The 72,089-nt window shown below is 34.9% G+C and overlaps 4 protein-coding genes across 6 annotated transcripts; 1 reads left to right on the top strand and 3 right to left on the bottom strand.

The window, feature by feature from the left end:
* The first annotated feature begins 28,667 nt into the window (after positions 1-28,667).
* Positions 28,668-33,257, top strand: LOC131620524 (spermidine synthase 2). The gene is made up of 9 exons (XM_058891639.1): positions 28,668-29,147; positions 30,311-30,387; positions 30,494-30,616; positions 30,980-31,084; positions 31,470-31,542; positions 31,834-31,905; positions 31,993-32,188; positions 32,701-32,827; positions 32,916-33,257. The coding sequence occupies exons 1-9, from the start codon at positions 28,958-28,960 to the stop codon at positions 32,979-32,981; spliced, it is 1,029 nt and encodes a 342-aa protein (XP_058747622.1). The 5' UTR covers positions 28,668-28,957; the 3' UTR covers positions 32,982-33,257.
* Positions 33,258-33,386: 129 nt separating this feature from the next.
* Positions 33,387-34,575, bottom strand: LOC131620525 (uncharacterized). Its single transcript, XM_058891640.1, has one exon. The coding sequence runs from the start codon at positions 34,407-34,409 to the stop codon at positions 33,453-33,455; it is 957 nt and encodes a 318-aa protein (XP_058747623.1). The 5' UTR covers positions 34,410-34,575; the 3' UTR covers positions 33,387-33,452.
* Positions 34,576-43,913: 9,338 nt separating this feature from the next.
* On the bottom strand, positions 43,914-46,468 carry LOC131620522 (uncharacterized). The gene is made up of 2 exons (XM_058891634.1): positions 46,331-46,468; positions 43,914-46,181 (listed from the first exon to the last, which is right to left on the bottom strand). The coding sequence occupies exon 2, from the start codon at positions 45,133-45,135 to the stop codon at positions 44,194-44,196; it is 942 nt and encodes a 313-aa protein (XP_058747617.1). The 5' UTR covers positions 45,136-46,181; positions 46,331-46,468; the 3' UTR covers positions 43,914-44,193.
* LOC131620523 (serine/arginine-rich splicing factor RSZ22A-like) lies at positions 46,272-48,044 on the bottom strand. Of its 3 annotated transcripts, none has more exons than XM_058891637.1 (6): positions 47,915-48,044; positions 47,614-47,713; positions 47,273-47,361; positions 46,914-47,151; positions 46,680-46,796; positions 46,272-46,576 (listed from the first exon to the last, which is right to left on the bottom strand). In XM_058891637.1, exons 2-6 carry the CDS (start codon positions 47,700-47,702, stop codon positions 46,570-46,572), a joined length of 540 nt encoding a protein of 179 aa, XP_058747620.1. In that variant the 5' UTR covers positions 47,703-47,713; positions 47,915-48,044; the 3' UTR covers positions 46,272-46,569. The 3 variants fall into 3 exon arrangements, with proteins under 3 accessions (XP_058747620.1, XP_058747618.1, XP_058747619.1); XM_058891635.1 differs by having other exon boundaries at positions 46,670-46,796; positions 47,915-48,043; XM_058891636.1 differs by having other exon boundaries at positions 46,670-46,796; positions 47,863-47,974.
* Positions 48,045-72,089: the final 24,045 nt, after the last annotated feature.

Raw genomic sequence — 72,089 nt, 5'->3', positions numbered from 1 at the left:
ATGCAGAAGGAACTCAAGACTCTCCGAGGACAAGATCTATTTGGAAAGAATGCTGCAGACCTCTGTCTGGTTCCAAATGTTAAGATTCCTCACAAATTCAAAGTACCAGAGTTTGAGAAGTACAAAGGGAATTCATGCCCACAAAGTCATCTTGTGATGTACGCTCGAAGAATGTCAACTCAGACTGATAATCAACAATTGCTCATTCATTATTTTCAAGACAGCCTGACTGGTGCTGCACTCAAATGGTACATGAACTTGGACAGTTCAGAGATTCGTACTTTTCGAGACCTCGGAGAGGCCTTCGTCAGACAGTATAAGTACCATCTGGATATGGCTCCCGACAGAGATCAACTCCGGGCCATGACTCAAAAGAATAGAGAAAGCTTCAAGGAATACGCTCAGAGATGGCGTGAAGTTGCTGCTCAAATTTGTCCACCACTTGAAGAGAAAGAAATGACAAAAATCTATCTCAAAACTTTGAGTCCATTTTACTACGGACGAATGGTTGCAAGTGCACCAAGTGACTTTACCGAGATGGTAAACATGGGTGTACGTTTAGAAGAAGCAGTTCGGGAAGGACGCTTGAACAAAGAACCAGAATCTTCTACTGGTCCAAGGAAGTATGGAAGTTCTTTCCAGAAGAAGAAGGATCAAGATGTCAGCAATGTCTTGCACAAAATCAAGAAGAAATTCCAACCTCAAGTTGCAACAATAACTCCGGTTGTTAACTCAGCGCCAGCTTATCAACCTCAGGTTTCGCAACAACAAATTCAACAAAGGTCGCAGCAACCTCAGCAGCAGGTTCGACCTCCAAATTACAACAATCGGGCTCCAAGGTATCCTGCCTTTGACCCCATACCAATGCCGTATGCAGAATTGTTTCCAACGTTATTGGCAAAAGGACTCATTCAGACGAGAAGTCCTCCAAATCCTACAAACAGTTCCTCACCATGGTATAAGGCTGACCAATCTTGTCCCTATCATCAGGGGGCACCAGGTCACAATATTGAGAACTGTTTCCCTTTCAAGATTGACGTCCAACGATTAGTGAAGAGCGGAATGTTATCCTTCAAAGATACTAATCCAAACGTCCAAGCAAATCCTTTGCCGCAGCATAAAGAAGCTTCAGTAAATCTGATAGATCAACACCCCAATGTCATTCAAATCTACGACATTCGTCAGATAGGGGAAAATCTTGTCAAGATGCACGCTAGACAAGCTGGGTACGGGCATGTACCACCTCACAACTACTTCACATGTGATATTTGTCCAAGGAATACTCAAGGATGTGCCGTAGTTCAAGCTGCATTACAAGAAAATATGGACTTAGGATGGATTCAACATATCCGAGTCAGAACTGAGCATGACATCAACATGGTTCAAGGATGTCCAGGAGAATACAAAATCTACAAAGTTGAAGATCTCGAAGGATCGGTAGTCAGGTTCCACAAAACTTTAAATGGACTTGCCTACTTTGGAACGGATTTCTATCCTTACAGTAGATGCGAAATCTGTCGAAGAAATTCACGAGGATGTTTGCATGTTCGCAACGACATTCAAAAGCTGATGGATGACAATACCATTACTGTTCTTGCCAACAGAGAAGATGATGAAGTCTTTACCGTATCTTCCCAAATTAATCAAGTTGAACCTATGCAAGTTAAGTATGATAGCAGAAAGACAGCAATTGCGCCACTAGTCATCTACTTACCAGGTCCTGTACCGTATGAGTCTAACAAGGCTATACCATACAAGTACAATGCTACATACATTGAAAATGGTAAGGAAATACCATTACCGTCTGTTGTCAACATTGCTGATGTTAGTCGAGTCACCAGAAGTGGACGAGTCTTCAACAGAACAACAGAAAATGTGGAGAAACCTTCGGAGGAAGTACCACATAGGCAAGACAATCATCCGACCAATGCTGTTCAAGCGAAAGAAAATGATGAGATCTTGAAGTTAATCCAGAGGAGTGAATACAACATTGTAGATCAATTACTACATACTCCGTCTAGGATTTCCGTTCTTTCCCTGCTATTGAGTTCTGAAGCTCATAGGGAAGCTCTACAGAAAGTTTTGGAACAAGCTTTTGTAGAACCAAGTGTTACAATAAGCCAATTCAACAACATCGTTGCCAACATCTCCGCCGGAACTAACCTAAGTTTCTGTGACGAAGATCATCCTGAAGAAGGAGTGGACCACAATCTTCCACTTCACATCTCAGTTAGCTGCATGGGTGACATACTCACAGGAGTCCTAATAGACAATGGATCCTCTCTCAATGTCATGCCTAAATCAACATTATCAAGATTATCTTTCGAAGATTACCCTCTAAGAAAAAGTCATGTCATCGTCAAAGCATTTGATGGATCAAGAAAGTCAGTTTTCGGAGAAGTGGATCTTCCCATAACTATTGGACCTCAGACGTTCAAAATCACTTTCCAAGTTATGGATATCCCAGCGCAATACAGTTGTTTGCTAGGTCGCCCATGGATTCATAAGGCTGGGGCAATTACTTCAACACTTCATCAGAAACTGAAGTTCATAAGAAATGACAAATTGGTAACCGTATGTGGAGAACGAGCTCTGATCGTCAGCAACCTGTCATCATTCTCCGACATAGAACCAAAAGAAGTTGTTGGAACTAAATTCCAAGCATTTTCCTTAGACAAAGGAAAGTAGAAAGCAACGTCTATCTCTTCATACAAAGATGCAATCCAAGTTGTAAAGGATGGCACTACCAGTGGTTGGGGGCACATTAATATTCCTACCAACAACAAGAACAGAACAGGGATTGGATTCTTTCCGACATCATCAAAAGCTATTCCAGGGATTGAGGTAGTTCTCCCTATTCAAGAAACTTTCTGCAGTGGAGGTTTTCTTCAACCTGTTCAACAAACAGTCAATACCATCGGTACGGAAAACACCGATGAAGAGGAATGGTTATCCTATCTTAACAAAGCAGGATACATCTCCCTACCAGAGTCTGATCCACCTTGTTGTTATCCGACTAAAGGATCTGAAAGTAAGACTCAACCAAGCAGTGATGAAGTTACTGACAGCTTCACCACCAGAAGTCATGGTTCATCAGAAGAAGTTCCTCCTATCCCCGAAGAAACTTGGGATACATTAGGAGAACCAAGCGGAAAATTCGACTACATGGTGAAATACTCCGCTCCTGAAAGTTCAAGAATCTCTCTTGAAGATATTGTTCCAACTGGATGGAACATTGATTTTGAATACCTCTCTCAGCCAAAAGAGATGTATAACCCTTGCTATTCATCATCAGCATCTGGTGAAGTCATCATTGAGGATTATATCCCCAAGTCACCTTCCGAGGCTACGGATTTAGAGTTCACATATCTAGTCAATGCCATCTTGGGAGAAGAGCAAGACCAAAATACAGAAGAGGATGATCTCGAAAGTGTCTCCGACAACGAGTCTCTCCATTCAGAAGATTGGAAGTTTCCTCAAAAGAAAGTCCGACATACTCCACTTGGAAATGGGTATGCTCACACCGCTCAGTCTGCTGAAGTAGAAGAAGATCGTCTGAGTGTTGCAAAGACAGTGGTTGGTAAATCAAGACCTACCATAGGCCAGCTTAAGCCTAAGGTTCCAGATTACTTAGTACACAATGGGGTTCGCCACTACTGGACAGCTGTTGAAGTTTCAACTGTTGTTCGCACTCCTAAGTAGGAACTTTCACCGTTATTTTGTCCTCTCACCATAGCCCAGGGTGAAGAGATGTTTCATAGGGCTTTGCATTTTACTATTTCTTAGGAAAATGTCCCTCTTTGCTTCGCCCAAAGCAATAGAGTTTTGTTTTATAGGGTCTTTGTTTCAAGAAATGACTGTCAATAAATAAAAATGTCATTCTGTTCCTTCGTTTAGTTTTTCCTTTTCTTTTTTCGGAAATTGGTAATCCTAAAAAACACCTTAAAAAACATCAAATATTCCATTAACTGCATACACCGAGTCTTCCCTCGTTGTCTAAATAAAACTTATCACACATATGCAGATTAATCATAAAACACCCCGTTGAAACGTACGACCGTATGACTTCTCCAAGCTTTGAGTTTCCTGTATTCAAGGCAGAGGAAGAAGAAGACGAAGAAATATCAAAGGAAATTTCACGGTTACTTCAACAAAAGGAAGAGGCCATTCAGCCATACAATGAGCCTCTAGAGATCATTAACCTTGGTTCCGATGGAAACAGAAAAGAGGTTAAGATTGGAGCTTCGCTCAGTTCAGAGATCAAAGAGAGTTTGATACAGCTGCTCAAAGAATTCTCAGATGTCTTCGCTTGGTCTTATCAAGATATGCCAGGGTTGGATACCAGTATAGTGGAGCATCACTTGCCATTAAAAGAAGAATGCCCTCCGGTCAAGCAAAAATTAAGAAGAACTCATCCGGAGATGGCCATGAAAATCAAAGAGGAAGTTCAAAAGCATATCAACGCAGGTTTCCTCGTCACTTCAGAATACCCTCAGTGGTTAGCTAACATTGTTCCCGTTCCTAAGAAAGACGGAAAAGTCCGCATGTGCGTCGACTACAGAGATTTGAACAAAGCTAGCCCTAAGGATGATTTTCCTTTACCACATATTGATATGTTGGTAGACAGTACAGCAAAATCCAAAGTTTTCTCGTTCATGGACGAATTTTCAGGATACAACCAAATCAAAATGGCACCTGAAGACATGGAAAAAACAGCTTTCATCACCCCCTGGGGCACGTTCTGCTATCGTGTTATGCCTTTTGGACTAAAGAACGCAGGGGCAACTTATCAAAGGGCCATGACTACGCTTTTCCACGACATGATGCACAAAGAAGTGGAAGTCTATGTGGACGACATGATTGCCAAATCAGAAAATGAAGAAGATCACATACAGAATCTGACAAAGTTATTTCAACGCTTACGGAAGTTTCAGCTTCGCCTGAACCCCAACAAGTGCACCTTTGGTGTCTACTCAGGAAAACTCCTTGGTTTCATTGTCAGCAAACGAGGAATTGAAGTAGATCCAGACAAAGTCAAAGCAATTCAAGAAATGCCTTCACCCAGAACCGAGAAACAAGTTAGAGGATTTCTTGGACGTCTGAATTACATTTCGAGATTCATATATCTCATGACTGCAACTTGCGCTCCTATTTTCAAACTTCTACGGAAAATTAAAGTTGCGTCTGGACAGACGATTGTCAGAAAGCGTTCGACAGCATTAAGGAATATCTGCTCGAACCACCCATCTTGTCTCCTCCAGTGGAAGGAAGACCTTTGATAATGTACTTAACCGTCTTAGAAGATTCCATGGGTTGTGTCCTTGGACAGCAGGACGAGACAAAGAGAAAAGAGCATGCCATTTACTACCTAAGCAAGAAATTCACTGACTGTGAATCCCGCTACTCCATGCTCGAGAAGATGTGTTGTGCTTTGGCCTGGGCTGCCAAGCGTCTCCGCCAGTACATGATTCGACATACTACTTGTTTGATCTCTCATATGGATCCAATCAAGTACATCTTTGAGAAGCCTGCTTTAACCGGGAGGATTGCCCGTTGGCAGATGTTGTTATCAGAATATGACATTGAGTATCACGCACAGAAAGCCGTGAAAGGAAGCATTCTAGCTGAGCACCTGGCTCACCACCCACTCAATGGTCATGAATCAACCAGTTTCGACTTTCCGGACGAAGACGTCATGTACCTCAAGATGAAAGATTGCGACGAGCCACTACCAGACGAAGGACCTGAGATAGGATCCCAGTGGGGCTTAATCTTTGACGGAGCTGTCAATGCTTATGGACGAGGAATTGGGCAATCATTGTTACACCTCAGGGTACCCATATTCCATTTACTGCCAGATTAACTTTCAAGTGCACAAATAATGAGGCCGAATATGAAGCTTGCATCATGGGTCTCGAAGAAGCCATGGATCTAAGAATCAAACACTTGGATGTGTATGGAGATTCTGCTTTGGTCATCAATCAAATCAAAGGAGAATGGGAAACACGCCAACCTGGGCTAATCCCTTACAAAGACTACGCGAGAAGATTATTACCATTCTTCGACAGGGTAGATTTTCATCACATTCCTCGTGAAGAAAACAATTTGGCTGATGCATTAGCCACACTCTCTTCCATGATTAGGATAAATCATTGGAATGACATTCCTCAGATCGATGTTATGCGCCTGGATAGGCCCGCTCATGTTTTCACAGTAGAAGCAATCATCGACGACAAACCGTGGTATCACGACATCAAGAACTTTCTTCAAAAGCAAGAGTACCCTCTTGGGGCGTCAAAGAAAGATAGAAAGACTTTGAGAAAGTTAGCTTGTAGATTCTTCCTGAATGAAGATGTTCTGTACAAGAGAAACTTCGACATGGTTCTACTCAGATGCGTTGACAGAAAAGAAGCAGAAATACTCATGAGTGAAATACATGAAGGTTCTTTTGGTACTCACACCAATGGACACACCATGAAAGGGAAAATACTGAGAGCAGGATATTATTGGCTGACGATGGAGTCAGATTGCTACCAGTACGCAAAGAGGTGTCACAAATGTCAGATCTACGCCGATAGAATTCATGTGCCACCATCTCTTCACAACATACTCTCTTCCCCTTGGCCTTTCTCCATGTGGGGAATCGACATGATTGGAATGATCGAGCCAAAAGCGTCCAACGGACATCGCTTCATCTTGGTAGCTATAGACTATTTCACCAAATGGGTTGAAGCAGCTTCATATGCAAACGTTACAAGACAAGTTATCGTCAGGTTTATCAAGAATCACATCATCTGTCGCTACGGCATTCCTAGCAAGATAATCACTGACAATGGGTCAAATTTGAATAACAAAATGATGAAGGAGCTTTGTGAAGAATTCAAGATTGAACATCACAACTCATCTCCTTACAGACCAAAGATGAATGGAGCTGTAGAAGCAGCTAACAAAAACATCAAGAAAATCATTCAGAAGATGGTCATCACTTACAAAGATTGGCATGAAATGCTCCCGTATGCTCTTCATGGTTACCGTACATCAGTACGTACTTCGACTGGAGCAACTCCTTTCTCCCTTGTATATGGCATGGAGGCAGTCCTACCAATAGAGATGGAAATCCCATCAATGAGAGTCTTGATGGAGGCAAAATTAACAGAAGCCGAGTGGTGTCAAAGCAGATTCGATGAATTGAACTTAATCGAAGAAAAGCGCATGACAGCTTTATGCCACGGACAGCTATATCAACAAAGAATGAAGAAAGCTTTCGACAAAAAGGTTCGACCTCGCACAATCAAAGAAGGCGACCTTGTACTCAAAAAGATTCAATCTTTTCTCACAGATTCTAGAGGGAAATGGACTCCCAATTATGATGGCCCCTACGTGGTCAAGAGAGCTTTCTCAGGAGGAGCCTTAATACTCACGACTATGGATGGAGAAGAATTCACCCGTTCTGTGAACGTCGACGTGTCGCACCCCAATTTTTGACCCGCATATTTCATTCATAGTTGGCTTGTCCCATTTTATTTCATGTATATTCATCATTTAAACATCGCATCGTTGCATATTCTGAAAAAATAGACTTTTGATAAAGTCGATAAAAATAGCTTGCATTTTCACATCTTTGCATATTTTTATTCGAGTTATTTTATTCCATAGATTTTAGATAATTGTAGATTAATTTTTGTTATTATTTTATTTTAGGTTTAGATTTTTATTTAGGTTTTTTTATTAATCAAAGAGTATATAACAAAAAAAGGAGAGAGTTTTTATTAGTCTAGGCCCATTTAGTTAGAAGCCCATTTTACACAAAAAAAAAATAGTACAGAAATTAAACAAAAATACAACATCTTCACTTCTATCCCACGCCTCTGCTCTTTCTGCATTGTCCCTCTCACCAACCTGCTGCACAAGCATGCTACAAAAAAACCTGTGCAATACACTCCAAAATTCTGCTTCACCAGCTTCATAACAGTCTGAAACTTACACAAGAATAGCCATACAGTCCCTGCATCAAAGAGCAACAAAAACAGTTACTTCAATTGTTCAAATCATCATACCATTTTCCCCCCAATTCTACATCTAAAACCCTAATCTCAGCCTATATAAAGATATACTCATCACAACAGCAAGGGGAGCAGCAACAATTCACATAACAAACACTCTGCTCATATCGTTCACCACTGAACTCAAACGTTTTTTCAAACCTCTGCAAAAATTACTCCCTATAACCCAAAACAACAGCTCAAAATAACCTCACACACTCGTCAACCCTCATCCCACCAAACATTCCAACAACCACATTCATAAGAAACCTAACCAAAACACACGCGCTCATCAACCCAATAACCAAAACTCTCCCTCAAACTCACTGTGATAGGAAGTTATTCCTACCAAACTAATAATCTAGGGTTTCTACTAGAAAAGGGGAAGAACACTAAAATGAGTAAATAAAATCAAAGGAATAAACATAAATTTCATTTCATTTGTTTGATACTCTAATGTCTCAATGAGACTACAATATATAATACTCATAATGGATACTAAACTAGAAGGCCCAAATGAAAGGCCCAACCTTATAAAAATCTAACTTATAATAATATAAATTAACTAATTTATTTCATTATAATTTCTCTCTATCATTACCTACTCCTTCAAGATCAACCTTGTCCTCAAGGTTGTAAAAATAATGTCAAAATATTTTTTTTCCAGGATCCCACATCTTAAATTGAGAGAAACTACCAATTACCAGTTGAGCAATGAAACATTTAGCCATGCATATTGCAAAAGAAACCCAGGCTAGTAGCTTCTTAGGAAGATATAACAACTCTTTCAACATTTCACAATTATTATCATTTCCAAAAATCAAAGCTTGAAAACAATCATGTGAGTAATTAAGGAAATCCAAATCTCCCACACCAGTATGTGATGAACAACTTAACCCCCCATGTATCATATTCCAACTTCTTGTTTGACTTGGGCATGTGACACTATAAGAACTTTCACTAAAATTGGAATGAGCAGTATCTTGCACCCTGGAGTAAAAGCTTGCAGATTCAAACCTATAACCAATATACCATATTTCTAGACCTATTCCATAAATGAATTCATATAAAGGATGAATCCAATTCTTGTGATAGTTAAAGAGATGCTGCCCTGTCATACTAATTATATTGATCTCAATGGTTTTTCTGAAGCAACATGTAGCAAGTAGAAAAACTAGTGTACTTGAATTGGTTGATATCCCTAACAACTTTATCACATTAAAGAATTTGAAATCCTTATATTTCTTAATTATAAGGAATTTCAACAGCATGACATTCCAAATGACCAATTTCCATCCTCCAATCATTTCATGTTTTTCCAGTAGTGTCTTAATAGAATCCATCAAACATGAGTCAACAAATAATGCATTTTGTTGAATACTATTCTTTTCAATGATGAGAAAATTCCCTAAAATATCAACCATCCCAACATAATATTTCTCAAATGTAATAACATATGCGCCGAAATTCCATGGAATGATCTGACCAGCAACACCAATTGGTTCATGTAATGTATGCACCTGTGGCCCGTCGGCTGGAACTGTGAGACTATGAATCTTATCTGCCCAACCAGCATACCGAATTAAGCGTGTCAGCCTTGGAACTTCAATTTCCGCAGATTGTTCATATGGCTTCCCATTATCCCAAGTCTCAAGTGTTGCAAGTTCATGATTATGCTTTTCAAGCAAATCCGCAGCCGGTAACAATATCCTTTGCCTTTCCTCTTCCACTTCTTTCTCCAAACAGTGTTGAACGAAATGTTTTGAAAAACATGCCAGGAACAGTGACGATGTTTGAATGAATATCTTATCTGGTGGTTTTGGTGGAATCTCAAAATCAGCATCATCGTGAAAATATCCACTGTTGGAACCATCCGCTAGCCATGAGACAATACGTTGTTCAGACATTTTAGCAAACACCTTTTGTGCAGAGTACACCCAACCAAAATTTGCATAGAATTTTATCAAATAAATCAACCAAAATGAGAGCACCAATTGATAGGAAGTTATTCCTACCAAACTAATAATCTAGGGTTTCTACTAGAAAAGGGGAAGAACACTAAAATGAGTAAATAAAATAAAAGGAATAAACATAAATTTCATTTCATTTGTTTGATACTCTAATGTCTCAATGAGACTACAATATATAATACTCATAATGGATACTAAACTAGAAGGCCCAAATGAAAGGCCCAACCTTATAAAAATCTAACTTATAATAATATAAATTAACTAATTTATTTCATTATAATTTCTCTCTATCACACTGTAACCGAAACATTCAACCCAACCACATCGCACCACACATCCCTCGCTATAAACGGAACCACAAGCATCAGTTCAGCAACGTACAACACAACAAATGCAGCACATTCACACAGAAGCGGAATCATAGCGCAAACTCGCATCGGAGAAGAGGAAGGAAGTGAAGAACGACAACAGAGTAAAGATCATACCTGATTTATTTCTTGTTTCCTATTTTGCTTTAATCTTCAAATATTGATGTAATTTGTAATCCCTGATTGAAAGATAATGAAATCGGGGAAGTTAGGGTTTTGAAAGGGGCAAAGGGTACCGATCTGTCTTCTATGTTTGTTTTGCGTAAGTGTTTGCGGGCTATGTTGTTGGTATATGTGTGCGAGAAAGAGACGAGAAAATTGAGCTTCGAAGCTCCTTCCATGGTGTTTCGTTTCTTTTAAAACAGCGAGAGATGGCGAGATGAGGAAGAGGATTGAGTCCTCAGAATCTCGTTTCCTCTTTTAATGTTTCTCTTTCTTAATATTAACCTCTTGTTTTATTTTTATTTATTTTTAATTTAATTTGAAAGAATCAATTAAAATATTTTGTGTTTGTTTAAAGCATGCGCACATTTTTTTCCTTTCTTTTAGGACATTTAGTTTTCTTCTTTTTTTAGTTATTAATAATCCAATTTGATTTTTGTTATTAAGTTTTAATAATTGTTTAATAAATAAATTCTAAATGACTTAGTGAACTCCTTTTTCTTATATTTAAAAAATCAAATTTTAATTAAAAATATTTTAAGGATGAGATACGTTTCTCTTCCATTTTTTATAGGAATTGTTTTGTTATTATTTTGATTCTAGGTGCATCATCATGTAGTTTTATTTGTTTATTTATTTTAGCTTTTAAATAAAAAGAGAGAGTAAGTATTTTTTAAAAAGAATATACTTTCTAATAGAAATTAAGTTTTTTTAATGAAAAATAACAAAAAAAAGATTTTCTTTTTCAAATGAAATAAAAACTCCAAAACAATTTAAACAATCGAATTGAGTTTTGAGTTTTAATGGTTGAAGAAGGGTTTGTACGTACTTGTACAAGTTGTTCTTTAAGCGTTTAGGCGATGGCCGTTAAGCCATTGTTCGAATGTTTAGATTCCATTAAAGACTCCATAAAATTTAAATGCTTTCTTTTAATAATTAAATCAAATTTAGTCGATAATGGATGAATCAAGAGGGGTTTGTACGTACTTGTACAAGTTGTTCTTTAAGCATTTAGGCGATGGCCGTTAAGTCATTGTTTGGATGTTTAGACTCCATTAAAGACTTCTTAAAAATTGATTTGTCTCACCTTTTTACAAAACACTTTCTTTTAATCAAATCATTTTTAGTCAATAACGGATAATGAAGAAGGGTTTGTACGTACTTGTACAAGTTGTTCTTCAAGCGTTTAGGCGATGGCCGTTAAGCCATTGTTTGAGCGTGTAGACTCCGTTAAAAGACTTCGTAAACTCGATTTAGCAAATACTCTTTCAAGTATTTTAAGCGATGGCCGTTAAGCTTTTGTTTAAATATTTGGATCCAATTAAATATCTTTCAACTCTTCAAATCAATCTTTTTTCATAACCTACGAGGGGGTTGTACGTACTTGTACAATTTTCTCTTCAAGCATTTAGGCGATGGCCGTTAAGCCTTTGTTTAAATGTTTGATTTATCTTAACAAACAAACTTCAAATTTATTCACACCTTTTAATTTTAAAACTTTATTTCATAAAACGAGACACTTAGTTAAAATTCAAATGCAATTATACTTCCACATGTGAAGATCGAACGTTTTCCACTCGAATGCGGTGATGGCTAAAATCTTGTTCTAATCTTGATTTAGTTATCCATTCTTGTAGTGATGCAAACAATTTCTTATCCATGTGCGCATAGTATTGTTTGAATGCGATCGAGTACCTCTCATTAAAACCAACCAACAAACTCGTAGTTTTACCCCGAACTACGATTGCTCTGACTTTCCCATTGCACGAGGGAATACGTAGGCACAAGATACAAACGTCTTGGCGAGCACAATAATAAAAAATATTTTTTTTGTTCCTTTCTCCTTTCCAACCTAATAAATAACGCAAGTAGATATAAGCTAACAATTAATCACAAGAATAACTAAATGGGTCCCATCGAGTACGATGGAGGTGAGGGGTGCTAATACCTTCCCCTTGCTTAACCGACTCCCGAACCCTAATTTGGTTGCGAGGACCATATTATCCTGTTTTCTTTTTATTCGTGGGTTTTATCGATATTTTCCCTTTCCTCTTTGGAATAAATAAAGTTCGGTGGCGACTCTGTTGTACTTCGAATGCGTGGAAACGCGTCGAGTCACATTTTTACCGCTACACGACGCAGTCAAGAAATACTTCGCCTAAATAAACAAAAGAACAGCTCGCTAAGTTGAAAACTCGCAAAGAGCGGCTTAGGCAAAAAAGAGCGTCTCGGTGAATCGAAAACCCGAAAGGGCGATTCAGGCAAAAGTTAGAGACATAAAAAAAATAATCAATCCCGGTAAACTTAAAACCCGAAAGGGGTAGTTTACGCAAAAGTTAGGGATATATGACAAGTAACTGTGTTCAGGACAAACTTGATCATTCAAAATCCATAGCAGAGCATTCATCAGCAGTAGGTCATCTTTTACGAAGCACGAATACAGCGCAACTCGGAGTGGAAGGGAAAGATAACGGTCGTCACGTTTCATCGTAGCCCTTTTCCCGAAAATTACCAATTTCCAACTTTGTAAATACTCCATGGAATCAAGCATTTGGCTGATTACCATTCCATATATAATAATTTGAGCCTTGTGCTTTTCCTTTGCAATCTAGTCTTATTCAGTTTCTTGGAATGCATTTTAATTTTAAACAGTCAATTTCTTGAAACAAGTGTTTTCATAAAATAAAATGAATTTTACTTGCAAAAATAAAGGTGAAATTTCTTTCTAAGGTTTACAAACAATAGGAAGAATGCAAACAGTTGCTCCGAGAACGGTTGAGACTCCGGGAACCTAAATTTCCCCATGAGGTCGCTTTGCGAACATCTCCCGATGACAGATCTTCACTTCAATTCATATTACTCATTTCGGACAGCGGACAACTGATAACCAGATATTCCCAACAGAGTTCGGACTACAAGAAGAGGACATCTTCTGATCAACAAGAATTCAAGTCGTATCATAGGATTTTTACATCCGCGGCAATTCTATTCACATTCACTTTACATTTTATATTCGTCATAATATTCATGCATACATTACATCATAATTGCATAGTCTAGTCAGGCTTTGGTCATGCGAATGCCTAAGTCATTAAGGCATGAACTCAAGTTTCCCCTGCAAGTTCCGGAGAAACTTTTTCCTTCGAGACAACAGTTCATACACAAGGATTTCCCCAAGCAAGTCGACAAACGGTTGTCTCCCTCAAGGAGATAGTTTGTTCACTTTTGGAATTCCTCAGTCGAGATTCTCCTGCAGAGCGACACTCGACAATCTTCTTCAGATAAGATAGTCTGCTTCGCATTTTGGAATTCCCTACAGGTTTGGTATTTCCCCAGCAAGGTCGAGAGATGCCACCTTTTCGTCAAAGAAAATAATTCAGGAAATCTGCCAGCAGATCGACAAATGATTCCCCAGCGGAGTCAGCGAATGATAGTCTTCGTCCAAAAGATAGTTCAGATTCCCCAACAAAGTCAGCAAATGGCAGTCCCTTTCATCAGAAGACAGTTTGCTCACTTTCTATCATAACAAAGCCAGCAAATGGCAGTCTCTTTCATCAGAAGACAGTTTGCTCACTTTCTATCACAACAAAGTAAGCAAATGGCAGTCTCTTTCAGCAGAAGACAGTTTGCTCACTTTCTTTCATGACAGGGTCGACAAATGGCAGTCTCACCCAGTAGAAGACAGTTTGTTCCCCTAATAATTGGCAAATGGCAGTCTTTTCCCAAGAAAAGACAGTTTGTCTGTTAAATACTCAAGAAATCGACAAATGGCAGTTTCTTCAAACAGTTTGTCTGTTTCTGGGATGTTTAATTCCCCACAGAGTCGATGAATGGCAGTTTTCCTATTAGGAAAACAGTTTGTTGATTCTCCAGGCATCAGTTGACGAATGGCAGTTTTCACCCCGAAAACAGTTCGTCTGCCTTCAAACAAAGTCATTAGCCCCTCAAAAGATCATGAGGCCATATGACATTCTTTCAAAGACGTCAAGTCAAAAGGGAAGATGGTGAAGTTTCTTTACAGCCGTCAAATGGCATCTTACCTCCAAGCGCTGGTAAGAAGTTTGACGAGGAAACAAACCTTTGAAGTTTCTTTACAGCCGTCAAATGGCATCTTACCTCCAAGCGCTGGTAAGAAGTTTGACGAGGAAACAAACCTTTGAAGTTTCTTTACAGCCGTCAAATGGCATCTTACCTCCAAGTGCTGGTAAGAAGTTTGATGAGGAAACAAATTTTTGGAAATTTTCTCTTTATCTGAGATATCGTCCAAACACAACCAAGACTAGTTTCGAGATATGGACATCCGAAACGAGAGGAGGTTGTTTACCTTTTTCTAAGTGTCAACACTTAGTTAAAGAAGATGGATTGCGCATCCTATATTGCCATCCATTCACCAGAATCCACATCAAGTATTTCTACGGGAGTTTATCTCCTCATCCCCCGCCAAGTGCGACAACGGGATCAAATCATGCAAAGATTTTATCATCTCAGGAGCGCCCAAAATTCGGGCATTCTTTGATATTTAAGTCTCTTTTACGCAGGAGAGTTCGAGATCTCAATCTCTCTCCCTCCAGATAAAAGAAACTTAAATAGGGGCATCTGTCATACCCTAATTTTTGACCCCCCTGAGATGACATATCTTCAGGATTTTCATCAAGTCAAAGTAAGTACCCAGAGCAGTCTGACATTCAATCAAGGGTGTTCAAAGACAAGAAAACTCAGGCAAAGGATCAATCAATAGAAGGATTAGTCTCTAATACAATCATGAGACTCAAGAGCTTCATTATTTCACCTATGATTGATTAGACACCTAGTCATCTAAGTACAGAATTACTCAGATCCACAGACTAGGGTTTTGAGCCTTATCAAGGACTAAAATCAGGGATCACCTTTGGGAAACCCTAAAAAGCCCTAAGGGACCATTCAAAGACATCAATCATCTTCAAATAACCCATATGACAAAATCCATTGGACATTACATCTCAATTCAAAGTTTACAGTCATCATTGTCCTCTGGTCGACAATTAGGGTTTTTGACCTAATTCCCTAAGATAGTTGACTTTTTAATCAGGGCATGGATTCAAAACTCAAGACATGATTCAAGAACCTCTACTACCTCAATGTAATCCATTTACATCACTCATTTGAGGAGAAGAGCTTGATTCTACACAAAAGTCCAAAATCTCACCTTATCAGGAAAAAGTCAACTGTATGAGTTCACCTTTGACTTTTGAGATTTTTGGTCAAACCATGACTTTCAAGGATCAATATCATCAATATATGGATATTAAAGTCATTTGACCAAAGAAATTCATCAAGGAGCAAAAAGTCGGGAATTAGGGTTTTTTAAGGCATGGTGAGAACTCAAAATTTCACCTACACAACTCAAAAAACTTCCAACATGAAAGTTGTAGATCTTGCAAAATAAAACAACATCTTACAAAGGAACTTTTTTCAAAAGATCAATCATTTAAGGGTTTTAGAAATTTTGGAGTTTTAGGTTATAAACACTTAGAAATTTTTCTAAGTGTTTTTAACCTAGTTTTCTTCCAACTTTGGCCTCATTTTTCACAAATTTGCCAAAGGATTCTGAAGAAACTCCAAACTAATGATTTGAAGTAGATGTTTAGGGCTTTCCAAATTGTGTTCAACCTTCTCCAAATTCAATTTGAGCTAAGAGTTATGCTTGTTCAAAGTTGGCCTCATGAAGTGAAATTATAGGTCATGCATCATTTTTGAACTTTGAAATTTTGTGCACATGACCTCAATTATGGGTGCTACACGACCCATAACACATCTGAAAACATGCCATGCATTCATTTTCACCATGCCATAAGAATTGAAGAAGATTCTAAAAAACAAGAACATGTGATTATGTAATGATTACATTTGTGAATTTATGGCAAATTGATGAATCACCCAAGGAATCTTCTCACCAACCAATTAGAGCTCATTTCTGGCTCAGAATTGTCCCCTAAGATCAAACAAAATCGAGGGCTAGGGGATTGATCAAATGGAATCAAAATTCTCATCATTGCATAAGAGATATTTGCAAACTTCCTTCATGCTTAAGAAACCAAACTTCTTTCATTAAGCAAGCTCACTACAGCCAATTGATCTGCATTCATTTGCCTATAAATAGGAGAGCATACCTCAGTAATCAAACACACCAAAGCAACAAAATTCTTGCTTTCTCTCTTCTTTCTCCATACTTAAGGTTTTCAAAGGTTCTTTGGCAAGAAGACTCGGATTCTTCAAACCAAAGCTCTTCCTTTGGAATTAAGTATTCAAACACATTAGGGGAGTCATTTAGAGGTGATCCAGACCTCTGAAACATTTTTGGAAGTGAGGAATCATCATCTTCACCTCTCACTTGGAGCTGTTGCAGTTGGGGTCGAGCAAGAGGTTCTGGGTACTTTCAGTCCAAGCTAAGCATCTCAACACCTTCAAGGAGGGTCACTGAAGCTATCTGGATCGTTGCAACAACTCTGCAACACACTTTGATCAGAGCCAGATCTTCATTTTTCAGGTAAGTTTCCGAAGCTTCAAACTCCATGATTCACGCATGATAAATTTAAAATGAAGTTACCAGTTGGTTTCTGCACCTTCATAGATCATTAGCCCTCAATCAATTGCATCAAAGCATACATATATAGCATTTCATGTTTAATTTCAGTTTTAGGGTTCTTAGTGTTCATGCTTGCGAATTTTATGTTACACTTAGAATAAATGAAATTAAAGGACACCATCATAATCATCGTCCAAAAACGAGCAAAATCCATGTTTACATCTTTAAGTTTGGTTGAGAAACGAAGGAGATAGCAATTTCAAAAATCTGAAGCTTAAGGTTGAAGATGAAGATGGTGGCGCCATTTTTCAAATTTCCTGGGTTTTAGTTTATTTTATTTTGAATGGTAGGCGTTTTCTAAACGAATGAATAACTTGCCCTAGTGGCCACACATGCGCTCTTAGTCTCCTCATGCCTCAAGTCTGGGGTTCGAATCCCCCTCGCCCCAGACTTTTTGATTCTTTTATTTTTTCAATGATTTACCACTTGTTTTGAAACATAACCAAATGAGTGAAAGTTACTATCACCATGCGCGCTGGCTCAGTGGTTTGGTTTTGGGTGTGTGATCCAAAGGGCGTGAGTTCAAGCCTTGGTGGAGACATTTCTAATTTTTTACCACTTTTCACACTTATTTTCTTCACAATTTCACACAATTATTTAACCTATCAAATTAAATCATTTTCACTTCATTTTTCACACACTTTTTATTTAACATATCTATTTTGTGAATAATCAAAAAAATCATAAAAATATTATTTATTTCATGTGTTTTAATTAGGTTTAACATAGTGTGTTTTTAAAGTGTTTTCTTAAGAAACTTTAAATATATATTCATTTTGTCTTAACCTAATTACTTTGTAAATAAGTTTATGATAAAACCCTAATTGTTTAGGTCTTAATTAGTTAAAAATCTTTATTTTTACCTTAATTAAGTTGACTCTTTGTCAATTTTCAAAACTGTTTTCAATCTCCGAATAAATCAAATGATTAAGGTTTTCAAACAACAAAACCTTATATCATTTCAAATCATTCTTTTCAAAAATTACTGTCATAACCAGTACTGTAGAGTATTGGGCCTCTAATAGAGTGTAAGTCCCAAAAAACCTTCTCTTCTTAGCTTGTTTTTCAAAACTGTATTTTCAAAATCTTCTTTCTGTTTTCAAAACATTCTTCTGGTATTTGAAGGGCATTATTCCCGGTGAAACTCTTCAGATACCTATGTGACCTTTGTCCATCTTCACTTCTTCTGTTTTCAAAAACCATTAACTGTTTATCATATATATTCAACTGTTATCCACCAATTACTGTTGAGGCTCTGTACATACTTCTTCAAAGGCCTCCACTCCATCCAGGTTAGGCTTTACCAGCTTTCAATTTACAGTCTTTATTTAAATTACTGTCAAATATAAACTGTACATATACTTGTTTAGAACTACGTTTGAGTATAAACCTTAGGACAGTTAAACTATATATATTATAGGAATATGGCCTAGGATTGAGAATGTCTTCCCGGTGAAGGCTCTTTCCTAATTAGAGATCTGTAGTTCAAACCCCCAAGATGAATTATTCCCGGTGAAACATCTTGGCAAAAACCTTAGAATCCAAAAATAATAGGACACATCCACCCAAAGAGGAATTATTCCCGGTGAAACCTCTTACCCATTTGCTTAGAGCCAAAATAAGTTCAAAACCATATAGCTTTCTCTTGTGCTATAACAAGGACCCTCGATTAGCCTCCTCTTGGGCTTTGTACAAGGACCCACAGGCTTCTTAAAAGCATTTCCAGCTTCCTCTTGAGCTTGTATACAAGGACCCATCAGGTTTCTTATAAACATAGGAACAGGTCTTTAGTTACCTTTTAGCCTACCCTGGTGAGTTTCTTCCAATTTAAACCAGACTTTTAACAAGCTAAGTTTGTCTCAATCTTACATTGAGTACACCTTTTGGAATGAGAGACATGGACAGTCTCTGTCACCCTTATCTTCATCAATCTTCCTTAGCAGAGTCTAGGATCCATGTTTGCTTCTCCTCAGCATGAGTCAGCCTTCATCTTGGGCTTTAAACAAGAAGTCTCCACTAGATAATCTTTCTGCCATCCCTGGAAAGGGTTAGCTTCCACACATTCTTTCATGTTAAAAATCCCTGGAAAGGGTTAGCTTCCACACATTCTTTCATGTTAAAAATCCCTGGAAAGGGTTAGCTTCCACACATTCTTTCATGTTAAAAATCCCTGGAAAGGGTTAGCTTCCACACATTCTTTCATGTTAAAAATCCCTGGAAAGGGTTAGCTTCCACACATTCCTTCATTTCAATAAAATCCCCTGGAAAGGGTTAGCCTCCAAATCAATCTATCATTTCAATAAAAACCCCTGGAAAGGGTTAGCCCCCAAAGTCAAATAATAAAAAATGTCAAAAGAACCAAAGGTTCATTTCTCTTAGGAGATAATTTCCCCAAAAGAGTCAAAACCCCTGGAAAGGGTCAGCCTCCAAAAAAACATGATAAAGTCAGTCTTTTACCAAATAATTTCTCCAGTTGAGTCAAAATCCCTGGAAAGGGTTAGCTTCCAAAGAAAAACAGTCTTTCAATAAATAAAATCTCTTCAATAGAGTCAAAACCAACAAAAACAGTTAGCCTCAACCTTGGGCTTCATACAAGGGCACCAAACAATAAAACTCCCTTGTCAAGAGTCTGCCACAACCTTGGGCTTTGTACAAGGCAGAAAATAATGTTTTCCCTAGCTAGAGTCAGCCACAACCTTGGGCTTTGTACAAGGCACATCAAAATAGAGTCATTCATAGTCTCAAAAATTCAGTCATCCTCAGCAGTCAGCCACAACCTTGGGCTTTGTACAAGGCACACAAATAGAGTCTCCCTAAGTAGAGTCAGCCTCAATTCTGGGCTTTGTACAGAACACCAAATAAAATCCATCAAATAAACACTCTCCAAATAGAGTCAGCCTCAATTCTGGGCTTCGTACAGAACACCAAAAACTCCTTAGTTTAAATTCTCCCCAGTAGAGTTATCATTTCAATAAGTCAATATAATCAATCAAAAAGCCTCAAGCTTGGGCCTCATTCAAGCCAGCTAAAATCAAATCTTTCATACAGTAAATAGACATAGCTTATCTCTATAGAGAGATATTTTTACTACTCTACCACATTCAAACAAACAAACATTTCAATTTCAATTTCAATCAAAGTCTCCCATTTAGGACTCTGAAAGACATGCTCTGGCACATCCTCAGACTTGTACACTTTCCCTAATTTGGATGAGCATCTTTCATTCATTTTAGAGGCACGATGGCTGTCATACTTGATCAACCAAGTAGACTCCCCTCTTAATGAAACATCCCTTTTTTAGCTTTTCTGTCACTCTTAAATGTTTGTGGTAGAATAATACAAATACCTCTCTGTAAAGATGATTTCATGTCTCTTTACTGTAAACAGAGATTTAATTCAAGCTTCAACCTTGAGCTTCAAGTAAGGCACCAAAAACATTTAATTTCCCTAGTTAGTTCCCCGAACTACATTAAGCTCTGACTTCCACTAGGGATATGTAGGCATGAGGTTCACAAGGAATCTCAGCGAGCTAATAAAATACCAAAAATAGTCAGTTTGTCTGTCTGTCTGTCTTTTCAAATCAATTCAATTCTCTCTCCTAACACAAAGGAGAAACTTTCCCAATCATTAGCAATAAACACAATCACAATGACACAGAGAAGGTTCCTGTAGAGTACTACAGATATGTAGGGTGTTTAAATACTTCCCTATGTATAACCGACCCCCCGGACTCCAGAATTTCTAGTCTAGGTGAAATCCCCACACTTAGCAAACTCCTAGGGTTTAGTTGAGATCTTTTTTCCCCTTTCCTACTCGTAGGACAAATAAGAAAGTTCGTGTGATATCGTAGGAAGAACTGAAATAAAATTCATCCCACCACGGGCGTATTCTCCTTCCAAATTTCGCGTGAAGGGTCTAGCGTGCCGTCCTCCCAAGTGAAACGGGGAGGTAAAGAAAACGACACCACACATGCCATAAGAGGGCGGGAAGCCTTTCATTTGGATGTTAACGGGTCATCGAGTTATCGTTCGCCATAAGACTGTCCCATGCCATAGAGAGGCAGGTAGTCTAAGGGAAGGATCATAATAGCCTTATTCATTAGGCAACCAGAGGACACCTCAGCCTTTCGTAGGCAACTTTTGAGGGACGAGATCATATTAGTGTATCGAAGGCAGCATCATTAGGGACTTATGATCTTTGTATTAGTCGAGGCAACATGGCTGAGGTATCCTCGTATTCGAGGGACATGACTATTCTGCAAAAAAAAAAAACACAAGGCAACAGGCAACAAGAGGGGTACCATAAAAGATGCGTGGGTGCAACAATCACGTGATTCAATTCAAAATAAATTATCTTGTAATTAAATGGCTCTAATTCAGTTCAAGGTTACACTCCCTAAATTACTAACCACGCAATAATATGGGGAAGGGGAAAAAGAAACCAGCGGATCAATAGTGCAATAGGTCTGAACAAGTAATAATTAAATAAAGTAAATCAGGGTTTTAGGGTTACCGAAGTTTCGAGCTTTAATGGTTGGTTAACCCTGAAAATTGGCATAGGAAGAATAAACAAAAGGGTGAGAGCATTACCAATTCATTGGCGGTTGAAGCTAACCCTATTTTAATCAAAAGAGGCAAAATAAAATGATATTAAATAAATCATAAAATCAGAAACTTAGCTTTTAGATCTGATATGGCGCGCGGTCGGAGGAGCTTGAGGTAACCTCTGATTAGGTGTGGTAGAGGTCTATGATGGAGCAACACGTTCTGGTGAGGATGAATTTGCGAATATCCACGAGAATAGATGAACAACTCGAATGTACCTCGCAATAAACAAGAAAGTGGGGCAGTGACAATATAGAGGAAGAATTGGGCGCAAAAATAAAAGCAGGATAAAATTGAAAGGAGAGCGAAAAGGCAACAAATGTTTTTTTGAAAACAAGGCTAACAAACCTAAAATTAAATTAATTAGCCTAAAAATAAATTATTAGCCTAAAAATAATTGTTAGCCTAAAAATAAATTAATTAGCCTAAAAATAAATTAATTAGCCTAAAAATAATTATTAGCCTAAAAATAAATTAATTAGCCTAAAAATAATTATTAGCCTAAAAATAAAGAATGTGATAAAATCCTAACCCTAATTCATGAAAATTGACAACATCTACCTATTATATATATTTTAGGGTTAAAGGTTAAAAGGGAGATTTTACCAAGGCTTTCAAGGGCAATGAAGCAATGTAAGGAAGAATTGACACCTGATTTTACCAAGGTTTTCAAGGGCAATGAAGCAATGTAAGGAAGAATTGACACCTGATTTCCTTAAAGCAGTTGGGTACCATCCACTTGGTCAATCCATAGAAAAACTGTTCATAAACCAACGTAATGTTACGTTTAAGAAAACAAATGGAAAAATAGAAAAGTGATTAAAATAAAATAAAAAAAAATATAAAAACCTGATTATAAATCAAATAAAATAAGAACACGAAACTACAAATTTTTTTAGATTTTTTTGAAAATATGAAAATAGAAATTAAATCAAATAAAATAGAAAAAAGAGGAATTTGCGATTTTGAGCGTCGAAATTCTTTAGAATAGAATTCTAAAGAAGTATTATTCCTTGATTTTTTTTATGAATTTCTGGAAGAAATTAGGAGCAAATCAAAACACTAGTTTCAGAATTCGACTGATAGGCTGGAAAATTTATCACTCTGCTGCAACCGAAATTGAAACCCTGAAGAAGGAGAAATAGGAGAAAATATTTTTTGTATTTGTGAGAAGAGAGAGAGAGAGAGAGAGAGAGAGAGAGAGAGAGAGAGAGAGAGAGAGAGAGAGAGAGAGAGAGAGAGAGAGAGAGAGAGAGAGAGAGAGAGAGAGAGAGAGAGAGAGAGAGAGAAAATAAGGGTTATAATTGTTAGTCCCTAATGTACAAAAAATATTAGTATTTATAAGAAAAATATTAGGTTAAAAAACAATGGGCTTGGACTCTAAAAAGGATTTAATTAGTAATAAAAATAAAATTCTAATAACTATTAATTATAATACTAAATAATAATAATAGCTAACTAACTATAATATAATTAGAAATAAAAATATGAAACTAATAATAACTGAATTAAAACTATAATAATAATAATAAAAACATCTATCTGATATAATATTTCTAAATCTTTAATATAATACTAATAACAAAACTAATGCTTAAAATAAAAAAATAACTTCTAAAAACTATATATATTTTTTGTTATTTTTGAATATATTTTACTGAAAGGACTATAAAAATTAAGATTTAAAGAAGAAAGATGTTTTAAACTTCCTGATAAAAAAGAAGAAAATTATAACTAATGAAGTTAAAAAAATAATAAAAAATGGAAAAAAAAGTTAGAAAATAAAATAAAGGTTAGATGTGAGATTTGAACCCGGGACCTTTCGGTCGTACGTCTTTTGCCCTCAATTTCTTACCAATTGCGCTACGTCAATTACTTAAAATAACATGACACAGACAATTATAAGAGGGAAAATTTTGGGGTATGACATCTGGTTAAGCTGGAAGAGACTCTACTATCTCATTCAAGTGTTATTAGGTATGAACTGTTATTATAATCTTACTTATATACTAGATAGGTGATTGAAACCTTATTTGATGGAGTAATTAATTTACTATTTTAATCCTCACTTATTTTATGACTATGAAGAACCCTCCTCACCACTATTTTCCATACTTGTTATCACTTTCGGTTCTTCATTTTGGTAAGAAAGAACAAAACACGTAACATGCATAATTTTCCAACGTTGTGATTGGGAACTCACAATCCCCAATCCAAAACCACCTCTCATTTCTCCAAAAGCATATTCCTTTATATTGAAGTATGAAGATAATGATAATAAAACAGTAGAAGATAAGTTACAACAATTTAGTTAAGTTAGTTATAGGGTTGTTAAAGTTAGTTACTTACATCCTAAGAAACTATATAGTGTGTTATGGGGTAAAGGGTTAGTCTGCATTACATTCTTCTTGTATATATACCACCATTGTAATATTCTTCTACTTAATGAGAATCCATTTTACTATGTTCATGTTAATCAATTTAATATGGTACCATTCAAATCCATGAACGCCACATTCATTCTCATTCTCCATCACTATTTATGATTGAACTTCATCTTCTTTCCCCTTGATTCAGTCTTGGTTCACCTGATCTTGTAATTTTTGTTTCTGTTACAATTTTCTCACATTTGTTTACTGCATAAATCATTTATTCTTCCTTTTTCTCCTTCTTGAAATCATTTGTTACAACCTTCTTCTTCTTCAGTTGTAATAGTCTCATGGATTCCAAATTTATAGATTATATGCCCTTGGATGACTTCGATAACCGCTTCTTGATCTACGTTCACCAACGGTATGACTTCGATCCATTTAGTAAATTAGTCTATAGCCACTAAGAGGTATCTTTGTCCCTTGGATGACTTCGATAACCGCTTATTGATCTACGTGCCAATTTTTTTACCCTTGATTTTGGTAAATAAACGCTAGTCCTCCAAATCTAGATTCTTTGGTTACTCGCATGATCGACTAGATTGATTCTAGAGACATAGGTTTTATAAGCCTAAATGTGAGTCTAATCTTAAAGAAAAGAAAATAAATGACTATAAAGGTTTGTGTTTAAAAGTAAAGGACGAAGGAAGTAAATGAAAAGGAAAATAAGTTTGGTAAGAAAGTGAGGTATTCGACAGAAAAGGATAAAGGAAAAACTGTAAAATGGTTGCAAATGTAAATAACTGTTATAAACTAAAATAAACGGTGTTTCACACGTACGTTCTTATAGTAACTCTTTTCTCACTACGCCGGATACTCTGAGTGTATTTGAGTGTTTGTACAAAGTTAAACACATGAAATCTACTTACTAAGATCCATATATATATATATATATATATATATATATATACTAATTCGACTACAACGGTCTTCTATTCTGAAGATGACACGTTTCTTGTCTGCATGTGCTTCGCTTTGAAAGCCTCCACGCGTCTTTTCCGAGGACAAATAAGGACAAATATCCCACCAATGCCCTATTTCAAATTCACTTCGTCGAATTCCAAGTCCAAATGCCTTGAAATATTTCTAAATCCCATATAACATACATAGTTCCTCAGTGTGACTGACTTCTAGTCGAAGTAAGTCTTCAACTTCGTCGAAGTTACCTTCACTACTACAAAACACGTTTACAACAACGCCAAAGTCACCACAGTTTTTCCCAAATCCGTGGTGACACTTCTAAACTCATGCGCTAACATTTTTTATTTATATTTTAACTAGAAATTTTATGGGTTACAATTACTTCCATAAACATGGTGATATAATAAAGCTGTCTTGTGTTCGAACCTTAGCTCCTTCAAATGATTTATTTCTTTTACGTTAATACGCGTCTTTTCATTTTTATTTATATTTCGATAAAAAATAATAGTGATATCTCTATGGTTCTTTTATAAAACCTTTGTTATACACTGGCGTTTCTTTATATATATTAAACACTAAGTTTCCATTTTTCCACTGATAAAAGAAACAACCCTAATACCAATGCCATAGACATTGTCGGGAAGAAGACAACAACATTTACACATTGTTCTACTTTATGGTACGTCAAATATTTTCGACATTGTTGTTGTTTAGTTTTGTTTCAATGTCGCATTTGAAGAGAAACTCATCCAAAGGTATTTCTATGTCTTCTTCCGCTGTAAAATCTCGATCTGAAAATTTATGTGGTTGTGCTGGTCGTATTGTTTCATACCAATGCAAGAAGAGGCAAAATAAAGGAAGGATATTTTGGAGATGTTCATTTTGGAGGAGTGATGAAACATGTAATTTGTTCATATGGGGTGACGATATGGTAGAAAAATGGGGAAATGAAGATGAAAGCATTATGAAGTCAGAGCTTGAAGCTTTGGGCTATTTGAAGGTTATGTATGAAGATTCAAAAAAGAAGAACAAGAAATTGAAGAACAAACTGAAATCAAAGATATTTTCTGGAAATTTGAAGATGTTATGTTTTGTTATCTCCTTTATGTTTAATACTTAATTTGTTATGAAATGTAATAGTTGAAGATGTTATATATGTTTAGGATTTAGGGTTTGAATTGCATTGTTGATGTTGAAACTGCAGATGCAGTGAACATGACAGGAATGCAACTAACCGACGGTTTCTTATGAGTAAGTTCATTGCAAACTGTTGAATTTTCAATTACAATTATCGTTTAGGCTGTTTGTTAGTATATTAGTTTATAGTTTAAGTTGTTAGTTTAAGTTGATAGCTTAAGAGAGTGATAAAGCCCTAAAGTTAAGAACAAAGATTAAAATTTCATTACATAAACTTTCATTCCAAAAAGCCCTAATAATCAAATCTAAATCCTCTAGCGGAGAGGAAGTTTGACCAATCACAGGTTGCCTTATCCTCATCATCAGAGTCAAATAAAAGCATCTTCCTTCTTAAAATTCTTATTATTATTATTATTATTCTACTTCTTCTCCTCACCATGAGAGCTCTCTAGATTCTTTCCTCATCTTGATTAGGAGGGTGGTTTTGCAACACAACAACCTCAACAACAATAACATCTTGATTATGAGGATGGTTTTACAACACAACACCCTCTACAACAACAACATCTTCATTCTCAGCATTGCTGGTAGCTTGAGCAATAGAACTCATTTTGATTCCTTTGGATGAAGTTGTTTGTGTTATGGTTATTCTGCTTTTATATTGTTCCTTCTGATTCTTCATCTTCTTCTCTTGGGAGTTTAAAAACTAAAAGATGCAAGCATAGTTTGCTCATTATTGGTTCTTTAATTCTATACAATTTTCATTCTCTTAGAGGTTGGAAAGATCATTTTCCTATCTCGAGTTGTTCAAATTTATTCTTCCATTCTAAGATATTCATTTTGCGTATATTTTGATGTACTTAATGGAATTGTGTACTTAATACAACTAATTTTGATATCAATTAAAAAAAGTGTATTGTTGGTTCTAGTATGATAGATACTATTGACATTTATTCATAAACAATATCACAACGGTTATTAGGCTTAGCCGTTGTTATATGGGGTGCGCTTTCCAATTTACTACAGCGGTCAGTGGACCGTGATTGAAAGTACCCCATAAACAATAACACGCTACATAACAATGTCTGAACCTGCGTGATTATATACATATTCCAACCGTTGTTAAATGTCTTTTTCGTACTAGTGCTTGTTTCCAAAGTATTTACTCATTTGGTTCTCTCAAACATTCTTTTCATGGTGAGCATCGAATTTGCAGCTAAATGCCTTATCATGACACCCCCCCATACAGAAGGCTTGTAGGTCGATTGTTGTATTTAAATGCAACAAGACTTGACATAAACAACTCAGTCAGTTCCTTGCAGCTCCTACTGTCACACACTTCAATGCTGCTTGCAGAATCCTGAAGTATCTCAAAACTTGTCCCACTCGAGGTCTCCTTTTCCCACGAGACTCATCCTTACAATTGAATGGTTATTCTGATGCTGACTAGGCAGATTGCATAGATACTAGGAGATCAGTCTCAAGTGAATGCTTCTTCCTTGGAAAATCACTCATCTCTTGGCGCACAAAGAAGCAATTAACAGTTTCTCGGTCTTCATCAGAAGCTGAATATAGAGCTCTTGCAACAGCCACTTGTGAGCTCCAATGGCTTTTGTACCTTATGCAAGATCTACACATCAAATGCAATAAAACTCCTGTGATTTACTATGACAATCTAAGTGCTATCCACATTACTTCTAGTCCTGTTTTTCATGAAAGAACAAAGCATTTGAAAACCGATTTCCATTCGTGCGAGAGAAGCAAAGCAAATGTGTGATGAAACTTTTGCCTAGTAAGTCCAAAGACCAACTTGTTGATCTGCTCACCAAGTCATTACACCTTCAACCTTTCAATACCTTATTAGTCAAGTTGAAGATGTTAGCCATCTACCAACCTTCAACTTGTGGGAGAATATTAGAATATGAAGATGATGATAATAAAACAGTAGAAGAGAAGTTTCAACAAGTTAATTGAGTTAGTTATAGGGTTGTTAAAGTTAGTTACTTAAACCCTAAGAAACTATATAGTGTGCTATGGTGTAGAAAGTTAGCATGCATTACACTCTTCTTGTATATATATATATATATATATATATATATATATATATATATATATATATATATATATATATATATATATATATATCACAATTGTAATTTTCTTCTACTTAATGAGAATCCATTTCACTATGTTCATGTTTATCGGAATTTGATTTGAATTTAAATATATGATTAAGTTGGAAGAGACTCCGCTATCTCATACAAGTATTATGCCTATTGGGTGTGAACTGTTCTTATATTCTTAATTATATATACATACTAGATAGGTGATTCAAACCTTATTTGATGGACTAATTAATTTATTATTATAATCTTCACTTATATTTTATGACTATGGAGAATCCTCCTCCTCACCACTATTTTACACACTTGTTATCACTTTCGGTTCATCTTTTCGGTCAGAAAGAACAAAACACGTAACATGCATAATATCCCAACGCAGTGTTCAGAAACTCGCAATCTCTCAACCGCATCTCTCCAAAAGCAGATTCCTTTCCCTTCCACAATCTGACCCACACAACACCCTTTTCCCCTTTATTCTATATTCCATTTCTCAATTATATCTCAATCAATAAGCCACTAACATCCAAACAGAGCCTAGCTGATAATTCAGAGAAAAAAGAGTTTTTTTATTTCGCCATGGCTGCTGAGAGCGTGGTGGAAATGGAATCCTCCATGAAAAAGCATAGAGATGGTGATGAAAAGAATAATGATGTTTCTGTTAACACTGTTTACGTGGATGTTGATGGGGGTGATAAGGACCCGACTGGGAATGGTGTTTCGTCTGTGATTCCTGGGTGGTTCTCTGAAATTAGCCCAATGTGGCCTGGTTAGTTTGTTTTTTTTTTTTTCATACTCTTTTTGCATTTTGATTCAAAAAATTAAGCTTTGCATTGTTTGTGTTTGAGTTAATGCTTCATAGGTTTAGTTGTAAAGAAAGGAGATTTATAGTGTTTAAACTTGTTGGATTATGTTTTGTATAGTTATGGGAAAGTTAATTTGTATTGGTTTCTGGCTTTCATTCTATCTCTAGTGGTGTTTGTTTTTGTGTGAGGAGGTTTGGATTTGGTTATCTGTTTGATTTTTATGATTAAGTTATCTTTTTTCTCTTGGTTTTGGTTCCGCTTGGGAACTAGAGATAAGTGATGAAATAATGTAATAGAGCTAAGACAAGTCGGATCAGACTTCCGGTACGATGGTGTGCAGTGGAGAGGAGATGGATCTGCAAGGTTAACACTCTAACACTCAAGTCAGTGTGGTGGAGAGAGAGGATGAACCTGCAAGATTAGCATTCCAATGCTCAAGTCAGTCACTAAGTGAAAAGTAGTTTTAGAGAGGGAATAGATTGAATACTTGAGATGGCGCGATCTGGTCTTTATATAGTATGCATGGTTAAAACCGTCCGTGTGTGATTCGCCCCTAGTGTTGGTTTCCGTTTGATTAGATTCGATGGTGAGAGATGTAGTGGAGGGTGTGATTGGGTGTCCTCAGTAGGGATGACGATCCACCTATTCCGTGCGCCTTTTTGTTCAATACTTGTTATTGGGTCTTCTTCGTGGGCCCTGCGACGGCTTGTAACAACAGTTTCTATCCAATTTCCAACTTTTTTCACTCTGATTTTTAAAACTAGTGTCTAATGAATTGAGTTTTTGTTTATAATTCTGTTTGGCATTTACCAATGTTTGCACATATATGTATCAATCAAGCTTTTCAAAAATGCTTTCATGGAGCAATTTATTTTGTTGTGGTTTTTATTTTATAACAACTTCTTTTCCTATCTATTATCTTACCTGTTATCTTCCTGCATAATTTGTGGAGTAATGGTTATGTTTATTTTCTTTTTTAACATATGAACATGTAGTAGTTTAAGCTTACTTTGGTATGATGTGAAGTCAATTCATCTTCGTTTTCTGGTACCAGTTCCTGCTATTTCCACACGTGTTTTCGATTTAGTATAAACTCATGAAATGAAATGTGGTTCTACTTTTGTAGGAGAAGCTCACTCTTTGAAGATAGAAAAGATTTTGTTTCAAGGAAAGTCTGAATACCAGAAAGTCATGGTTTTCCAGGTACGTACATGATGTTCCAGTTCCAGTCAATTTTGAAATTACAATAACATTTTTCTCTATACCATGTATCTATAATCTCAATGCAATGCCGTGATGTCTTTTGCAGTCATCAACATACGGTAAAGTCCTTGTTTTGGATGGAGTTATTCAGCTCACAGAAAGGGACGAATGTGCTTACCAAGAAATGATCACTCATCTTCCTCTATGTTCTATTCCAAATCCCAAAAAGGTCATTGACACTTCTATGCGTCAAAGAAATTTTAGCATATGAGTCTATATTGATTCACTTGTTTACTAGTGTATGCACTTATGAGACTGTTTGATAAAGCTTATGGAAACAACTTTTGACATAAAAACAATTTATAGCTAGTTTATCTAAAAGTAGTTTGACTTTATTTGATCATTTTTTTTATAGAAATAACTTATACATCGGCACTTATATATGATAAGAGCTTATACTTTTGTTTATCCAAACATGCACTTATATATGATAGGAGCTTATACTTTTGTTTATCCAAACATGACTTGTGTTTATATTGCATGTTCAGTCTCTGAACTTATGTACTTCATTTTCACTATAATTTTCTCTTAGGTTTTGGTTATTGGCGGAGGTGATGGAGGAGTCCTGCGGGAAGTAGCACGTCATTCTTCAATTGAAAAGATAGACATTTGTGAAATTGACAATATGGTTGTTGAAGTGAGTACGCCACACAAAATTTTACTATGTTCTTTCCTGCCTCTAACTAAAGCTTAATAGCAATTTCAAAAAATATTGTCCACATCTGTAATTACGGCTGTAACGTCATGGTTTTTGGAGTAGCCGAGAAAAAAATTGCAACTATAATTGTGGGACCGTCAACCTCATTTATCTGATATTTCATAAATCGTGACACTGCTGTGACCACAACTGCGATTTAAAATATTGGTTAAGTTATTTTGCTGGCAAGCTAATATTGTACATAAATTTGTTCTCTATTTTTCTCCAAACTTTCGGATTTGATGTAGATTTTTCTATTGCTCGGTGGCTTCTAGATGCAGTATGTAGTACTCATTGTAAATATTGAATTCTTCACTTTGTGCAGGTCTCTAAACAATTTTTCCCTGAAGTTGCAGTAGGGTTTAACGATCCACGTGTGACACTTCGCATCGGTGATGGTACAAACACCAACTCTCATAATTTCCCTTAAATATTTGAGTTTAGTTTTGATACATTGTCGGTGTAAAAAGTTGCACAATGTCAACAATTCACAACTAGTCATAAATAATTTAACTCTTTATTGAGAAGTTATGATAAAAGTCAAATGTTTTTAATGATCTAATTCTAACAAATTATAATTGATTTACAATGTAAGAAATATTTACAAGGGGTTATATTAAATTGTGACTAATTTACTCTTAATTGAGAAGTTATATTTTTCTCATGATGACTTTTGCACAATGGTCTAGGAGTTGCATTTTTGAAGGCAGCTCCAGAAGGAACTTACGATGCAGTTATAGTGGATTCGTCTGACCCTATCGGTATGCTACATGTGTAATAACATCATAGTTTTCTGGATATTAACTTATTTTTAAAGGGAAGTTAATGTCACATTTGATATCCTTAAGGTCCTGCTCAGGAGCTTTTTGAAAAGCCATTTTTTCAGTCGGTGGCAAGGGCTCTTCGTCCTGGAGGAGTTATGTGCACTCAGGCAGAAAGTATATGGCTTCATATGGATATAATCGAGGACATTGTAGCCAATTGTCGACATATTTTTAAAGGCTCTGTCAACTATGCTTGGACTACAGTTCCTACATACCCTAGGTATGTTTTTCTCTAATTGTTTTTTCGTAATCTATTTTCCTATTCGAGAAGAGAAAATTTGGCGATTAAAATCACATGTTCAAGACATAGAACCAGTTTCTTGCAAATGTAAGATTAAAATCACATGTTCAAGACATAGAACCAGTTTCTTGCAAATGTAAGATGAGATTGTCTACAATACAATTAGTAGTATCAATGACCAATAGCGCTGTTAAGAGTCCCACATCGGACAATATATGGCCTAAACATGTGCTTATAAGTGGGGGCAATCTTCACCCTACTAGCCAGTTTTGTAGGATTGAGTTAGGCCAAACCACATTACTTAACAAGCGCATTATAGAAGAAACCAAAAATCAGCCATACAAACATAGTGTTACGGTCTTTGCCATACCAGAAACATGGTAGATATAATAATAGGTGCTATGGCCTGTAGAGGCTGTGCTATTTGACAACATGGTCCATCTTGTATATGATAATCCATCTTTATATTTCTTTTATTTTTTTCGTGTTAGTGGGATGATTGGTTTTATGCTTTGCTCAACGGAGGGACCTCTTGTTGATTTCAAGCGTCCGGTGAATCCCATTGATCAAAAAGAGTCTCAGAAGTCAGCAAGACCACTCAAATTCTACAACTCTGAGGTCTGTTGCTCCAACCAACTTTTGCATTTTCCCTCTTTCTTTAACTTTTACTAGTTAAACTTAAGTCCATCTCTGCCTTCACTGCCAGATTCATACAGCAGCTTTCTGTTTGCCGTCGTTTGCAAAGAGGAAGATTGGTTCCAAAGAAAATTGAGAAAATGATTCGCAAGAGCTCAAAGGAGCTCATGCGGCGGTTGAAGTCCAGCATTCATCTTTACTGGATTGGTCATCCATCGATGGACCGAGGAATAAGTCAGTGGTTAAATTTGACATTGAAGAGTGTCTGTTTATTTCAGGAGATGTCTTGTAGGTGATAGTGACATAGTTGATGGATTCATTTATCAATAATTTTTTCATTAACATGATAGCTAATGTTGAATTATGATTAGCTGGCGGATGAAAATTTTGTTTAATGAAAATGGTTGCTTTTTATCTGCTTAAACAAAAATCTGTTTTGAGATTGAAATCCTTTCTGATTTGGAGTGATTGATTTTGGCATCACAGGTACTTTCATTTAGTATCATTTGCATTAATTAAAATAAGTGGTGCTATAAATATAGTTATAATTAGTGTATAGAGCTTATTAAATAGGCTGCATAACCAGAAAACTACCTCAATCCTACTTCTAAGGCACTCTAACATCTTTGCCTAATTCCTCATCTCTTTTCTTTTCCAAGTATCTATCCTTACAATCATGAAAATAGATCATGAAAACCACCCATTTCAATGGAACCACCATGCAGAACAAACCAACTTGTATAAAAGTTCCATTTCCTTGTTGATAGCCTCCAATGTAGTAGCAAGAAAATCTCAAAAAATGTCTCCATACAAAGAAAATCAGCATAATAAATAGCCCATTTCTATGACACCCTCTACTAAAATTAACAGACAGTACTAATGAATCAATACCATAAATACCCTCCAATACAGAAACTACAAGACTCATGTTCCAAGTAGAAATCCATTCCAAATACATCTTCAAAACCATTGCAAACAACAAGCTGCAAATCACAGTAAAAACCACAAAACTCAAATGCCTTGAGAACAAAAAGTAGTTTATTACTATACCTAGTAATCCAACTTGGTGAGTAGCTGTCAAGAAAACAACATAAACAAAAGTGTGAAATGAGCCTCTCAATTTTGATGAATCAACAGGTTTATGAAACATCTCCTTAAGACTCATATCATTATTCTCTTGTTGTGAACTTAGCTTTGAAGCTAAATTTATAGTAACAATAGCAGTTCCAAACTCAAGAACATGGAGAGGGAATATGTAAATCAAACCAAGTTGAATAAACTTAAGGTAATAATATTCCCTACTCATTAGATCTAGCATGTAACCAAAGTTTCCATAGAGAATATCCTCCTTTGGAATATTAACAAAAATATAATAAGTTTCAATTAAGGTTTCTTGAAGCTGAGTTTCAAAGTAAACCATTATACAAAAGAGAGGAAGAGAAGTAAGAAAGGTGAAGAAGATAAAGTTGAGATTTTTAACATATATGGTAATAGCTTCCTTGAGTATATCAAATACCCCTAGCTTCTGCTTCTCCTTCTTCATGACATTATTTTCACTTTCCATGTCTATTGAACTTTCAAAAACAATATTATGTGAAGATTCTTAATTAGATACTTTTTTTTTGGTTTAGTTTATCTTCTTTTATTGGAGGGAGAGAGTAATGAGAAGACTTTGACTTATGACTTTGTCATATAACTTTTGTGGATGAAAAATTGGAGTTGCAAAGTGTGTGGTGTTTCTGTGTGATTTCCACTTTGATAATTTATTTTGATAGCCCAACTACTTTGTCTATAAATAATGTTGATAATGTCAATAAAGAAATGAATACTTATTGATAAGAATTAAATATTGACAGGCAATGGGAATGAGAGGATTTTTTTTTTTTTAAATTATATGTAATATATTTAAGATTATAATATAATATAGTTATAATTAGTGTATAGAGCTTATAAAAAAATAAAATAAATATAGAATAATTACTTTGAATGAGTGGTTTATGTAATATATTAGAAACTAGCCGTCTACCCGTGCGATGCACGGTAAATTTGATTAAAATACTATTACTAAAAAATATTTTTAAGTATTTAATATTAATGGTGTTTTCTATAAAAATATTAATAATTTGTATAAATTATAAAATAAAATATATTTTTGATAAAATTACAAAAAATACTAAGTATAAAAATATTTTGAAAAAATTATTCACTAATTTATTTTTAAAAATCAACGTATTAAATAAATAATAAAATTAAAAATCATTGATAAATAAGAATTACATAAACCATAAAAAAAAAGTAAATAAACCAAAAATTAAACATAAGTAAGAAATAGAAATAAAGAATGCTAAAAAAATAAATGATATAATAAATTAAAAGTATTAAATATCAATAATATTAAATAATTTCAAAATCAATAGCTACAAAAAAATATAAAGAATTAACAAACATAAATAAGAATAGAATAAAATCACATATAATAACGTTGAATTATAAAAATAAATTAAAAATAATACTATAATATTTATCTCTTAATCCTTCATTTTTCACAAATCCAACTTCTTCATCAAAAAATTTATGAAAAATAAGTCAATAAACATCAATAAAATTAGAAGAACTCCATCATTTACTACCTAAAAAAAATCATGGATTAACAAATATTAATAAAATTAGAACAACATATCATATTATAATAATGAATAAAAATTAAATTAAAAAATAATATTATAACATTTATCTTCTAATCCACCATATTTCACATTCCAACTTCATTTTTTAATCTCTACCTTTCACAATCCAACTTCATCAAGACATTTTTTCTAAAATATATATTTCATAATGCTTCAAAATTTGTATCTACAAAAAAATCAAAAATAAATAAACACTAATAAAATTAGAAAAACTTCAAAATATTTACCTACAATCAAATAATTAAATATTAATAAAGATCAACAAAATAAAATTAAAAAATCTTTACCTCCATTGTTATAATATTAATTAACAAAAATCAATTAACAAAATAATATTATAACATTATTTTCTAATAACCTCCATCTCTTACAATTCAACTTCTTCACTAATTCTTTAATAAAAATTATGTTCCGTATTCCTATTAAAATTGCACCTACAAAAATAAAATCAAAGATTAACAAATTAATAAAGAGAATAAACATGATGAAGTGGAAAGAGAAATAATAACAATAACTTCACTAACTTGAACCTTAAAGATGTATATTCAAATGTTAGTAAAATTTAAAAAATTATAATGTTCCACCAAAATAAAGAATTAGACGTTCAAGGACACATTTCAATCAAACTTATTGAACTGTTAAATGATGTTGTCATTTGCAAAGAAGTTGAATAGAATATTGAATATGTAGATGCATGTTTTACCTTATTTCAAAAATATGATTTCATATGACCATATGATCACAAAAGGAAAGAAAGAAAGGGTGTGTTGTGCATGCAAAACATTTGCTAAATTTGAAAAGATTCAGTATTTGACATCTACAAAGGCTATTAAACCAAAAACAAAATAACAAAATTGTTCTTACTATTTATAAAGATGGATGTAGTTAGTGGTTAGTTATTATTTTGTAAGATGTTAGTGGAAAACTATTATTAAATTAAATTTAGCAAAAAACTTTTTTTGGAGCACCACGATGAAGTTATGGAGTTAGTGGTTAAATGACTTGAATATTAACTCTATTTTACATATATATATATATATATATATATATATATATATATATATATATATATATATATATATATATATATATATATATATATATATATATATATATATATATAAAAGATGAAGTTAAATTTATCCAAAAAGAGTATCCGATGAAGTTTATGGGGTTAGTGGCTAAGTGAAAAATAAATTAAATTTATTAGTCAAAAAAATATATTTAATGAATTGGAATTTACCTTAAATAAATCAATGTTGTGGTGAAAGGTTTATGTTTTATTTTTTCTTAAATTAACTAATTGATTATTTATGATGAAATGGTGAGTGGGTGAGTGGTTTATGTTTTATTTTTGTTATTTATTTATTAAGTTAATTAATTTTTTTAGTGTTGAAACGTGGTTAGTGGTTATGTTTTATTATTAAATTAACTAATTGATTATTTATGATAAAGTGGTGAGTGGGTGATTGGTTTATGTTTTATTTTTGTTATTTATTTATTAAATAGTATGATTTATTAAATGAATTAATGGAGTGTTATTTATTTATTAAATTGTATTATATTTATTATTAAATTGTATTATATTTATTATTAAAATTATTATTATTATTAATTTTATTTTAATTATTAATTATTTAATTAGTGGATTAATTTTGGAGGGAGTTTTGGAGGGAAATTTTGGTGGGAAAAAGTTACAGGATTATAATTTAGTATGATATTTTTACTAATGAAAATTGTGCGTTCAACTCTAGAATTATTTTTTGACAATTTTTATGAAACTTAGAAAAATGGTTAGAAAAGGAAAACTTTAATGAATTGTTCAATCAAAATAGTATGATATTACTTATAGAGCAAGTTAGTGAGCACTCTTAAAACTATGCTCTAGCACATATTATAGCATAGTATAGTGGGCAATCACCTCTCAAGTGTCCTAACAAACTGTTACTCTCTCCATTGAGTGATGCACTCTCCGTTGAGTGACGCAGTCCACAATTTCACACAGATTAAAAAAGTGTATTAAAACAAGAGAGAGAATAATGTTTTTACTATAATACTTTTATTATGTATTAGGAATGATGAGATTTTTATTAATTAGATGGTAGAATTGAAAAAAGTGTATTGAAAATTAAAATTAGTCACTCATTTTTTGACACTATTTTATTCCAAATTAATCACTCATTATAGGATGGAGAGAGCATTAGTTAGTTACACAGTTAGAGTTAGACTCACTCAGTTAGTTACTTTGTCAATGTTGTTTCTTGATTCACAAGTCATTACCTCATAGTTATTTGCTTTTGAAGTAATTATACTATCTTGTAATACCCTCCCACAAGGTTAGGACCTGTGTATATCTAGCATTGTCAACTTGAAAGCAAAATGTTAAAAGGTTGGTTGTGGGAGTAAAGATTTTGTGAAAAATCTTCTCTTAAACAATGTGATATTCTATTTCAAATTTTTTTGTTCTTTCATAAAAGACTGTATTTTTTGCGGTGTGGAGTTTTATGTTGTTGCAGTAAAGAACTGGTGTTCTAATGCATTCAACCTTGTTGTTTCTTTTTGGATTGGCTTCATTATGCAAAACAATAATATGGAGAAGTGTTCAAGATTTCCCAACTGTTTTAATCTATTTTTTTGGTGCAGAAGAGACACGTGTTGGATGCGATATCCCAACATGTAGGTACGACATTTGGGTCTTGCTCAATAGGCTAGAGTGTTGCGTTTTGGAATATTTTTTAATTAAAAATTCAATCAAGTTCTATTGTTTTTTTTAGCAATATGATTATATTATTTGTTGGACAAGTGTGAAGATCAAATCAGATTTAAATTTGAATTTGAAATAATCCAAATCATATCTTATTGTTGGAGAGATTTATGAAATAAATCATATCCAACTGATTTTGCAACTATTCTGGATATAATCAAATCTAATATCCAGGGAGAAAAGCCCAAAATACTTTTTCTACATAAGGAACTCAAACCTACATTGGAAAGAAAGAAATGCATTGAAGATCTTTAGAGTCTTAGGGTTTATTTGAGTCCTTGTTATTGTTGTATGTACACCACACTATGTTTTAGTTACTTGGCTTAGTTATAGGTTTGTCTAGTTGAGTTATAATTCAATGAACATTCACATTGGTTGAGGTTGATCACTAGGGTTTAGTGATTGAGAGAAAGTGATAGGATTTCTCATATTTAAGGGGGGAGCTAAATAGAGATTCATTGGGTAGTGTTAGGAAGAGGCATTGAACAACATAGGGCTTGTTGTTCCTATAAGACTAAATGTACTAAGCTACTAATAGTGAATTTCCTTTCTTTGGTTGGAAGCCAACCCTCTAGATGTAGGTGATGTTGCATCAAACTATGTTATCAATTATTGTGTTCTTTATTACTTTTTTGCTCCATCAACATGTACAAGTTAGATTGTGTTAATTATGGTGATTCTGGTTTAACTTGTCGAACAAGTTATCTAGGACATCACGTTCAACATATGTTCCCCGAGGAACAGAATTCCTAACTCTTAAGTCTTTGAACAAATTACAACAGTTAATGTTTTGTACTCGGATTCACTTGAAGATCTTGACACGATCAATTGCTTATTAGTCCTCCATGAAATAAGTGAACGTTTTAAAAAGAAGTATTGGCTTGATACAAGTTGTTTAGAATCAAGGCAACCATTCCAATCTGCATCTAAGTATAACCTTATATTTGAATTTTTGAATTTATTAGTAGAAATATATCACTATGCTATAACAAGACTTCAATTATTTTAGGACATGACTAGCATCATGAAAATGGTTCATAGTTGGAGCAGATAAAAGTTTGTTTAATTATTAAGGGTAAAAGGTGAAATTAGGCCTAGTAGCATTAACAAACTTCAAGTTTTCAGGAGTAAAGTGAAGAAATATGATCTTTCATTGCCACATGCCACAAATACGAAAAGGAAATGCACATAAGACCAAATTGCCTTCAAATTTAGAGAGGATCCAAGAAACCGCGGAAAGAAGTTAAGATAGCCTACATATCTTAGGATTACAATGATTCCTTTGACGAGGAAAAAGAAAACATGTGTCTCATGGAAAATCATGAAGAAGAAGAGATAACCTCTTATTTTTCTTATCAAGATCTTTTTGCATATGTAAAAAGCTAACTAAAGAAACAATTAAATTAGAACAAATTGTCTCTACCTCTAAAGGCACTATTTCTTCCTTCGAATTGAAAAATAAAAACTTATTGAAAGAAATAGAGAAACTTAAAAGAGAGACAAGATGATCTAATTCAAATCTCCTCCTTTTCTCACGAAGTCTTATATGAATCTATCAAGTATGATCAATGTGACATTTAAAAAATAAAATTTATGATTTTCAATACATACTTGATAAATTCACTAAAGGAAGAGACAACTTGAATCTTTTGTTAGAAAACCAAAAGGCATCTTACAATAATGTTGGACTTGGTTATGAACCTCAAAACAAGAGTAAAAAAGGTTATGAACCTAAACTACATTTAAATGCAAAACATTAAAATGTAGTTATTGTAATAAAGATGGTCATATTACTATGTTCATTGAGAAAAGCATGAGAGCAAAAAAGGACATCCTCCTTCATACTTTATAAAGAACATTGTGAAGGTAAAAAGAGAAAGATGTTTGCTCATAATATATATTCCACTAACATCAAAGAACCCAAAAAGGTTTGGGTACCAAAGATAGAAAAGTTAAATTGTGATGATGATGATGATGATGATGATGATGATGATGATGATGATACCAACGGTTGCTCTTCATGTCATATAACTGAAGAAATGAACATGTTCCATTGTTCCATTCTTATGAGGGAAGAAATCTCTTCGCATGACAACAACAATACAAAATCATTGAATCTTTGATTTTTGGTAAGATCCTTAATCTTACCATTTAGTTGCTCTAATTAATTAAAGTGTTATTATACAAGTTATAAAGTATTAAGGAAGTTGTGTAACAAAGATAATAGAGTATGTTTAAGTCCTCTATATGCATGACCTTTAAAAAATTAATGTAAACTATTTTTAAATATTCTTTTCAAAAAAACCATGACTATAGAAGAATTCATACATATTACCTTTTATGAACTAACCCCTAGTCGGTAGAAGTAGAGGTTGTTAATTGTGCAGGTATACCTGAAAAAACATCCTTGAAAGATGATCAAGGGAAAGGAAAAATATCAAAGACAAAAGGAGGTTGAAGTTCAAATGGAGATATTCAAGTTAAAGAAGTCAAATTAGAGAATCCATGTCCATATAAAGAATGGATGACCATTAAAGACCGTCTCATTCAAAATGTAAATGGAGTTATTTCTAAGAGAATTTCATCTCAACACTCCCATAGCAAGGTCTGTAACCTTGTGGACTTTGTTTCACAATTGAGCCAAAGAAAATTGATGAAACTATCATCAAATAAAATTGGTCTCTTTATATGCAAGAAAGGTTAAATCAATTTGAGAGAAGCAATGTTTATGAACTCGTTCCCAAAGCTTAAGTGAATCTAGTGATTAGTACCAGATGGGTCTTTCGCAACAAGCTGAATAAAGATGACAATATTTTAAGCAATAAGGTCAAACTTATAGTGAAATAATACAATCAACAGGACGAAATAAATTTCTATGAAACCTATGCTCGTGTAACTAGATTAGAATCCATAAGGATGTTATTAGTCTTCTCTAGTATCATAAATTTCAAATGATTTCAAATAGATGTAAAAAGTGCTTTTCTAAATTGCTACATTCAAGAAGTGGTATATGTTGATCAACCTCCAGGTTTTATCAACTCAACCTTTCCAAATCATGTCTTCAAACTTAAGAAAGAGTTATATGGACTGAAACAAGCATCTAGAGCTTGGTATGATCCTCTAAGAAGATTCTAATTTGAAAACAAATATCAAAGAGGACAAGTTGTTAAAACTCTATTTATCAAGAAAATTGAACATGACATTTTATTAGTTTAAATTTACGTTGATGATATCATATTGGATGCTACTAATGAATCCCTGTGCAAGGAATTCACTGAGATGATGCACAATGAGTTTGAAATGTCAATGATGAGGGAGATTCGATATTTCCTAGAGCTTCAAGTCCATCGGACTAAAGAAGAAACTTTCATAAATCAAGCTAAATATTTACAAGGAGAAGTCCAAAATAACAGCAACCCCAATGTCAACATTATGCAACCTTGACAAGGACAAAAATGAAAAACCAGTTGAAGAAAGTAAATATTGAGGTATGACAGGCTCTATTCTCTATCTCAGTGCAACTCATCTTGATATCATGTTTGTTGTTTGTTTTTGTGTCTTCTTTCACACACACACACACACACACACACACACACACACACACACACACACATGTTTTAGAACTCTTTTTTAAATATCATAACTCTTAAAATTGTTTTCAAAGCTAAGTCATTCAGCAAGCTGAAATGATAAATTTATTTCTAATAAATAAGGTAAGCTTCATAGCTCCAACCTAGGTTAGGGGTTCGTTAAACTGCCGCTTACTTATTAAGCGCTGGTTATATCCCAGCCAAGCAACCAAAGTCGGGGACCTAGGTGGGAATAATGAAAGAAAAGAAAGAGAAGGGGAAAAAGAAGGTAGAGTAGTTGGTTAACTCGTCTTGATATCATGTTTGTTGTTTGTTTTTGTGTATGCTTTCACACACACATGTTTTGGAACTCTTTTTTAAATACCATAACTCTTAAAATTATTTTCAAAACTAAGTCATTCAATTAGGAAATTGTCAGATTATTGTTTTAAGTTTTCTTTAATTACCCAGTTGATTGGATCTCTAAGCTAATCAATTGGAAAAGGCCTAAACGATTGAGCAATCAATTGTGACAGTCTTAATGGCTGGAAACATCTCTTTACCCCAACTTTTCAAAATGGACCAGAATAATTGATTATCTCACTCATTCAATTGATTGAATTTAGGAGCCAATCGATTGGGTCATTAAGAGTGTCAATGAATCTTTTCTTTTATTGAATTTTCCTTCTCCTGTATAAAGGAGGATCATCTCCTCATTACACACCATTTTTCAAAGCTCTCTATTTTCTTTGAAATTTATCCCTCTTTCTTTCTCTTTGAAAATATTTCTTTCACTTAAATTGCCTTAGTCTTTAAGTGAAAAGCTAATTATGAGAAATTGTATCAGTGTCGTGTTGTTGTTATAACTTTCAAGGGTGTAATACTCTTGAGGAATCGAGTTTTGTTTTTGAGATAAATCAGTCATAAAATCTCTGTTTTGATTTTATAGCTTTGTTGGAAAAAGTTGTGTTTGGTTATTGAGATAAGCCTGAAAAATCTCAAATCGACTTGTTAGCTTAGCCTGGGTAAAAACTTTTATTTTGTTTAGGGATAAGCCTTTGTAAAATCTCAAGTTCAACTTGTATCAAGGTCCGTGGACATAACCTGTAAAAACTCAAGTTTAGAGTCCAAATTTTAAAAAGATCTCTTGAAAACGGGAGTAGGCCAACATTCTGCCGAACTTGAATAAATCATTTGTGTCATCTCTCTAAACCTTTAATTATTTTATTTTTTGCGATTTACTTTATTGTTTTTATATTACCGCTGCTAATTTTTCTCAAATCTCAAAAGATACTAATGCAATTTATTTTCTAAGTAACAAAACCTTAAAATTAATCGCAAATGACATCTAAGTCTAACTTTTGTTAAAGAGTAATCGTCCGAGGAGGAAAAGTGACTTCAAGTTATTCACTAAACGAACCTCTATACTTTGATGGAGAAGGGTATAATTTGTGAAAATAGAAAATGAATTTTTTCGTAAAAGGGATGAATTGTTATATTTGAAGGACTTTGAAGGGAGGTCTGATTTTTCCTACATGCAAATTAATGGTGTTGTAGAAAACAAACTTGAAAAAAATTTGACCCAACGATGATAAAGAAAATGTGCAGCGCAGTTTAAAGGCAAAAGTTATCATCAGTACCACTCAACACATCACTGCAAATCTTAGGGGCAACTGTTCTGATTCGGTCAAAAGCCTAATAAATGAGGCCCACTTGTTGTTTCAAGAAAGCCTAAGCCTAATGACTACTTGATTCAAATATATAAATTTCTACATGCGTAAGACTTATGATACATACACACTTTTCATACTTTATTTTTTGAAAATTTTAAACTCAATAACTAACTTGGACGTTGGAGTACTAACCTAACAGTTCCACCCCTGCGCTCAGCCGTACTAAATACTTGCAACACCGCATCACATTTATTCGCACGTAACTATAATCCTAATAGCTCCGAAGTATGTATCTTGTGCATAGTAAACAGTTTTTGTGTCATAGCAAAAAGTAACCTCTTTATAGGAAGAAGGCTCAAAAAATGTGAATAAAGGTTTAAAAAGAAGAAAAAGAGTATAGTAATTGGAATAGACAAAATCTGACATCTGAGTATACTTCACGAGACCGATAACAAGGAGAGAAAGAGGACCAACAATCATAGGAGGTTGTTGGATAGTCATGAGAAAAATAGGGAATTACATTATCAAGAGTATAGCAATAGAATGCAGCTAATATCATGGCAACTATAAACAAACCAATCACATAACATTAGTTGATAACATTTATTATTTGATCATATTAAGTAGGCTGCATAACCAGAAAACTAGCTCAATCTTACTTCTGAGGAACTCTAACATCTTTACCTGATTCCACATCCATTTTCTTTTCCAAGTATCTCTCCTTACAATCATTGAAATATATCATGAAAACTACCCATTTCAATGGAATCACCATGCAGACCAAACCAACTTGTATAAAAGTTCCATTTCCTTGTTTATATCCTCCAATATAGTAGCAAGAAAATCTTAATAATTGTCCCCATGCAAAGAAAATCAGCATCAAAAAAAGCCCTTTTCTGTGACAGGCTCTGCTAAAATTAATAGAGTGCGCTAATGCTTCAATACCATATATACCCTCCAGAATTGAGATTACAATACTCATATTCCACATAGAACTCCATTCTAAATACATCAGTAACAACTTTGCAAACAACAAGCTGCAAATCACAGGAAAAACCACAAAACTGAAATCCTTCAACCAAATATGGTAATTTATAACTATCCATAGTAATCCAAGTTGATGAGTAGTTGTCAAGAAAACAACATAGACAAAAGTTAGAAATGAGCCTCTTAGTTTTGTTGAATCAATAGGTTTTTCAAACATCTCCTTAAGGGTCATTTTCTTCTCTTGTTGAGTATTTAGCTTCGAAGCTAAGTCTACAGTAACAATTGCAGTTCCAAACTCAAGAATTTGGAGAGGAAATATATAAACCAAACCAAGTTGAATCAACTTAAGGTAATTATAATCCTTATTCATACGATCTAGCATGGAATTAAAGTATCCATAGCGAACATCGTCTGGAATATTAATAGAAAAAGTTTCAACTAATTCTTGAAACTGAATTTCAAAGTAAACTGTCATACAAAAGAGAGGGAGAGAGGTAAGAAAGGTGAAGATGATAAAGTTGAAACTTCTGACAGATAACATAACAGCTTCCTTGAGTATATCAGATACCTCTAGCTTCTGCTTCTGCTTGAGGATGTCTTCACTTTCCATGTTTCTTAAACTTTGAAGAACAATATTATGAGAAGATTCTTAGATCTAGTTTTTTGTTGTGTTTCTCTTTTACTGGAAGCAGAGAGTAATGAGAAGATTTTGACTCATGACTTGGTAATATATTTAGTGGATGAGGAAAATTGTGGGTGGCGTGTTGCAAACAAAGTGTGTGGTTCCTAAGTCATTATTACCATTTTGACCATTGACAACTTTGTTAATAAATTTTGTTGACAATGTCAATAAAAAAAAAGAAAATGGTTATTAATTAAAACAATATTAATGACTATTTTTACAACAATATATAGCTTTGAGAAAATTATTTCTTTCATTATTTAAAAACTCTATCATGAAGCTGAAAATAAAGCATGACTATTCCACAAATAAAGTTGAATGCAGAGAAAAGTATTCTGGCATGCATGAGGGTAAAAGTCAGAATTACAGTCAGCAAGGAAAAACAGACCAAGAGAAGATGAATTCCTCAAATTTCAACCATTCGGCGTAATGACGAACAACATTAAGCAAGGCAGAACGGCAAGTAATTGAAGGTGACAGACATGAAACTCTATGTAGAAGAAGCATGTGAAGACATGGCCGAAGTGGTGATGCAGGAACTTTAGCTCCTGCACGTTTAGTTAAATAGAATCAAACTTACTGATCCCACACAACCAAGATGCTGGTCATTGCAGTCCCAATGGTGCACCATGGAGACTACCGTCGAAACAAGGATAAACATTCAAATCAGTATGCAGAATTGGAACCAGTAGACACTACATGCAGCTAGTCACTAAGCAAATCCCAGTTTGATTCGATTTCATGAAGATGCAGCAAGTCAATATCTATATTTTATCTATCCATCCTTAAACTTCTTCAATTCAAAAGGAGGATGCAGCTGTAGTCCTTAAGGGTCAACAAAAAATTTCTTGCGATTTTAGTCAACTTATATGAAGAAGCAACAAGATGAGACGGTGGTGGAAGCATGCAGCACAGAAGCAGACAAGAAGATGTACTTAGTTGCGAAACAATGCTGTTTTGGCCGATAACCACACCTCAAAATAGAGAAACATAAATGTTGTCATTTTAGGAACCATTGGTAATGACAAAAAATCAAAATCACCGCAGTGGGTTAAAAAGACATATAAGCAAACAATCAACATAACTTAATATAGATATTTAAAGAAGGGAAGATTAGAACAACCTTCAGGTTCTAGTATGCAGAAGAGAGACAAGACAACTGCCACAAAACAGAGTTCAAGGCACCCTTTTGGCAGCTACAACTCTTTGCGAGTATTATAAAAATCCAAGTTCCTAGCAATACCCATTATCAAACTTAATTACCATGTCTGTTGTAAGCTCACCCAATCCTAGAGAAACTACATTATAGCGAAGAGGGCTCCACAACAATTACTCATTATTTGCTTCATTCATATTCTGATTTTAATCTCTGGAAAAAGAAGAAAAAAAAACACAGACGATAAGTTCGCATGTTATTCATTAACTCACATCACATCATCAGAAGAAACTGAGTAGAACTTACTCAGTCGTACCCATTGGCATAAGGTGAATCACGGCGAGAATAACGGTATGGAGGGGACCTGCTGTAGCTTCGGCCACGAGGTGTTATGCTACGTCGTCTTGGGGATCTCCCATGTGGGCTATAACTCCTAATAAAATGAAAAAGGAAAAAAAAAAAAAACACCAAACGAAACACGAGAGGAATAATATATCAATAAAGGATTAGCTACCATTTCATATAAAAGCCTATGAATGTAACAACATACCTGCGGCCGTAACCATAACTTGGACTTCGACGACGCCGGTAATAAGGACTAGGACTGCGCCTCCTTCCACCTAGGCCTCGTGATCCACCGCGTGAACGGCACTCCCGAGCAAAGTGTCCAGGTTCACCACATTCATAGCATTTTAGATCTCCTCCTCCACGCCCATCGCGCCCACCGCCACGGCCTCCTCCTCCACTCTTAGAATTATGAGAAAGCTCTACACGCCAACCATTTTTTCCTATAGAACATTCATATTCATACATTATGATAATCCCAAATCTCGACGATACACAAAAAAGTAAAAGGAGAGACGCGAATCACGGGAATGACAAATTGACAAAACATGAACACAAACTGACCATCTAAAGCATGAATCGCATCAAGGGCATCCCTCCGATCATCAAACTCGATAAACGCATATCCTGGCGGTCTTCGAGCAACCCAGACACTGCATTGCAAAAATTAACTTAAAACTTGCAACCAAATTATGAAAAATGTGTAACACTAACAAAATGGAACATATTCTACACAAAACAATGAACTTTTTTTAACAATTAAAAAAGGGATTAAGAATTAAAAAATCTATTTTTATGACTAATTACCTACTTGATCTAAGTAATTAACTGGTAACTCAATCATTAACCATTGTTTTAATGTAACATTGATTGCTATCATTCATAAACTGAAAGAAGAGAATTACCTTCGGAGAACACCGTAAAAGCGAAATTCATCTTCAAGTTCCCTCTCAGTGACTCGAGGGTCCAAATTCCCAATATAAACCCGAGCCATTCTTCCAAACCCTAAAAAAAGTATTTTTAAGACTGAAAAAGTTACCCAAGTGAACAAAAACCGAAAATTTGCATGAAAAAATCATTTTTGAAATAAAATTTTGAGAAAACAAGTGGCACGGGTAATAGAGATTTTGGGAAGAATATGGAGGAAATGTTACAGTTTCGAATGCGGAGTTTGAAGAGAGTGGTGAAGAAGAGATCAATAATCACCTGTAACTGAGAATTCTGGAGAATTTTGGATGATCGTGGGAGAAATTACGAAGTGATTATGCCATTGAAATTATACTTTTATCTTTTGTTATAACACTTTCAACGCTGCGTTTTGGACTTTGGACCAATAGTAAAAATCTCTAAATAACACTCCCTCTTTTTGCTTATACACACCACAGATTTGTTGGTGTATTCTCATAATACAGTTATTCATGCATTATTACAAGGGATTCTTTATGATTAGAACTTAATTTGATAAGGATATTCGCATAAGAGTTTCCTTCTTTGAGAATGTGGTGGATAGAAATGTTTTAATCTTTAACCAGCTAACTTCGATTTAGGTCCAAAAGATTAGTATAATGATGAAATATCGATGTTTCCTTTAACATTAATTGAATGACATGGAAGGAATCAGAAAAATACTTGATTTTCTTGAATCTCGTGTTTCAATAGAGAGCAATGTTTGTTAGTAGAGTTGAATTAATACATGTAAAATGTTTGACAATTCTTCACTACTATAATAACGAAACTGAAATTGATCATTTGAGTTGCGCATCTGACCACCGTGACTTGTTTGTCTTGGACTTGTTAATAGTTGTGCATCGGACCACCGTGACTTGTTTGTCCTGGACTTGTTAACACACTGTCATCAATGTTTAGGACTCGAGTATCATTGTCGCCATATTTCCAACACACTTTCCTTGGAAGTTGTAGAGAGGAGTAAAGATTTGAGTTATTAAATACTCGTTGTGATATGTGATGTGTAACACCTTAAACCTCACACACAATATATCGAGAATTTAAGTAAACAAGATGCAAACCACTTAGGGTGTCACACACAACAAACATAGTCTATTTTGTAACACGGGTTAAATCAGCACATTTAAAATTTGTCATTGCATGCTCACCTTCAATTAGGGTATCATCGCAGCAGAATCAGCATCGAAACAATTGAATAAAACATTTCAACTCATGACATTTTGTCTCATAAACATCAACTTCATAACATAAACAAGGAGTTGTATTATTCAATTCTCAACAACTTTAAAATCTCAACAAAAACATAAATAGTAAACTTCAACAAAACAAAACAACTGAAAGCAAATGTTCCCGGCCCGACGTTACATGATCAAAGCAAGACCCTACTAGTAAAATGATAAATTAACTAAAATCACTCCAAAAGTTATTTTCCACTTATTTCAGCAATTACTATTCATAGGTATCTACAAGTTGTCCATGGTGGACAACATTAAAGCAAAGGGGTGAGAATACACTTCAATAATTAACGGTGAAGGCAGGCAAAGTAGAACATCACAGAACAACAAATACACATGTTAATGAAATCAACATCACATATTAAGTATTCTCATCCAACACCGCATCAACAACAATTCATACAATATGACACTTATGCAAATGTACTCAACACCTACTCAACTTGCTTGTGGTACCAATTATGAACACTCTGGTTCATCTTACTCCTTGATCCCCACCATAGGATCAGATAGCAAACACATCATGTTTGAACTTTATGAGTGTTACCCATGTCATTCTTGTGAACTCACCCCCTAATGACACAAAGTACTTATTTCCTCCAAGTGAAGGTACCTAAAATGACCCACATACATCATAATGCACCACACCTAAAGCATGGGTTGCTCTGAGAGGAATTTTTATTGAGAATGGCAATCTTGATTGCTTTCCTTTCATGCATATATCACATGATTTCTCTGGGACCACAATCTTTGGAATTTCATATACCAAATTCTTTGAAATCAGATGCCCGGAGCTTTTGAAGTTCAAATGTCCCAATCTCTTGTGCCATAATTCATGTTCCTTTACAACACTAGTTGCACTAATGCATTGAGTGTCTTATGTTTCAACATTCACCTTGAATGTCCTGTTTCTTCCTAGTTCATACTACATAATCAGCTTCTGATTACAATTATACAACTTCAAGAAATTGTCCTTCATGGTTATAGAAAATCCTTTTTCAAGCAGTTAACCAACACTCATCGAATTTCCATTCATGCCAGGAACATACCATACATCCTTAATCAGTACAGTTTTGCCATTCTTTAATTTTACTTTGACATTTTCTATTCCTTCAGCATTCAGATACTCTTCATCAACACATCTGATCTCGGTCTTTCTACCAGATTAAAAATCAATCAATCATTGCTTGTTTCTGGTTAGGTGATTTGAGCAGTCAATGTCCATATACCCCCAGTCCACTATTTTCCCACCTTCATTCTCAGATGCTATCAATAGCACATGTTCACCCTCATAATCTCCTCTGGCTATGTTGGCTTCTTCATCCTTATTTCTTTGTTTTACCAACAATCGACAGCAAAATGGTCAAACCTATTACAGTTGTAGCACTGAACCTTTCTCTTATCAAACTTCTCATTTTCCTTCTGAACATTCCTATGTTTCTTCTCATCTAGATTGGAGACTTCTGACTTTTGAGCACCACCAACATTCTTTTCTTATTCTCTAACCAAGCTTGCTTTTTCTTGATAAAGGAATGTTTTATAGCTTGTTATGTTTCCCTTTTAGAGTTCCTTTCAGTCAGACACAATTCTTGTGTCTCTAAACTACTATAGAGTTCTTCAATTCTCGTGGTGATGTGAAGGATAGAAAAACACTTAGAAAGGGGGGGATTGAATAAGTGTGACTTTAAATCTTGGACGATAAAAATAAATTGCACAATTATTTTTATCCTGGTTCGCTGTTAACGAAGCTACTCCAGTCCACCCCCGCAGAGATGATTTACCTCAACTGAGGATTTAATCCACTAATCGCACGGATTACAATGGTTTTCCACTTAGTCCGCAACTAAGTCTTCCAGAGTCTTCTGATCACACACTGATCACTCCAGGAACAACTGCTTAGATACCCTCTAAGACTTTTCTAGAGTCTACTGATCAACACGATCACTCTAGGCTTAGTTCACTCCTAAGACTTCTCTAGAGTATTCTGATCAACACGATCACTCTAGTTACAAACTGCTCAGCCAACTGCTAAGACTTCCTAGAGTATACTGATCACACTGATCACTCTAGTTCCTTACAACTTAATGTAATCTATTCAAGAGTTTACAAATGCTTCTTAAAAGCGATAATCACAACTGTGATATTTCTCTTAACGTTTAAGCTTAATCTCACTAAAATATTACAACAGCAATGTAGTGAGTTGATGAAGATTCTGAGCTTTGATTGAACAGCGTTTCAGCAGGTTTATTTTCGTTCAGAGTTGTTAAGAATTGGTAACCTTGCTTCTCATCAGAACTTCATATTTATAGGCGTTGAGAAGATGACCGTTGAATGCATTTAATGCTTTGCGTGTTCCGTACAGCTTTGCACTTAATGTTATACGCTTTTGTCAACTACCTCGAGCCTTGTTCACGCTGTGTCTACTGACGTAGCCTTTAGTAGCTTTTAACGTTCCTTTTGTCAGTCAGCGTAGTCTGCCACCTGTACTTCCTTCTGATCTGATGTTTGTGAATACGACGTTTGAATATCATCAGAGTCAAAACAGCTTGGTGCATAGCATCTTCTGATCTTCTGACCTTGAAGTGCTTCTGAGCGTGATACCATCTTCTGATCTTCAGTGCTTCTGATCTCATGTTCTTCTGATGCTTCCATAGACCCATGTTCTGATTCTGCTTCGACCATCTTCTGATGTCTTGCCAGACCATGTTCTGATGTTGCATGCTGAACCATTTGAGATACAACTTCTGAGCGCTGAATCATGCGTACTCTTTATATATTTCCTGAAAGGGAAATTGCATTGGATTAGAGTACCATATTATCTTAAGCAAAATTCATATTATTGTTATCATCAAAACTAAGATAATTGATAAGAACAAATCTTGTTCTAACAATCTCCCCCTTTTTGATGATGACAAAAACATATATAAATTATATGAATTTGCGATCAGAAAGAGTAGACGGCAAAAGACAAATTACACAGCTATAGCATAAGCATATGAATATGTCTCCCCCTGAGATTAACAATCTCCCCCTGAGATAAATAATCTCCCCCTGAAATAAATACTCGAAGAACTTTGATAAAAGACTTCCCTGATTATTTCGGTAGAGACGATCATATAAGCTTCTGCCTTCAGAGAATTCATAGCTTCTGACTTCTGCTTCCATTGGACAGCTTCAGAACTTGAATTTCTTTAGATCTTCAGAACACTCACAGCTTCTGATTCCTGCTTCCATCGTGGACAGCTTCAGAACTTGAATTTCTTTGATCTTCAGAACATTCACAGCTTCTGACTTCTGCTTCCATTCAGGACAGCTTCAGAATTTGAATTTTCTGGATCTTTTAGAACATTCACATCTTCTGATTTCTGCTTCCCTCGGATAGCTTCAGAACTTTGAATGTCTACCAACATCACTTCATGCTAGATTTGTATCAGAACATTGTTGAATGTACCAGAGCATCATCAGAGCATCTCTACATCCTGAAATGTTACAGAACAAAAACTAAACGACAAAAGTCAGCATGAACGAGTTAGAACATAAAATGTATGTTTGAACACATTATATATATCAGAGCCATATAGGCTGAAATAATGTATCAGAGCAAATAATGTATCAGAGCCATAACATTATATGTATCAGAGCAAATAGAATTTTGTCAGAACAGGATAGACAATGATATTCAAATTCTATTATCAGTGCTTCTGATTCATTCTTCTTTCTTGCTTCTGATCTTTGAAGCTTGACAGCACTCAGCTTGCTTCAGTTTCCAAGGTTTTGCTTCTAGTGTTTGCTTCTGAAGATTAACTTCACTTTTGTACCTGCAAAACACTCAAACCATATAGAACTTGCAGTTCTTGTTAGTGAATGTGTGGGAGCCTTTACCCAGCAACTGATAGATTAAACAAATCATTTATCATTTATCTTATCATTTATCTTCTCCCCCTTTTTGTCATAACAGCAAAAAGAATATTTAAAAAAAATTCAGATGCATAAAACGACAAAAGAAAATATTTACTGGAATGTAAATCAAAGAGACTTTTCATTTATAATCAAAAAAAAAAAAAGAATTACAAGAAGTTCCTATGTTTAACAGGCAGATGCAACAAGGGAAAAGAAAACTACAAAGACCAAATCCTAAGACCCTAGCTAAGACAACGTCTGTGCCAGCATGCCATGAAGGAGTGAAACGCTTCATTGACTGCTTCTCGGGCTTTCAGGCGAGGAGTCAGGGAGACTTGGTTCTGATGCAGATCTGCCACCATCTTTACCAGAGACAACATTCCCAGCAGGTGAAGATGAAGAGACTTCTTCAGAAGAGATTAAGGGAGAGGAAAGGATAGATGAGGAGGAGGCTGAGTCTTGAAGGTCGAAAGATGAGGAAGAAGATGGAGATGATGGAGGGCTTTCACCAGGAGGATGAAACACTCGTCTAGAATAATTTCCAGACAACATTGCTTCGAAAGGATTCACCTTGAGAGGATCATAGGTGATTTTGATCTTTTTGGGTTTGGAAGGTGATGTTTCAACAGCTTTTCTTTTGTTGTTTTGATCATTTTCATTATTTCCTGGGCTTGATGAAGAGTTCATGATGGGTTTGCGAAAAAAAAATAGGGTTTGATATGGAAGAGAGAGAGAGAAGAACTTGATGAGGAATGCAAAGAGATAGAGAAAGATGAGAGGGAAAGAGGAGAGTTTGAAGAGTATTTAAACAAAATAAAATGAAACAAATGATGAATAGCATTTAATGTTACGTGACGTGAGGAGAGATAATAAAGACAAATGAAGTGACTAGCACAGTTACCTATGGTCGGCGTCCCTTCAACTGCACGCACGCTTATCCATGAATAGTAACGACAGGTTTACCATCCCGAGATAAAACGTAACAGCTGTTTTGCTTTAAAAGAGATTCTGAATCAACTTAGACAATGAAACGTTAGTAATAACCGAATCATAATTTCTAAAAGATTTCAATCAGAACTTCTGACAAAAAAATGTTCCACATTCATTTCAGAAGATACTCATACATGAGAACTTCTCATCTTCTCATTCTGGGCATAAATCCATACTGATGTTCTTCAGAATGAACTTAAACCTATCTTCAGCCAGGGGTTTTGTAAAGATATCAGCCCATTGATGGTCTGTATCAACGAAGTTTAAAGATATGACACCCTTCTGAACATAGTCCCTTATGAAATGATGTTTAATCTCAATATGTTTAGCTTTTGAATGAAGAATAGGATTCTTAGATAAACATATAGCAGAAGTATTATCACAGAATATAGGAATGTTACTCTCAAATATCTGATAATCTTCTAACTGACTCTTCATCCAGAGCATCTGTGTACTACAACCAGCAGCAGCTACATATTCTGCTTCTGTGGTTGATAGAGCAATAGTTGCTTGCTTCTTGCTGTACCAGGAGATCAAATGACTTCCAAGAAATTGGCAACTTCCTGAAGTACTTTTTCTTTCAATTCTGTCTCCAGCATAATCAGCATCGCAGAATCCTACTAAGTTGTATTCTTTAGATTTTCTGTAAACTAAGCCAACATTAGTAGTACCTTTCAGATACCTTAGAATTCTCTTAACAGCAGTTAAATGAGATTCTCTAGGATCTGATTGGAATCTAGCACACAAACAAACACTGAACAAAATGTCAGGTCTAGAAGCAGTCAGATATAGAAGAGATCCAATCATACCTCTGTATAACTTCTGATCTACCTTCTTACTTACCTCATCCTTACCTAGGATGCATGTTGGATGCATAGGAGTTTTGGCTTCTTTGCAGTCCAGAAGATTAAACTTCTTTAGAAGTTCCTTCACATACTTGGTTTGGTGAACATATGTTTCTTCTGATGTTTGATTTATTTGTATTCCAAGGAAATACTTGAGTTCTCCCATCATGCTCATTTCAAACTCAGCCTGCATAGACTTAGCAAACTCCTTTCCAAGTGTAGCATTAGATGTTCCAAAAATAATATCATCTACATATATTTGACAAATTAAAATATCCTTTTCAAAGGTTTTACAAAAGAGATTAGTGTCCACTTTTCCTCTAGTGAAACCATTATCTAGAAGGAAAGAACTTAAGCGTTCATACCAAGCTCTGGGAGCTTGCTTCAATCCATATAATGATTTCTTTAGTTTAAACACATGATTCGGAGACATAGAGTCTTCAAAACCAGGAGGTTGATGGACATAAACTTCTTCATCTATATAACCATTTAAGAAGGCACTCTTAACATCCATTTGATAGAGAGTGATGTTATGTTGAGTGGCAAAAGAAATTAATAGACGAATAGATTCTAACCTGGCCACTGGTGCAAAGGTTTCTGTATAATCAATCCCTTCTTGTTGACTATAACCCTGAGCCACCAGTCTGGCTTTGTTTCTTACCACTTCACCTTTCTCACTGAGCTTGTTTCTGAAGACCCATTTTGTACCAATTATATTGAATCCATCTGGTCTAGGAACAAGATCCCAAACATCATTCCTTGTAAACTGATTCAGTTCTTCTTGCATAGCAATTATCCAGTCTGGATCTTCTAGAGCATGATCAACAGAAGTTGGCTCGATCAAAGATACAAGACCTAATTGACAGTCTGCATTGTTCTTAAGGAATGCTCTTGTTCTGATTGGATCATCCTTCTTTCCAAGAATGACATCTTCTGAATGACCAGAGATGAGTCTGGATGATCTTCTGACAGATGGTTCTTCAGAAATACTTAGATCCTCCAGAGAAGCTGATACTTGATCTTCTGGTTCTTTGCTTCTGAGGAGCTCTGCTTCTGATGCGTTGCTTCTTGGCTCAACAACTTCTGATATATCAATATCACAATCTGCAAAATTATCAAACTGCTTTGGTTTTTCAGAACCAAGCTTATCATCAAACCTGATATTGATTGATTCTTCTACAACCAATGTTTCAGTATTGTATACTCTGTAGCCTTTTGAGCGTTCAGAATATCCAAGAAGGAAACACTTTTGAGCTTTGGAATCAAACTTACCAAGATGATCTTTAGTGTTCAGAAAAAAGCATACACATCCAAAAGGATGGAAATATGAAATGTTGGGCTTTCTATTCTTCCACAATTCATAAGGAGTCTTATTTAGAATAGGTCTGATAGAGATTCTATTCTGAATATAGCATGCAGTGTTTATTGCTTCTGCCCAGAAATGCTTAGCCATATTGGTTTCATTGATCATGGTTCTGGCCATTTCTTGCAGAGTCCTATTCTTTCGTTCTACAACCCCATTTTGCTGTGGAGTTCTAGGACAAGAGAAATCATGGGCAATACCATTCTCTTTGAAGAATTCTTCAAAGGATCCGTTCTCAAATTCACCACCATGATCACTTCTGACCTTTATGATTTTACACTCTTTTTCAGATTGAATCTGAATGCAGAAATCAAAGAACACTGAATGAGTCTCATCCTTGTGTTTTAAGAATTTTACCCAAGTCCAGCGGCTATAATCATCTACGATGACTAATCCATATTTCTTTCCTCTGACGGATGCTGTTTTGACTGGTCCAAACAGATCAATGTGCAAGAGTTCTAATGGCCTTGAGGTAGAAACAACATTCTTAGACTTGAATGCAGGTTTGGAGAACTTGCCCTTCTGACATGCTTCACAAAGAGCATTTGATTTGAATTTCAGATTAGGGAGTCCTCTGACCAGATTCAGTTTGTTAATCTGAGAAATCTTTCTCAAACTAGCATGACCTAATCTTCTGTGCCAGACCCACTGCTCTTCAGAAACAGACATAAGACAGGTCACCTTCTGACTCATAAGATCTTGCAGATCTGTCTTATAAATGTTGTTCTTCCTCTTGCCTGTAAATAGGATTGAGCCATCCTTCTGATTTACAGCCTTGCAAGACTTTTGATTAAAGATTATATCATAACCATTGTCACTCAATTGACTGATAGATAAGAGGTTATGAGTTAATCCTTCAACAAGAAGTACATTAGAAATGGAAGGAGAGTTACCAGACTTTATAGTTCCAGAGCCAATTATCTTGCCCTTCTGATCTCCTCCAAACTTGACTACTCCTCCAGACTTAAGCACCAGGTCTTGGAACATAGACCTTCTTCCTGTCATGTGTCGTGAGCATCCAGAGTCCAGGTACCATGACATGTTGTGCTTTGTCCTTCTTGCAGCCAAGGATATCTGCAATAGGAATAATCTTATCCTTAGGTACCCACATTTTCTTGGGTCCTTTCTTGTTAGATTTTCTCAAGTTCTGATTGAACTTGGGTTTAACATTATAAGCAATAGGAGGAACAGCATGATAATTTTTAATGTGAGTTTCATGATATTTCCTAGGTTGTGTCACATGCTTCTGTGTGTGTGCTATGTGAAAACTTTGAGCATGTGAAGTGTGCCTAATATCATGAGAGTGGCCATACTTGAACTGATCATACAATGGCTTGTATGTAATTTTCATTTCATCAACAGGTTCAAGTTTGTATGGGGTTTCACCCTCAAAACCAATGCCAACTCTTTTGTTTCCAGATACGGCGTATATCATAGAAGCTAGCTGACTTCTGCCAATACTTCTAGATAAGAACTTCCTGAAACTTAAATCATATTCTTTCAGAATATGGTTTAGACTAGGAGTGGATTTTTCTGAATCAGAAGGAGATCCAACATTATTGGATAATTTTAAAAGTTTTTCTTTTAATTCAGAATTCTCCAACTCAAGCTTCTTTGTTTCAAATTCAAATTGCTTTTTCAGCTTTTTGTATTTGAGACTGATCTGAGACTTGAGTTCCAGAAGTTCAGTTAGACCTGAAACTAACTCATCTCTAGTAAGTTCAGAAAATACCTCTTCAGAATCTGATTCTGATGTAGATTCTGATCCGTCATCTTCTGTCGCCATCAGCGCACAGTTGGCCTGCTCATCTTCTGAATCATCTTCTGACTCATCCCAGGTTACCATAAGACCTTTCTTCTTATGAAACTTTTTCTTGGGACTTTCCTTCTGAAGATTTGGACATTCATTCTTGTAGTGTCCAGGCTCATTGCATTCATAGCACATGACCTTCTTCTTGTCAAATCTTCTTTCATCAGAAGATTCTCCACGTTCAAATTTCCTTGAACTTCTGAAGCCTCTGAACTTCCTTTGCTTGGTCTTCCAGAGTTGATTTAGCCTTCTGGAGATCAGGGACAGTTCATCTTCTTCTTCAGATTCTGATTCTTCAGGATCTTCTTCTCTGGCCTGAAAAGCGTTAGTGCATTTCTTGATATTTGATTTTAATGCAATAGACTTACCTTTCTTTTGAGGCTCATTTGCGTCCATCTCTATTTCATGACTTCTCAAGGCGCTGATAAGCTCTTCCAGAGAAACTTCATTCAGATTCTTTGCAATCTTAAATGCAGTCACCATAGGACCCCATCTTCTGGGTAAGCTTCTGATGATCTTCTTTACGTGATCAGCCTTGGTGTATCCCTTGTCAAGAACTCTCAATCCAGCAGTAAGAGTTTGAAATCTTGAAAACATCTTTTCAATGTCTTCATCATCCTCCATCTTGAAGGCTTCATACTTCTGGATTAAGGCAAGAGCTTTTGTCTCCTTGACTTGAGCATTTCCTTCATGAGTCATTTTCAAGGACTCATATATGTCATAGGCCGTTTCCCTGTTAGATATCTTCTCATACTCAGCATGAGAGATAGCATTCAGCAAAACAGTTCTACATTTATGATGATTCCTGAAAAGCTTCTTTTGATCATCATTCATTTCTTGCCTTGACAGCTTCACGCCACTGGCATTTACTGGATGTTTGTAACCATCCATTAGAAGATCCCATAGATCACCATCTAGACCCAGAAAATAACTTTCCAGTTTATCTTTCCAGTATTCAAAGTTTTCACCATCAAATACCGGCGGTCTAGTATAACCATTGTTTCCGTTGTATTGCTCAGCAGAGCCAGATGTAGATGCAGGTGTAGATGTAGACTTTCCACTTTCATCAACCATCTTTTAAATGAAGCGTTTTTCTCTTCCTGAATCTTTTCTAAACACGGTTAAGTGCTTGCACCTTAGAACCGGCGCTCTGATGCCAATTGAAGGATAGAAAAACACTTAGAAAGGGGGGGATTGAATAAGTGTGACTTTAAATCTTGGACGATAAAAATAAATTGCACAATTATTTTTATCCTGGTTCGCTGTTAACGAAGCTACTCCAGTCCACCCCCGCAGAGATGATTTACCTCAACTGAGGATTTAATCCACTAATCGCACGGATTACAATGGTTTTCCACTTAGTCCGCAACTAAGTCTTCCAGAGTCTTCTGATCACACACTGATCACTCCAGGAACAACTGCTTAGATACCCTCTAAGACTTTTCTAGAGTCTACTGATCAACACGATCACTCTAGGCTTAGTTCACTCCTAAGACTTCTCTAGAGTATTCTGATCAACACGATCACTCTAGTTACAAACTGCTCAGCCAACTGCTAAGACTTCCTAGAGTATACTGATCACACTGATCACTCTAGTTCCTTACAACTTAATGTAATCTATTCAAGAGTTTACAAATGCTTCTTAAAAGCGATAATCACAACTGTGATATTTCTCTTAACGTTTAAGCTTAATCTCACTAAAATATTACAACAGCAATGTAGTGAGTTGATGAAGATTCTGAGCTTTGATTGAACAGCGTTTCAGCAGGTTTATTTTTGTTCAGAGTTGTTAAGAATTGGTAACCTTGTTTCTCATCAGAACTTCATATTTATAGGCGTTGAGAAGATGACCGTTGAATGCATTTAATGCTTTGCGTGTTCCGTACAGCTTTGCACTTAATGTTATACGCTTTTGTCAACTACCTCGAGCCTTGTTCACGCTGTGTCTACTGACGTAGCCTTTAGTAGCTTTTAACGTTCCTTTTGTCAGTCAGCGTAGTCTGCCACCTGTACTTCCTTCTGATCTAATGTTTGTGAATACGACGTTTGAATATCATCAGAGTCAAAACAGCTTGGTGCATAGCATCTTCTGATCTTCTGACCTTGAAGTGCTTCTGAGCGTGATACCATCTTCTGATCTTCAGTGCTTCTGATCTCATGTTCTTCTGATGCTTCCATAGACCCATGTTCTGATTCTGCTTCGACCATCTTCTGATGTCTTGCCAGACCATGTTCTGATGTTGCATGCTGAACCATTTGAGATACAACTTCTGAGCGCTGAATCATGCGTACTCTTTATATATTTCCTGAAAGGGAAATTGCATTGGATTAGAGTACCATATTATCTTAAGCAAAATTCATATTATTGTTATCATCAAAACTAAGATAATTGATAAGAACAAATCTTGTTCTAACATGATGGTGTCTTTAGAGCGTTCTATGGCTACAACTATGTAATCAAACTGAGGAGTAAGTGATCTTAGTACCTTTTCAACAATTACTTGTTCAGAAAGCATTTCTCCACAAGCTTTCATCTCATTCGTGATCACAATCACTCTGGAGATGTATTCAGACACTTTCTCATTTTTCTTCATGTTGAGATTCTTGTATTGCTAGCATAGAGACTTCAACTTTACTTTCTTCCCTGATGCATCGCAACCATAGCACTACACAAGTGTGTCCCACGTAGCCTTCGCCGCCGTTGAGTCGCCAATCTTCTCAAACACCGTTGTATCCATACATTGATGGATGTAGAATAATTCCTTCTAATCCTTTTTCCCTGTTTCACATTACACATTTCTTTGCGCTTCTATTGCATTCTCTTTAACTAGCTTGTAACCATCATTGACGAGATCAAGAACATATTGAGTGGCTAACAACGTGCGCATCTGAACTGACCACCGATTTAACCTATTTATGTCAAAATTTGAAGCTTTTTATTCAAGCTACCGTTTCCTCCCTTCATCTTTGTTCTTGTGCAAATCGCTCAATTCTCACCAACACTCGTATTTTCTAAACCCTGAGAATCATAAAATGTGATTCTCTTAAATTTCTATCTTTAATTCAGTATAATTTGAGGAACAAAATCAATCACGCAACTCACGTACACTCGTGTTTTCTTGTGAATTGAACATGAGCTTTAGATACCAATTGTTGGAGTTACAACTCCATTGAAGCACAAGTTTGAAGATGAAGATGAAAGAATTGCAGAAAGAAAGAGAGAGAAGTTGTAACTAACTTTTCTAACAAATTTCTCGTAATCATAAAAGTGATGAATTCACTTACAAATAAAACTCATTTTGGGTTTAAATACTAACACCCAAAATGAAATTAAACTAAAATACAAGACTAAATTAAACTGAAATCAAATGATTGTATCTAAATTACATTTCAACATATCTTTCATTAGAAACCTCAACAAATTTTTAAAAGACATTTTTTATCAAAGCAAAACTAAATTTCCTTATTCATAATCAAAAGTTCAATACAAGGAGGAATTAAATGTATAATACTATGCCTAGCCTATAAATTGGCAGCCTTCACTAGCGAGTGAGCAACCATATTCGCTTGGCGTTTGACAAACTTTAACTCAAAGTTAGGCAACCAAAGACGACATGACAGTCATCCTCGTTATTATTATCGCAGAATGTGCATTCTCTAGTACATTGAACGTGTGGTTGCTGAAGACGCTTACGGGTAGGCAAACATTCCTGAAAAATACTCCAGAAGAGATGTTTCACTCTAGCCGGTGCTTTGATACTCCAAATACTATTACAATTATCATTGTTGTTTTGAGTAGTATGATGTTTCTGAGCATTCTTCCACACCATATAAACTGATCGCACACTATAACTACTACTTTATTCTTCCCTCCACACCAATATATCCTCTGTAACTTCCTCCACCAACAACACTTGAAGAATATCCACCACTGTTGTATAATAAAAAATATCACGTAAAATTCTCATGTCACACTGTTTAACATTAGTAAGCATGAGATTTCTTACCGTAATATCGTACGCACCTTGCTTACGTGGCCCCCTTAAACAACCCTCTCAACTCCCTCGAAGCCAAAGTTCATTCATCACATTGATTATACTTCCATTTCCAATACTCCACCTGCAACCAAGTGTAAGAATTTCTCTAGCTTTCCAAATACTCATCCACACATAACTAGGACTATACCCTGATTTAGCATCAAAGAAAGAGGTTCTAGGAAAGTACCTTGCTTTAAATATGCGTGACACTAGGGCTTAAGGTTATGACATTATAAACCATCCTTGCTTAGCTACCATCGCCATATTGAAAGCTTTAAAATCTTAGAATCCAAATCCTCATTCCTTCTTCGTATAAGTGAGTCTATCATACGCCGCCCATCTTATTTCTTTATTGTTACTCCCTCCACCCCCACCCAAAAGAGTTCAACATCTTCTCAATATCATTAATCATTGTATCCAGAAGAATATAAATACTCATAATATATGAAAGAATAACTTGAAGCACCGATTTGATCATAACCTTCTTACCGGCTTTAGATAAATACTAACCTCTCCATGAATTGATTCTTTTTTAATTCATATTTGGTCCTTGATGAAAGAAAAGATTGCTTTCTTACTCCTACCAATCATAGAAGGTAATCCTAAATAAGTACTTGTCCCTAAGACGTGTCGAACACCCATTATGTTAGCAAGATCCTCCTTTGCCATCACTGACAAGTTATTAATAAAAAACACTTCGAACTTGAACAAATTGATTTCCTGCCTAACGCGTCAGCATAAGTTTTGAGTAAACCCATAAGAGTTCTCACTTAAGACAAATTGGCCCTACAAAATAAAAAACAATCGTCAATAAAAAGTAGATGGGACACACTTGGTGGCCCTCTACAGATTTGGATCCCATGAATATCTCCTATTCGCCACAGCGCTCTTTATAAGGGCCGAAAGACCATCTGATATAAGTATAAAGAGATACGGAGGCAATAGGTCTCCTTGTGTCAACCCTCTTCCTGGTTCAATTGGTCCAACACTCGCAGAGTTTACAAGAACATTATAATGCACCGAACTAACACACATCATCATCCAGTGGATTCATCTGTCCGCAAAACCCAATTTTTTTAACACCTCTTTTAGAAATCCACAATTCAATCTATCATAAGCTTTGCTGATATCAATCTTAAGTGACAGGTGCGCCTTAGTCCCCTTAGTCTTTCTTTTTAAGAGAATGAATGAATTCACTTGCAATTACGGAATTATTCAAAATAGATCGACCCTCCACAAACCCGATTTCTCCTCTGACACACATGTAAACTCGGTTTTTTTGGCAACGAACTGACTCCTTGCTCTCTTTTTTTTTTTGATTTTTTTATTATTGCAAGAGTCGCCACCGACTTTTATTTTATCCAACATTTAGGAAAGGCATAAAAGAACAGGAAAGACCTTTTGACAGATTTTGGGTTCGGGGGGTTGGTTATACAAAGGGAAGGTTTTAAGCACCCTTTGTATCCATGGTTATCCATGGGCTCTTAATTGCTTAGCTCACTTTTTTAAATGCTTTGTTGATTTGAAAATAGAAGAAGTGAAGATGGACAATAGGTCACATAGGTCTCTGAAGAGTTTCACCGGGAATAATGCCCTTCAAATACCAGATGAAAGTTTTGAAAATAGATGAGAAGTTTTGAAAATACGTTGTTTGAAAATGGAAGTGTTTGAGCAAGCAATTAGGAGTTACTTACTCTCAATTTATAAGATCTTTCCTGTACGTTAGCAAAATAGACAAATAGAAAATAGCTGAAACATAAATAATATGTCCAATTGGACAAAGAAAAAATAGCATAAACATAAATAATACGTCCAAGTGGACAAAGAAAAAATAACAGAAACATAAATAATATGTCCAAATGGACAAAGGAAAAATAACAGAAATATAAATAATATGTCCAAGTGGACAAAGAAAAAATAACAGAAATATAAATAATATGTCCAAATGGACAAAGAAAAAAAATAGCAGAAATATAAATAATACGTCCAAATGGACAAAGGAAAAATAACAGAAATATAAATAATATGTCCAAGTGGACAAAGAAAAAATAACAGAAATATAAATAATATGTCCAAATGGACAAAGAAAAAATAACAGAAATATAAATAATATGTCCAAATGGACAAAGGAAAAATAACAGAAATATAAATAATATGTCCAAGTGGACAAAGAAAAAATAACAGAAATATAAATAATAAATAATAAAATAAAGCATAAAGCAAGAAATATAAAGAACAATATAATAAAATGCGGAAATTAAAGTCAATTGTTAGTATGTTAGCAGGTGAATCATCTTGAAGCTAGTCAAGTATATTCACGATGTTAGTGAAGATTGATGGTGAGTGAATGATGATCTCGGATTTAAAATTAATGAAAATTTATCAGAAGCTTGATAGAATCATAGCGACTACACGATAAATTTCCAAAAGTCTTAAAACAACTGCATACAATCTCTGCCATATTTGATCTTTTATTCTGATTCGGGACAAAGGAAAAAGATAAGAAACAATATCAAATAATATACAAAAATAAATATAAAACAAATTAAACTTAATTCATTCTTTTTGTGATTTTTTTTGGAATTGATTTTAAGTTAATTAACAAGCTAATTAAACAAATAATTATACAAATAATTAAACTTAACAAGAAAAATATTATTTTATATGTCAAAAATTAGATTATAAAAAATATAAACCTAAATCTAAAAGGAAAATATTTTTGGAGTTTTTTGATTGGTTAAAAATAATTAAAAAGCAATATTTACATAATTACTAATTAATTAAGCAATATAAATTAATTATGAAAAGAAATAAAATATTTTTATGTTAAAAATTAAATAAACATTTTATCAACTTAAAACTAAAATTAAAACATTTTTTTTTGAGAAATTGAAAATATGTATAAATATGGAGTTTTTAATTCATGAACTCCTAACACTACTACATATTAAAAATTACATTGTACTTACTCTATGATGTTCCAAGAGTGGAATAGAGTGATTGAAATTGATTGAAAGTGGCTATTTGAATGAGCCTTGATTTTTACAAGTTTCTTGAAACTTTTGAAAAATATAAAACTTATGTTATGCTTTTGGAGTGTGTTGTTATTCTTCTCTTGTTCCTCCTCCTTTTCCTCCCCTTGAATGAAGAAAATGAAGTTCTATTTATAGGCAAAGAGTTTGATCTTGGAAGCCTTGCAAGTGGAAATTGTCATGATTGATTTTGTGGAAAAAATATGATAATGGAATATTTTCAATGAGTGTATTTCTTAACCATGGTTAAAACACTCAAGTATTATTCTCTTCAATCTTGCAATAATATATTTAAGCATCTTGAATTGGTCTTGATTGGCAACCATAAGCATCTTTGATAATATCTTTGAATTATCTCACTTTAATTAAACTTTAAATGAATAAAATTTAATTAAAATGAAATAAAAATGTCATGAATCATGGATGGGTCGTGGATGCCCTTTAAACATATGAGAATCAAGATTGAATCACAAAAGAATTGGCCTTTTTGAAAAAAAATCAAATTTTGGTCATTACTTGTTTCATGCATTTTTCCAAAAAAGGTCAACTTCATCAAGGCATATCTCCCTCAATTTTGATCCTATGAAAGTGTTCTTTAACTTTTTGGAAATCCCAAGATGTCCTCTACAAGCCACTTTGGAAGCGTTTTTGCATTTGGAGAAGTTATCTTGATGATATGGGCTTTGACAAAAAACTGCTTTTTGTTGACTTTGAAAATGACCTGTAATGTTTTGGCTTATATCTCTTAGGCGGAAGCATTTCTTGACCTTGGTCCCAACATCAAAGTTGTAGAGAATTGAATTTCCTTGAGAATGAGCTTTGGTTGGAATTTTTATGATAAATTATGAGAGAGTTATGGTCGGTCAAAGTTCAGTTGACTTTTAGGTAAAAAACTCTAATTTTGCAATTTTGAGTTTTGTCGATTTCTGAACTTTTCTTGATGAATTATGATCAACCATTGATCACATGATGAATCTTTTGACAAAATATGGATGTTGACCAAAAATTGCATTTTTGACTGTCTGTTGACTTTTTGGTCAAACTGGTCGTCTGTTGACTGTTTGAGCTGTTGACTGTGCGTCCGAGCGAATCGAAGTTTGAAAATTTGTCTGGTGGTACTTTGAGACGTATGTAGATCCATGAAATCCATTTGAGGTCTCAAAAACTCGTTCTCCTGAAAAAAATAAAAAAAACCTAGTTAGGGACTGTTTGTGTAGGAGACAGTTAGGCGTACCTGATTTTTGTGCAGTGTTGAGTCTCTGTTGACCATGTGATTATCAGAAGACTTCTAGAACAAAATCTTGGAAATTTGAAGTGCGAAAAATTGATTTGACTGATGGTACAAACACGGAGAATTGCGCTGATAGCGGGTTTGACTGGTAACTAGCTGTCCGGGTATTAACGTAACAGTTAAAGTGAAAATTCAACAGTTAAAGTTAATTTTTTCTTTTTTTGTTTTTGTTGTGTTAATGGTGAAAATTTTATTTACCTGAGCTGTTAGAAAAACACAAACATAATAAATAAATAAAATATACTGTACGCGAACGAAAATACCGATAATAACCTTGAAAAAAATATTTAATGCACAGAAAAATAAATATTTAACACACATAATATTATCTTGATAATTAAACTACCGTACGACAGATAGTACAACATTTAATACTAACAGTACAAATATTACATAATATAATGAACAGTACGACAAATAAAATAAACGGTACACTATTTGAAAGCGACAAATACAACAAACTTTAAAAATGACGATTAATAATCCATGCTATGAACAACAGAAAATAGATGATCGGAAGTGTAACCATCGCAGGTCCGCATTTTTCAGGACTATGCAGACAGAAGAAGGACATGATCACCGTAAAAATAGTGATGACTATAAGAAAAAGTGTATCCATCCACTTTGCCATTTTTGCCGAGGAAGAAGAGAAAATAATTATGAGATAGAATTTTGAGAAATTTGGGAGATGAGTGAAATTTGATGTGAGAATTTATGGAAAAAATGAGGAGTATTTATAGAGTGAAAAGAGAGAGATAGAGACGTTGGGAGTGGAGTGTACCGTTTGAATAGTAGTAGGATTTGAAAAAAAAAGTATGGTAGGTTTTGAAAAGAAAAAGGGTATAGAATAAAGCTAGGATTTGATTTTTGAAAAAAAAAGATTTGAAAAGAAAGAAAGAGATTTTAAAAAAATAATATAGTATAAAAATAAAAATTAGTGGGAAATAAAACCAATAATAATTTAATTGTTACCAGTATAATCTGAAACCCGGACTCCGCGCCTACAAATTTTAATTCTGCACGAACTGCGTCAGCATTATTTATCTGAAAATAAATCTCAAATAAACAGTGTATGAAGTGATAAACAGTATTTGGCGTTTATGAAAGGATAAATTTAACAGCGAACCAAAATACTGTATAAAAAAATTCTAAAAATTGAGTATTCATAAAATCAGGATATTTATGAAATAAAAATCCAAGATTGTATAAAAATCCAAATTTTTAGACAGAAGTCTGTTGACTTCTTTTTTTTCGAAAAAAGAACGAGGGCGAATTTTGGGGTATAACAATAATGATCATAACACTTAGAAAATGATGGGATCTCAGAGGTCAAAAATTGGGGTGCAACAGATGCCCCTATTTAAGTTTCTTCTATCCGGAGGTGTGAAGATTGGAAATCTTCGTTTCGACGTGATTGAAGAGACTTAAATATATATAAAAACACAATTTTTGAACCTGAGATGCAATGTAATGCTTATGATTATGAATGCATATGATTTCCACGAGATGGAAACAGGACACCAATGGGGAGAAGTAAACAGACTCCGCTAGGGAAAAGGTATACGTCATCTAGGAATAGAATCAGACTTCACACAAGAAAGAAACAGTTGACAAAAGCTTTCAAGATAAAACATGATTGAACTTTGAGAAGAGAATATCTGAGGCATACATGAATGTGGCTACATAAAATGAATATCAAGGTAAAACATGATTGGACAACATCAAATGACAATCAAGGTAAAACATGATTGGGCAACATCGAATGACAATCAAGGTAAAACATGATTGGGTAATCATCAACGGACAATCAAGGTAAAACATGATCACAGGTCCATCAAGGTAAAACATGATTGGATGTCATTAAGGGATAATCAAGGTAAAACATGATTGGATAACATCAAATGACAATCAAGGTAAAACATGATTGAAAAATACCAAATGACAATCAAGGTAAAACATGATTAGAGAATACCAAGTGACAATCAAGGTAAAACATGATTAGAGAACACCAAGGTCAATCAAGGTAAAACATGATTTGAACTTTAAGAAGAAAATATCAAAAGCGTTTTAAGATAAACCATGAATGCAGCAGCATCAAACGACAATCAAGATAAAACATGATTGAACTCAGAGATATTCAAGAGTGACTTTGAATGAGGTAATAACACTTTACTGGGAATTGGGACATCCATAGAAGCTTTGAATAAAAGGTGACAAAGTTCTGAAAAATTGTCAGAACAAACAAGACATATCATGAAGAATATCAGATAGATACAGACAAAACAAATCAAAAGGATAAATTTGTTTGGGTAGGTGCCAAGTAAGTTGGAATTTGATCTCAAGGTAAGATGTTGACAACAACAGGACCTTAGAAGAATGTAAATGAGCATGATTTTATTTTTATGCATGATGTTAAAGTTTTCTATGCATGATGAATGCTCAATGCAATGTAGTTATTCATGACGACTGGGATTGACTCTTTTGTGAGGCAAGATTGGAGCTTTGATTCCTCAACACAGGAACTCTAAAAAAAATCCGCTTGGAAAGAAGATGCATGAACAAACTTCTTGTCACATTGATAACTGTATCAAACAAATGATCCTTTGAGAAGTACTGATAAATTGTGCTTGGGGATTGCTGAAGAAGATTGCCCCAGTATAAGTCTTGCAGAGGATATTCTGATCAACAAATCTTGATTTAAACATCTGAACAACAGGATCTTGAAGTAATGTGCCCCTAACAGGATCACTGATCAAGTTTCTCTACTGTTTGAACTTCCTAGAAGATGAGTGCTTACTTGCAAATAAAATGTTTATTCAAGAATGGTAATTTTAATGCAATGCTCAAAACATATTTTTGAAATCAAAGTCACTTTGTAAAGAAAATGGAATCACTTGTCAAAACACAAAGGTTAAGACAACCAAAGTAAAAGATAAAGAAAAGATATGGTATCAACATAAATGATTGGTAAATCTCTTGGGAGTCAGCTTACGCAACCTTGTTGTAGTATGCTTTCAAAATAAACCTTGCTTCAATTAGGGCTTTTGAAGGTTGTAACGTGGTCAGGTTCACGGTTTAAAAAATAAAAGGTATAAGGCTCAAATTTTTTGTAACCCACCCCATCTTCGTGATGATCTTCATTCCTAAACCCAGTTAATTCAAAATATGCATTCAGGTTCTAAGAGACTTCTGCAATTTTATCTGTTGTGATGATGATAGTTCACAAGCCAAGAAAACTTAGTGATGGCAGTCACTTCTTCCTTTTGATAGTCACAACATTTTGTGGTTTAAGAATTTATTGACTTATCTCTTCTTTTTTCCTTCTTTTGATATCCCTAACTTTTGCCTGAACTGTTTATTTTGAACTTACAGTCAGCGGGATGCCTTAATTTTTGCCTAAGTCATTTTTGATTTTGACTTAGCAGGCTTTTCGTCGATTTTCTTTTTTGATACTTTTTTTTCTGAAGGATAGTGACTACCTGCTTAATGATTATAATGACCCATCATTGGCTTTTGCTCGGCGTCTCCAACATTTCTTTGATGTATGCGGAGGAAAGCTTGTGATTAAAACACTTGTTGAAAGGTGTATTGAATGATTCTCTTAAAATAGAATGCACAACCAAATTAACTGGGAACTACCCTGCCCCGGGTTAAAATGTGGGTTATTTCGTATAGAAAGAAACACCAACTTCTAGGCTCAAAGGGGTTGACGAGGGATTAACTTCCTTATTTCTCCAGTGTTTGGGAATTGAAACAATGCTTGTACATCGTCAGCAAAGTTTTATTTGAAAACATACAGTTCAACAACTTGGGTATTTCCTTGTCATCATCCTCCCTCCAATCTTTGCATAAAACACAAGTTTGATAGAGAAAGCAAAATAATTTTTTTTTTTTTGTAAAAGAAGCATAAACATAGACATAGTAGATGAAAATGAATTCAAAAATACGATGCTCATTTCATTAAAATTAACATTCTGGAATGAAAAAAGTTTAAAAGCAAACAATATAACTGAGGAAATGCAAACAGTAGGGAAACATCTTTCTAAATCATGGCCTGCTGCCCCTTGATGGAAAGGACAATGAAGATCAGACCTAAAACCTTCTGGAAGTGGATTCCGAGGTGGAAGAATCAGCTCGATGGTAGACAGACAACTTCGAAGATGGAGACATACAAGGATAAGTTTCATGGATAAGCTGGATGTATGTATGCAAATGATGCATTTGTTGTTTATATTATTTGAGTTTCAAAGAACTTAAGATATTAATTTGCAAACATTCAAGCATTGCATTAAAGCATTGATTAGGTTATCATCAAAATCAATCATCCATTTTGATGGATTAGAGTTTTCACCCTATCAACACCCAAGATCCATTGAGTTTGATGAAACTTACGATGTTTACAAAAAAAGACCTCTAAGTTCATTGAAAATCAAAGGAAAATTTTTTTATGAATGTATGAATGCATGAATGCCACATATACAGAAATGGTAACACAAACATGGTGCACATAAGATAGGTTCAAAAGTTCAACGTCACGAGCATGAGGTCAAAGAACCAAACATGGGATAGTACTAGGGGTTAATCACCTGCACAACATGTTCTACTGATACGTCAGAGTCCACATTCTTCTTTCGGATATTACTGGCTTGCACAACTGAACTTGTGAGCTAGCAATATTCTCAAGAAAAACTCGTCTGAGTGTGGCTCTCCGCATGACAACTAATCCAAGTCTTCACCTGAATAGTTTCTGCGCCACAACCTAATAAGGCCAGGATGGGTTGGGGTTCTACGGCCAACTCAGCTTCTACAGTTCAATGAAAGCAATAATGTCTTCGCAACTGAACTTGCTAAACATATACTACCAACAAGGAACCTCCACTGAGCGGAAGGATTCTCATGCCAGCTTTTTAAGGACTGAACTCCTTGTATGCCATACATGACTATACCCTCCACCTAATTCTTATGTGTACTTAATCCGGGTTAGGATTTGTCCATAATGTATCTCTTGTAACAGAACCACACATATATCCAGAATAGCAAAAAATAACAAAATAAACAAGTATAAGCAAATATTAAAGTGAACAAAAACTCTAAGGTAACCCCTCTTTTAAAAAGATTTTTCAAATCCCCAGCAGAGTCGCCAGTTCTGTAAACTCGGTTTTTTTGGCAACGAACTGACTCCTTGCTCTCTTTTTTTTTTTTGATTTTTTTATTATTGCAAGAGTCGCCACCGACTTTTATTTTATCCAACATTTAGGAAAGGCATAAAAGAACAGGAAAGACCTTTTGACAGATTTTGGGTTCGGGGGGTTGGTTATACAAAGGGAAGGTTTTAAGCACCCTTTGTATCCATGGTTATCCATGGGCTCTTAATTGCTTAGCTCACTTTTTTAAATGCTTTGTTGATTTGAAAATAGAAGAAGTGAAGATGGACAATAGGTCACATAGGTCTCTGAAGAGTTTCACCGGGAATAATGCCCTTCAAATACCAGATGAAAGTTTTGAAAATAGATGAGAAGTTTTGAAAATACGTTGTTTGAAAATGGAAGTGTTTGAGCAAGCAATTAGGAGTTACTTACTCTCAATTTATAAGATCTTTCCTGTACGTTAGCAAAATAGACAAATAGAAAATAGCTGAAACATAAATAATATGTCCAATTGGACAAAGAAAAAATAGCATAAACATAAATAATACGTCCAAGTGGACAAAGAAAAAATAACAGAAACATAAATAATATGTCCAAATGGACAAAGGAAAAATAACAGAAATATAAATAATATGTCCAAGTGGACAAAGAAAAAATAACAGAAATATAAATAATATGTCCAAATGGACAAAGAAAAAAAATAGCAGAAATATAAATAATACGTCCAAATGGACAAAGGAAAAATAACAGAAATATAAATAATAT

Source organism: Vicia villosa, linkage group LG7 (assembly GCF_029867415.1).
Source record: "Vicia villosa cultivar HV-30 ecotype Madison, WI linkage group LG7, Vvil1.0, whole genome shotgun sequence".
Lineage (NCBI taxonomy): Eukaryota > Viridiplantae > Streptophyta > Magnoliopsida > Fabales > Fabaceae > Vicia > Vicia villosa.
Note: the sequence above shows the minus strand (reverse complement) of the source record. Positions and strands in the feature narration are given on the sequence as shown.

Bases quoted from the DNA above. Each gene is read 5' to 3' on its own strand.
- LOC131620522 (XM_058891634.1), bottom strand. From the start codon at position 45,135: ATGGAAAGTGAAGACATCCTCAAGCAGAAGCAGAAGCTAGAGGTATCT.
- LOC131620525 (XM_058891640.1), bottom strand. From the start codon at position 34,409: ATGGAAAGTGAAAATAATGTCATGAAGAAGGAGAAGCAGAAGCTAGGG.
- LOC131620523 (XM_058891635.1), bottom strand. From the start codon at position 47,702: ATGGCTCGGGTTTATATTGGGAATTTGGACCCTCGAGTCACTGAGAGG. The intron at 47,152-47,272 runs GTCAGTTTGTGT...AATGTTCTATAG, and splicing joins TGCGATTCATGCTTTAGATG to GAAAAAATGGTTGGCGTGTA. The intron at 46,797-46,913 runs GTATGTTGTTAC...TCATTTTATTAG, and splicing joins AGTTATGGTTACGGCCGCAG to GAGTTATAGCCCACATGGGA.
- LOC131620524 (XM_058891639.1), top strand. From the start codon at position 28,958: ATGGCTGCTGAGAGCGTGGTGGAAATGGAATCCTCCATGAAAAAGCAT. The intron at 30,388-30,493 runs GTACGTACATGA...TGTCTTTTGCAG, and splicing joins AGAAAGTCATGGTTTTCCAG to TCATCAACATACGGTAAAGT. The intron at 31,085-31,469 runs GTGAGTACGCCA...CACTTTGTGCAG, and splicing joins TTGACAATATGGTTGTTGAA to GTCTCTAAACAATTTTTCCC.